Source organism: Acinonyx jubatus, chromosome D1 (genome assembly GCF_027475565.1).
Source record: "Acinonyx jubatus isolate Ajub_Pintada_27869175 chromosome D1, VMU_Ajub_asm_v1.0, whole genome shotgun sequence".
In the NCBI taxonomy this organism is placed as follows: Eukaryota; Metazoa; Chordata; class Mammalia; order Carnivora; family Felidae; genus Acinonyx; species Acinonyx jubatus.
In genome coordinates, this window is record NC_069390.1 from 83,128,888 (window position 1) to 83,198,983 (window position 70,096).

A 70,096-nucleotide genomic window follows, 5' to 3' on the forward strand; every position below is an offset into this window, starting at 1 on the left:
GGTACAGTTAGGCTCTGGAATTCCTTATATAGAAGTTTCTCAGCTACCATCATCTCAGCTGACCTAGCCTCTGACCTCCTCTTGTCTTCTAGGTGTACATCATTTGCCTGGATGATGAATGGCAAATCATCCATTCTGCCCCTGCCCAGTGTGTTTTCTCAGGGCTCATGCCTCAAAGAACCTCCACAAAAGAACAGCAGCCTAGGGCAGAGAAAGGCCCCTTTTCCCCACAGCAAATGCTCTTTTCAAACCAGCCTCTCTCTTGTTGGAATGTTGCAGAGGCTTCTTGGTGCCCCTCCATTAACCTTGGGAAGTTGCCAGGAAAGCAGCCGTCATGGCAGCCTGCCCCTTTATCCCCCTTCTCTCCACATTCCTCTTTCTATCAACTCATTGTCTGGGATTCCCTATGAGACTCTCTTTTCAGTGCCCCAACTGGCCTTCTTCCACAAGATACTCCTGTCATGGGCTTCCCTGGGATCTGTGACTACCCCCAAGTCCACAAGATTTTCCAAGTTGGTTTCCTAGAAAGGGATTGGGGAAGGAGCTTAGCTTTTAAACCCTCAGAAGTCAGGGTTCTGGATGAATTCTTCTCCTTTCCCAAATAATTCTTATCACCATTTATATATTTCTCCCATCCCACCCCCAGGAATACACCCTTATCAAGCACATCCACCAGAATCTCCCACATATCTGAACCTTCCTAGATTGGGCAATCTTGTCTCCTATGCAGATAAATCTTTAGTATCTCACATTGTTCCCTAGTTTCTAACCACCTAGAAACAGACACTGGGCTGCAAGCAAGGTTAGAAGTTCAGCAGCATCTTCTAATTTTAAACCAGTATTGTAGCAGCTGCTACATGTATGTAGCAGCTCATATCATGGGGGTATGAGGCCAGACTGCTCTCCTTACTGGGATTCTGAAATATTTTCTGTGCACAGTGCCTCTTGAATACCTACTATGGACTGGCCATTGTGTTAACCCTTTAGCTCACTCTAGTTTTCTGAACAACCCTACTAGTTATTAACTGTAAGTTATATGAAGGCAAGAACCATGTCTACATTGCTCTTCCTGTACCTAGCAGAGTTCTTGGCTCATAACAGGTACTCAATACATACTTGTGAATGCCAGCTATTGATTAAATGGTTGGACATTGGTGGAATTCCCAATGAGGCTTAGGGAAGTTACATAAGTCGCTTCAGGATATGTTGTTGGTGAAGTAAGTCAGGGATGGAACTCGGGTCTTCTAACTCTGAGTCCAGTAATTGCTCCTTCATAGCATATTTACCTTGTGGCCAAGCACCATGGAAACTTGTTGCTGTGGTACCCTCTGCCATGGGTGTTTTTTCCAAGAATAAATCCAGTTCTGTCTCCAGGCTCTCCACACCACTCTAAAGCCCAACAAAGGGAGGAATAGAGAGGAAAAGAAGGAGAGAGGATTGAGAAGTGAGGTCTTGTGATACAGGGGGCAGTGAAAGAAGGATGGGGACAGGGACAAAAGGGGAAGGGGTAAGGATAGGGCGTCGCTGATGGGGAGTTAGAGAGGAGGCAGCAGAGAGTAAGGGGACTGGAGGCAGGGAGGATGGAGCTGACATTTCCAGCCGACCTCTGGCTCACATCTGGTCCCCAGCCCCTCTCTTCCTGTTTCCTGCACCTGGCAGAGCAATACTGGAGCCAAGGCTCTGGGGAAGGGGTGGAGGGGGAGGCAATGGAATAAAGATGCATTTGGCATCTCTTAGCTCTCCCACACAAGGCCCTTTTGTGTGGGGGTTGAGAACTAAATGTGGAGGGGTCCAAGAATGAGAGGTCTGAGGGTCGAATGTGTGCCAGAAATAGACCCCGTAAAGCCCTCCAGCTGTGGCTCCAGAATCTGTTCTCCTCCCCCATCCCCAGCCCATCCATCTGTGGGTCCAAAGCAGAAGCACAGACCCTTCCCACACTATTTCTTGGACTACTTGCCACTCCCCATCCCCCCAACTCCTTGCCCATTGGTTTTATTTGAGCCAAGAGAGATGCTTTCTCCTCAGCTTTTTCTTGGGCCCAGACTTGTTTCTCACCACCTCCCTCCTTACCTTTCTAATTAACCCTATATGGACTTGTGTTACTCCTATTTGCCTACTCCTCCTTCTCACCTTTCTTAGCTGACCTATTTTCTCATTCCCCCTTAACATAGTCTCTGCTCTAAACATGGAAGCTTCTGCCTTATGCCACAGATATGCCAGCCATGTCATTTTATTACCACTTCTGTACACTCATTTCCCACGAAACTCTATTGAACATCCACTACGTGCTGGTACTAGGATACTAGAGAGCAGTACACTAGTAAACTCTTTGCCCTCAGGGGGTGACAGACCAGTAGTTACCCTTGACTGCAGTGTCTTGTTTCATCCATCCTGTCTCTTGTTCTCCTTTTTCTGAGGTTTGGCTCACATCTCACTTCCTCTACTTAGCTCTCACCTGTTTCTACCATCTCCACCTTCTTGAGGTTCTACAGCAATTCAAGTCTGGGCCACCATCTCTCTCTAGGTTCCATGTTGACAGAGTTTATTAAGTATTGCTCAGGTGGTCATGTTTATCTTTCCAACTAGATACTAAGCTCCTGAGTGATAGGGATCCTGGTCTGTCACTGTTGTGTCGTCCTCAATACTTAGCACAGTGCTGACTGTGAATTGCTCTTCAGCGGCTACTTGTTAATTGGAGAATTCCTTCTTCTGGTGTTTCTTGACCTAGGTCCTTGATCTCTCCCTTCTTGCATTCTAGCATGACCTGTTTCTTGGCTGATTCCCCACATCTTTCTGATATTCTGCTCATGTCAACATTTTGCCAATTTCAGTGATGCCAGCTGCTCTAGTCCATGACTCCATTTACCTCTGTGGAAGCTTCTATACTGTACTAGAATCCCTGAGAATTCAAAAGTCTTGGGGTAAAGCTAGGTCCAAATTTCCTCCTATATAGTGTAACAGGGGCGTGGAGTTGGGCTATGGCTTGAGACTGTTTGGGACTGAGACAGAGCAACAGCACATAAGAATCTTTAGATTCTTTTTCTGCAGACCTTCATTTCTACCTTCGGTCTACTGTCCTTTCTGCAAATTGGGAAACCATAACACAGACAAAAGAATGATTCAGAACACCAACTTCCTAAGGCCAGAGCTGGGATGGTTTGGCAGAGTCCTGATTCCTAGCTGTCTTTTAGACTTCTGTGTAAGTGGGGTCACTGCAGTTTCAGCACCTCACGGCTGGGCCTTTAGCTTTGTGTAGGCAAGAGTATACTCAGGTGGGCCAGAGTTGCCTAGGAGTCCTGGAAATAAAATTTTATATGATGCAGTCCTTGGCAAGGTGAGAGGCTGCTGAAGACTGATGGCATCATATTCTTGTGGGGCACCTCATAAGGAGGGCTGTCATGGGGGCACCTGAGTTCTGTGGACAAATTTGATACAAAACAGAGAACCTCCTTTCTGCATTCTTAGATTAAGCCAGAGAAACATGAAACATGCCTTCTTTGAGATTGTTCATAGCTGGTCTGGAAAACCAAGAAGAAAGAGGAGAGGAATTTGGTATGGCTGAGGGGGCTATGTATCTGGTTTTCAGATAAACTTATCTTAAATAGTGGATCTACTTTCTTCCTTGGACAAGAACTTGTTCCCTTGTCAGTCAGACAGGAAATGAATATAGTATGGCTACAGTTCCAGGAACTGGCACCTGTGCACACATATATGATCAGGGCAGGTTGTGGGAGAATGTCATCTCCTTCCCATTCACTGGTGTGCTGTATCTAACATATGCACATGATTGATGACTAGTGTATAGTTAAGCAATGTCCTACTGCCCTTCTATAATAGATAGTTTCTCTTCCCATGCTTGGGGACTCATCTGGGTGAAATATCATAAAATGATCCTATGGTGATCAGAACAAGTGTCTTAAGCCATGAAGGACTGGATCTGTCTCTGGGCCAATCGTTACCACCTAACCAAGATGTAGCCTTTAGGGAAAGTGGGAACAGACTAGGGAAAGTTTTGAACCTCTGAAAAGTTTGAATCATAATTCAGTTTGAATTTTATTAAGACATAGTCTTCAGGAATTTATTTTTGGAGAGGGCAAAGTGGATTGTTAGAAGAACTACTTGTGTCCAGAAAAACAATTTATGACCAGGGGCCATCTGCCCAAGAGGGATCTGGGAGAGAAGTAAGCCAAGCAAGGTGCCTACAAAGTTTTGCAAGCATTTTGAGCTGAGATGGAAAATTCTTATGATAAGAAGTTTTGAGAATCCTGTAAAGTTTAATCCACTTCTCCTATATCAGATTTTTAAGATTAGATATTTATATTTTCGAAATCTAATTTCCCTTTGTTTTCTTCTCTCCTTCCAAGTTCTTTTAAAACATGCTGACTGGTCCCTGGAGTATTAAGAGAAAACAAGGTGAAAAGATTTGCTTCAAACATGGGCTAGACTTTTATAAGGGTGAAGTTTACATTCCTGTGTGCCTGGGACTAGTGGCAGCAGCTTGAATTGAGGTGAGAAAATTCTAAGATCTAGATAGTGTTTGCAAACCCTTTCTTTGTAGGAATTTTCTCTAAAGTTCATTTTTGTCTTGCAATCCCTATCAAAATAACACGAGCATTCTTCTCAGAGCTAGAACAAGCAATCTTAAAATTTGTATGGAACCAGAAAAGACCCTGAATAGCCAAAGCAATCTTGAAAAAGAAAACCGAAGCTGGAGGCATCACACTCCCAGACTTCAAGACGTATTACAAAGCTGTAATCATCAAGACAGTATGATACTGGCACAAAAACAGACACTGAGATCAATGGAACACAACAGAGAACCCAGAAATAGATCCATAAACATATGGCCAACTAATCTTTGACAACGCAGGAAAGAATATCCAATGGAATAAAGGCAGTCTCTTCAGCAAATGGTGCTGGGAAAACTGGACAGTGACATGCAGAAAAATGAACCTGGATCATTTTCTTACACCATGCACAAAAATAAACTTAAAATGGATGAAAATGGGGTGCCTGGGTGGCTCAGTCGGTTAAGCGTCTGACTTCAGCTCAGGTCATAATCTCACAGTTTGTGGGTTCAGGCCCCACATCGGGCTCTGTGCTGACAGGTCAGAGCCTGGAGCCTGCTCTGGATCCTGTGGCTCCTTCTCTCTCTGCTCCTCCCCCACTTATGCTCTGTCTCTCTTCCTCTCTCTCAAAAATAAATAAACATTCAAAAAATTTAAAAAATGGATGAAATACCTAAATGTAAGACAGGAAGCCATCAAAATCCTAGAGAAGAAAGCAGGCAAAAACCTCTTGGACCTCTGCTGCAGCAACTTTTTACTCAACACGTCTCCAGAGGCAAGGGGAACAAAAGCAAAAGTGAACTATTGGGACCTTATCAAAATAAAAAGCTTCTGCACAGAGAAGAAAACAATCAGCAAAACTAAATGACAACAGATGGAATGGGAGAAGATATTTGCAAATGATACATCAGATAAAGGGTTAGTATCCAAAATCTATAAAGAACTTATCAAGCTCAACACCCAAAAAACAAATAATCCAGTGAAGAAATGGGCAAAAGACATGAATAGACACTTCTCCAAAGAATACATCCAGATGGTGAACACACACATGACAAAATGCTCCACATCACTCATCATCAGGGAAACACAAGTCAAAACCACAATGAAATACCACCTCACACCTGTCAGAATGGTTAACATTAACAGCTCACACAACAACAGATGTTGGCGAGAATGTGGAGAAAGAGGATCTCTTTTGCACTGTGGTGGGAATGCAAACTGGTGCAGCCACTCCGGCAAACAGTATGGAAAACATCTTCCATTTGGTTTTGTTAGATTGGCAGCTCTTGGAACCCAACCTCCATGCTGTGAGGAAGTCCAAGCAGCCTGTAGAAAAGCCCTCATGGAGAAGAACTACAGCGTTGCCTATAGCTTTGGCTAACTAGCCGGCATCAACTTGGCAGCTATGAGAATGAGCCATCTTGAAACACGGCCTCCATCCTCCAGTTGGTCAGATACCATACAAAGTAGGCAAGAGCTGCCCCCACCAAGCTCTGTCCAAATTGCAGATTTTTTTTTTTTTTGGAAATAAGTGACTCTTGTTGTTTTAAGTTACTACATTTTGGTATGGTTTTCTATACGACAAGATAACTGATACAGTTCCCTAATTATATAAACACTAAACATGCTTTTTGGTGCTTATTTTGGGTAAATTGCTTTGACTTAGAGCTGCCTCTCTTCCTCACAGGCAGCTGTCCTAACAACTGTTCTAACCTAGATTCTACAGAGATGTCTGCAACTGCTGAGGAAGCTAAGTGATGACAGGTGAGTGGACTATTGTTTTTGAGTCCCACTTGCTCAGTGGATATGAGGAAGGAGTACAGATGGTATCCTCTTCTCCTAGATATGAAGCTTCTGTCAGCTTCAAGGGCCTATGGATATATATAGGTAGGCAGCTAGATGTATTTTTTTTCATAGGGTAACTGATAACACTAGCATTTTGTATTTCCAAAAAGAAGGGATGCCATATACTCCTATACCTGATATACATACACTGCATTTATTACTGTTATTGATTATTAATCATGTACCTAGAAGCTGCTCATGAGAGAGGCTCCATTCTTCCCTAACATCCCTCTTGGACAGCTGGGGTCCATGCTTATCTCAAATACTCTACTGGATGTGTCCATGCCAGAGAGGGTCTGCCATCCTTCCTGGGTCCAGAAATTAGCCATATGCCAAGAGGTGAAGGTTTACTGGGACCTATTCCTCACTGTGACTTGGAACAGTATATCTCTTTTGAGCTGAGATGAAACCAAACTGAGACATATCTGATGATGATGATGATGATGATGATGATGATGATGATGGTGGTGGTGATGCTATTAACTTTTCCCTTTGTATCTCAATTTTATTTCCTTTGCTCTCTGTCTTCACTCCCTGTTCCACTCCATCTCCAATAGTCTTATTCAGAAGAAATTTAGCCTCTTTTTTAGATAGTTCTTTTGTACACATTCCAAACCCAACTCATGCTATCAAGCTCTTTATGGTTTTTTTTCCCCTCCTGCCAACCTGACAGTTTTAATTCCCTAGCAGAAACCACTACAGTGAGTAGTACAAAGAAGATTGCCAAGCAGATACAATCAAGATGGATGATGAGAGTGGCTCCATCTTTTTCCTTACCCTGCATGCCCACTGGAAGAATGTTTACCTGAGCACAGATGCTTTTCACCCCTCTTCCTTCCTTATGGAACTGGGGCTTGCCCTTGGGAATTCAGCATTTCTCTCTACACCAGTTAGCTGCTTGGAGGTTTTGGAAAGGGAAGAATTCTCTTATCACTATTTCTGCAAATGGATCCCAGTAAGGCTTTACAGCCCGAGAACCCTGGGAAAGTGTGTGTGTGTGTGTGTGTGTGTGTGTGTGTGTGTGTGTGTGTATGCTGAGAGTGAAGTTGTTATTCTTTGTCATACTGGCTGGAATTAGCCCATCAATGGGGGCTCAGAGCTTCCAATTCACTTCATATTCCCAAGAAAGGCATCTAGGCAGAGAAAGAGAAACTAAAGCAAACGCCCAAGGAGAGATGGCCTCAGTGTTATGCACCTTGAGTGTGTTTACATGACCGGAGTGGGTGGGTAGTGGTAGGATGTTCTGGTTCTCCAGATTATATCCAGATGCTAAACCTTTACCATGGGTTTGGTACTCTGCGGTGGGGAGGGGGGATCCCAATTTTCCACCTCCTGGCTGACTGTGAGCTAAAAGGGCTCAGGTTTCAGAGAAAGCTGTTCCTCTAGCACTCAAGGCCAGTTTTGATGCATGTTGTGTGGATGTGTTTTCCCAGAAGCAAGTATCCTTCTTGCTCTTTTATGAGCTTCATGTCCTTTTAGGAGCTTCATGTCTCAAAGCCAGTGCTTTGTGTCCAATGAATGCTTTGAGAGGGTGAAATTCCTTAACTCCCCTTTGCTGCCCCTATGTCTTCCTTCCTTGGCCCACAGCCCATCCTAGGGAACTGTGCCACTCTCACATTGCTTTCACTCCTTGAAAGAACAAACATCTTCACTGCAGCCTCAGAACACTGGTGTGAGGTGATTGTTTATAGTAGATGTTTCCATGACACTCATTTATTTCTTCTGCAGATACAACTGTGTTGGGGGAGGGGATGAGAGGTTAGAGTAGAGAGACTGAGAAATATGGAGACCTTGCAATTGCCTCATCTGTCTTCCTCTGTAGGAGTAAGAAGTCCATCAGCCCCTTTCCCTGGGTCCCTCCATCCCAAACCCCTAAACTGCTCTACAAATCCATCCTGGCTTCATGATGCTGAGATGGGACTAAATTCTCAGATAGGTGAGGAGGGGAGGAATTTTATGCATGAAGAGGCAGCCTTTTTTAAGACAAGGAAAAAAAAAAACACTTTTATTGCTCAAAGTAGAGCTTTACTAATGATGAGCAACAATGACCTGCACTGGGGGTGGTAGTGTGTGTACGTGTGTGTGTGTCGGGGGGGGGGGGGGGGAGAAGATTCTCTGACACTCCTTCAGCTGAGCCAATGACTCATTCTAAATTGGAGTGACTTTTGGAGGTCATTTTAGTCATCCCCCTGCCTTCAGGCCGGATGGAGCTTAACTTAACAATATCATGTTTGGGTGGAAGGGGGTGCGTTGCTGAGGGAAGAATGTCCGTGTGTGGAAAGGAGTGGCGCGGGGCGGGGGATATTGTGTGACCTCTTTGAAAAGATCTCCAGTGAAGGACGTTCCCTAGCTTTCCCAGGCTGCCCTGCCCGTTCCTGGGTTTCCCCATCATTGAATCAGCTTGGTCCTCTAGGGAACTGCTTTTTGCTGGTTGGAAACCGGATGTTGGGTTCCCTGGGTGGGCGGGGGCGACGTCCCTTCTGACATTTCTGGGGTAATTGAGATTCCCAGGGTCCCGTTAGCAAGCCCAAGAAGCTACCATTCCCTTCACCAGGAACTTGCCATGCAGTGTGAGCAGAGAACAGAACAGAGCAGAGACACTACAACGCCTTCTCCCTGGCAATGCGCATGATTCTGCGGCTCTGTGCTCGCCACACTTCAACGCACCTTGAAATGGGCTCGCCTCCTTCGCGCCACGACGGACAGACTTTCGAGCCAATCGGCCCCCAGGCTTGCGAGCAGTGTCCAATGGGAGGGCGGTGGGGGCGGTCCCGGAGGCCCGGCCCTGGTAGGCTTCACCGTGGAGCTGGCTGCGCTCTGCCGGGGCTAGTAGTGCAGGTGCCGCTGCGCCGGGGGCCGGGGAGGCTGCGCGCCGAGCCGAGCGTAGCCGGGGAGGGATGGAGAGCGGGCCGGCGGGGCTGCAGGAGCACCGGCGTGGGGCGTAGGTGGGCGCGAGCGGGCGTGAGCAGGCGCTCGGGCGCGAGAAGTGTGCGGGCGCAGGAGCACTTTGCGATAGGATGAGGCTCTTGGCTGGCGCGCGGTAGTACTATGATTTGGTATGTGGCCACTTTGATAGCAAGTGTGATCAGCACCCGAGGTCTTGCGGCTCAAGGTGAGTTGAAGTGCAGCGCCCCTCCTCTGGCCCTCCGCGGCGTCAGCCCTTTCTTCTTCGTTTCGGGCTCCCCGGCCCCGCTGAGCGTTGCGCCTTTCCGCGGGCGAGGCTCTGGTTCGGTTGAGGAGCGCTCCGGAGCACTGCGGGGAAGCGCTGTGGGCCGCGGGCCGGAGGGGCCGGGTGGGAAGGGCCCGGAATCCAAGGGCTGCCTGGCACTCGGGAAAAGATCTTGGGGATCCGGGTCGACTTTGTCCACCTTCGGCCTCAGGGTTTCATACCGGCGTGCCGAGACAGGTGCTCTTTGCCGGAGCAACCGCCTTCTCTAGCGCTGGGGAGTCGGCGGCTTTCCTAACTCTGGCTGCCGGGTAGTTTGTGGGTGTTTGGGTAGGCTGCAGCACGCACGAGCCCCGCGCAGCGCCACCGCTCCACAGTCCAGCCTTGGGACTCTCGGCACCCACGGCTAGCTAGCTAAAGGGACTGGTTTTTCGACCCTGCGGGCGCCCCAACTCCAACTCGCATCCCTTCTGATCACACATCCTGACAGCTAGGGGCTGGATTCCCCTTGCGGGGCTGGGGGCGCAGGCAGCCCCGAAAGAGAAGAGCAGGTTAAACGAGGGAGTCTCTTGGCCGGCTCAGAGGAGTATCCGCTTTTGCCTAGCCCTGCCAGGCGCCCGCGCCTGTCTTAGCCTCACCTGGGCCCTGGCCAGGCAAAAGTTCCCTAAGAGCGGGCCCCAGGCGTGCGGACTCCACGTCGCCCTCACCGGCTGTGAGGCAGAGCTGGCTGGGTGTGAGGGTGGCGGGGTAGGGGTCCCCACTGCCTCATCTCGGAGCGGAGGGAGGTTTCTCTTTTTCTGGTTTCCCTGTCTGAGCTGGGGAAGAGACAAGAGGGAAGCCAGCGACTTGGTTGATGCGTGCGTGAGCGCGCGCGCTTTTGCTTTGGAGACGGGCAAAGCGACCTACAAGCCTCTGGGTGGCACCCCAGGCTCTCGGCCCTTGTATGGAAGTAGGAGCGGAGCCCGGAGGGTGCGAGGACTCTGAGCTCACCGTTTTCACCACGCAGACACGACCCAGCTGCGGGCAAGTTCACAAAGCTGGGAGGAGAGGAGAGCGGGGAGAAAACCCGTCGGTGGGTGGAAGTCAGCAGGGAGGACCGGCAAAGAGAGAACCCGCTCCCAGCCGCGCTAGGATAGAGGGGGTTCGCTGGAGGCGCCTTTTACAGACAGGGTCCTCTCTTGTCTGAGGGTGTGTAGGGGGAGAAAGGAATGATTTGAGAAAGTTTCTAGAATGGAATGTCTTCCATGCTATTGGAGGAGGGGAGTGAGTCTGAAAACCGAACCAGAGGAAGGTGAAGGGAGGGTAATTTTGTTAAATGGTACGTTGCCTTGGATGGTTTAAAACCTCCATTTGTCAGGTGGGAAAACTGAGGCCAGGGAAATTCAGAAGCTTATGAAATGGGGGTAGGCGTGAGATCCGTCGAGTTGTGTGTGAGAAATTTTTCTTAGCTTCAGCCTCCTCCTTTCCCCTATTTCCTTGTAGTCTTCCAATGCCCTCGTCCTCCTCCCCTCCATTTTTTGGTACGTTCCTGCTATGGGACTGTCGCTGAAAGCACCAAAAGGAGCTGCTGGGATCTTTGAATAAAAAAGAGACACTGAAAGGAGGCTCTGAAATAGCTTCTAAACTGGAGAAGTCAGGGTGAGGGGAATGGACTTTGTGCAAGTTTAAGCACAGAATAAAGGCAAATGGCAGCAACACACAGAATGGCTAGACAGAAGGAAGGACTTCCAAACAACATTGAAGGTTATTGGGCATGAAGGTTATACCCTCTTTCTGGGTGTGGAGAGGTCCTTCTGTCTGGGATGGCTTGACATGCACCCTTGAGCCTGCCACCTCTGTTGGTCTTGGAGTCCTTTTAGCTTAAAAAGCCAATATATATGGTAGTTGAGGACCTAGGTATAGAGTCACATGATCTGATTTCATATCTTGGCTCTGCCACTTGCTGGCCTTGTGACCTTGGATAAGTTGCTCAACCTTTTAAATGTCACTTGCCTCAATGGAAAAATTGGATTAACAGTATGAGCTTGCAGGGTTTTTTGGTGAACATTAGTGCTGTAAAGAAATGAATGACTACCTGTTATATAGTAATTGCTCAATAAATGTGAATATTATTATTATTATTACATTCAGTATCTCTGGAGTTCCAGGCCCCTTCTCAGTTTCTTTCCCTTGGACCATTCAGGGCATTGGGAGATGGAAGTGTGTTGAGGGAAGTACAGAAGACTGCCTCTGTAGGAATCAAGTACCCTTTCACAGGCTGACCTTGCCTGGGCAGAACCCCTTTTTCCTCTGAATCCCAGGGAGGTATGCAGAGGGTGTGCAGACCTCAGGACTACTTGGAAATTCTTTGAAAGATCTGCAAAACTCAGAGTTTGTCAGTGGCCAGAGAGGCTTGTGGGAAGGATGCAGGGAGCCCAGGAGCCAAGCAGGTCCTAGCATCACAGACTCTGGGGGGAGGGGGAGGGGATCTGTGTGGCAGGGTTTTGGCTTATATGGGAAATACCAGTCACTGTTCAAAAGCTGGCTCTGTGTGACAGCTCAGCTCTTGTCTGACTGGCAGAGGTGACTTCTGAGGAGATTTCTGACAGGGAGGGACTTTCAGATGCCACCTTTAGGGTTTGCCCGAAGTAGGGGCTGCTTTAGCAGAGGGGTAAAAGGGAATGGGCCCCTAAGCCAGTGTCGGGTTGGGATAGTTAGGGATGGGCTTCCCATCTGACTTTGATCATGTGTGTCTGGGAGGTGATTGAGGTCAGTGGAGAGGTTGGGGAGGGTAGGGAGAAGATAGGCATCTGGAATCTGGAAGATGGCGATTGAAGCCTCAACATCCTGGACTGAGGAAACTTGGGGCAGGACCTTGGGCCATGCCTAGATGACTCTGGACCTCCCATAGGGGGGAAGAAGTCTGGACCTTTATTCCCAAGGCTGCCTCCTCCTGTCAACCACAGATTCTGTGGTTGGACGATCCCTGACTACAGTGTCCCCGAATAAAGTGGGGTTCTGACTCAGATCCTACTGGTAGAGTGCCTGGCCTTAGCTCTCCCTTCTTCCCTTTGCTGATGAAGATGAGAGGGAGGAGATTTAGACCAGGAGGCTGCTAGCAAGACCCCATGGGCAGTCCATCAGCAAAGGACTCTGCTCAGCAAGTAGCCAAGTGGTGTGTGTGTGTGTGTGTGTGTGTGTGTGCGCGCGCCTGTGTGTGTGCATCCCTCGCACACTTGCCAGAGACAGGGGTGTGTCTGGCAGCACACACCCTGGGAGAAGCTGAGGAAGGGATGTGTTGGAAAGGGCATGGCAAAGGGGCAGTGGGAAGAATCAGCTTTCAGCTCTTGACCTGAGGCCCAACATGTGCCAGACTTGGAGTAGGCAGGTCCCAGAGCTCAGTGGTTTCATGTTTGTGGCTCTGAGACAGAAAGCTGGGATCTGGTTACCCAAGGAGCAGAGACTGCCTAGCTGGGGAGATGCTGAAACTCAGCATCTCTCTGCTCCTCCCTCTTTCCTGGCTCCTGGCACTGCTCTTCTGATGCCTGCGTTTTCTCTCCCCTCTGCCCACCCCAGCCAGGGCGCGGCTCTCAGAGCCTGGCCTGCTGCTCTCTCTTCACCCTTGGCCCTGTCTTTCTCAGGCCTGCTGGCTGCTTTCTTCTCTCTCCCAGCCTTCCTGTATGCTGGCAGGGGAAGGGAAGTGAAGGCCGGGAGATATGTTCTACACAGGGCTAGGCCTGAGATTTAACGCACTTTTCCTCCCCTTGAAAGTCTCCTCTCTTCCTAGACACATTCTGTGACCTTCTCAGGCTGGGGCCCAGGGTTTCAGGGGGGCAGTTTTCTTCTGTCTGCTCCCTAGCATTGGTTAAGCAGCTTGTGTGAAGAGTGGATCTGAATTATGAAAATAGCTGTAATTGGTGTGAGCTGTCTGGAGATGTGTGCACATGCCTCTATGTGTGTGCATGTTTACATGTGTGTGTATGTATACATGCCTGTGCTTTTATGTGTGTGTGTGTGCACTTGAGTGTTTGCATGCATGTGTATAGAATGCAGGATGACAGGGGGACAGTTAAGCTCCAGGCACGAGGTGGGGAGTCACTCCCCTCCAAGTGCTATAGTTGGCAGCCAGACTGTACTCAGAGCAGATGTCTTATTTTCCTTATCCCCCTGCTCTGTACCTGAGTCTAGACAGCCCAGAAGTTTCCAAAGTTGGAGGCTTAGCCCAGGGACTGGATTGAAGGATGTCTGATGTCCCTGAGAGAAAGCCTAAATGGGGGACAAACCCAGACAGAGCTCTAGGGGACAAAAAATGGGCCTGTCTTGCTACAGTGGGCTCTGGTATCAGTTGCCTGTTAACCCAGTGCACTCTAGATAGAGTAGAGAAGGGGCTGGGTCCCTGGGGAGATGGGAGAGGGTGCTGGGACTGCAGAGGCAGCTTGTAGCCTGGTCCCCTCAGGGGCACTGCCCACGGGTGCCAGCGCGATCTGCCCGAGGCAGCTGACCTATTTTTCTTAGGAATCTTCCTGCTTTTTTGTTCTCTCTTGCGTGAATAAGCAGGAGACTGGTGAGCAGAGACAGGGCCTCTGTAAGGGTTTTGGAGAACAATTCCATGTGAGCCAAAGCTTTGAGGGAAGTGCCAACCAGCTTAACTGTCCTTCTGAGAAGAGAAGGAACTGGGATAGTCCCCTCTGCCTGTCGTATCTCCAGCCCCCCCTCCCCTCCACATTTCCCCTTACCTCCCTCCTGGTCACAGGCACCCACCAGGAAGGTCTGTGGCAGACAGCTTGCACACAGGCCTGCCTTCACAAATTGTATAAGGTGAGCCATTGTCCTTATTTTCTGGCTTCAGAGTAGGGAATGCTGACACCTTACTGTAAGTAAATATGGAGCTTCAATTTCCCCCTTTCTTTCTTATCTTGTCTTCCTTGAGGAGAGGAGGGTGGCCTAGTGGCAGGCAGAGCTCGTGATGCCCTCACCTGGCTGGGCTGGCCTGCCTGTTTGCTCTGGAACACATGTGTGCACATGGCAACGTGTGAGTGTGCAGGGTGCAGGCCTCCACCCAGGTGGCAGGGGTGGGGTGTGGCTTTGCCTTTCTGCTGAGGAGCCATTAAAGGAGCAGAGTGGAGGTTGAATTACTGACTGCTTCCTGTCAGTGGCTCATGGGGAAAAGGCTCTTGGAAATACAATCTAGCTGAGAGCAAATTAAAGTTGCTAATAGCATCACTGCCTCATGGGCTTCGAGGGGAGCCCAGCCAAGAGGGTTAGGAAGGAGTCACCTACAGGAGGAAGGAGGCCTGCAGTTCCTGCCCCTCCCTCCTCCATGCCTTGCTGTTTGGAAGATGGGAGGGTTTGCTGGCTAGGGCTGGTCTGGGCTCACCTGACCTCTGACTTCCCACCCTGAGAGGTTTAATGGGGAGTGGGGGCCAGAAGGGCTGGGAGGACACTGATGGAGACCATGGAAGGTAGGGACATTTCTGAGAACCTGCTTAGGCTGGGTGTGGGGGCTCTTGATGGAGGCAGAATGATGGCCAGATGACTTCTAGCCCACCTGCCTTCTGGAAAGAACAAGGACATGACCAGATGTTTTGGACACAGGCCTCTTGTCTATCTCATATTTGTAGAGTGTTCTTTGCTTTGGGCAATAGGGATTCTGTTCTCTGCTTTCCTCATGCCATCCCTCTGGGTGTGTACCTCTGTGGGAGGCTCCTTGGGAGCCTGAGTCCCCGGCTTCCTGGAATCTCCTGGAGCCTTCTGGCTTGTTGGGGAGGAGCGATTGGGGGACTATTGGGGGCTGTGCCTTTTTTGGACTAGCAGGGATTATTTTTAGGCTGGCAGATGGAGGTGGCGGTGGCTGTCGCTGGTATTATTAGACAACAGGCCTGTGGTTTGGGAGTCTGGTGCCCAGAGGATGAGGGGGCTGGGGACAAAGAGGCGGGGGGGGGGGGGAGGAGGGGGTGGAGGAGCAGGAGGAAGAAGGGGAGGAGGAGGAGGAAGAGGAGGAGGAGGCAGCAGCAGTGGCTTCAGTAAGGATTTGTACTCATGAATGAAGGAGGCTGGTCCTCACCCGGTGGTCTTCCCTTATGGTAGCCACTGCCAGACGTAGCCAGAGATGCTGAGTAGTGCTGAGCCCAGAGCCAGCCAGAGAGCACCAGCTGCATTCTGAAACAGACCCACCTTGTCATCCTTTTCTATTCTTGGGCTGCATGGGTCTGGCTGTTGGAACCTAAGCAGAATGTGTAGTGGAGAAGGTCTGCCCTCTGACTCAGGGAGGAAAGTGTCTGGGATGTCTGGGATGCAATGTGGGAGAGGCTGTGGTGCCTGGGCCTGTGGTTGGTCAGGATATTGTCAATGAGTGTGGGCAAAGAGGAGGAGGAGACACAGCAGCTGGAGCTTGACTTCCCTACTTGTACCTGAGTGACTTGGCTGAGCCAGGTAGCCTCCCAGTTTGCTCATTTGTGAAAATGAGCTGGTAGTATTTCTATCAGGTGGGCATTGTGAGCATTAAGTGAAATTTGTGTTACACGCCAGGCACAGAGCCTGGTATGTGGTAGGTATTTAGAGGAAGTTTGGTTGCTTGACAGCTGAAGCTCTCCCTGCCCTGGCTCCTAGAACTTCTTAGGCATTTAGTGTTTCTCATTCTCAGGTACCCTTCCTCCCCCAGCCCTGCTCTGGTGGAAGAGCCCCAGGCTGTAAGTGTGGGGCACAAGGGCTGTGCCAGAGCCTGGCTCCTCATGGTTCTATGTCCACAGGGGATCCAATGGCAACCTGGACTTGGCTGCCTGCTGGGCACCACCTGGCCTAGAGAGCAGGAGACCTGTACCCTATGGGCTTCCTGAAAGGTCAGCCAGACTGCAGGGGCTACCTCATCTTCCTTTGTTCTCCTGCTTTCTCTACCCTATCCTGGGAAAACAACTCCAAAGTGGGCTGGGCAGAGCCCCAAGATGCAGATTTGCTTGGCTTAGGGTATTGCTTCTCTAAAACAGGTATGTGGAATCCAGGGCACTTCATGGGCTCCTACCACCCTCACTCCTGCAGATGCCAGTTTCCCCTCTGAGGTTGTTGCCACACCTCTTTGGGCTGCTGTAGGCTTCTTTGGTGGGGAAGGGGCCTGGGGGTGTCTCTGCCTCTTGTAGCCCCTCCTCACTTCAGGTCACTCTCGATCCTTTCCTTCTCCTCCTCTTGCCCCCCTGCCCACTGGCAGTTGCTCCAGTCAATCTGCTGGGGAGAAGCCCACTTGCTTCTTGAACAAATAGCCTCTGCTCTGTCTTCCTGATTCTGGACTCCTATGAAGGCCTATGTCTTTGGGTCCTCTGTGCCCCAGAGTTCTCTTTCTTGCTGTGGGCTGGGCTCTTCCTATGTCAGGTTTGCACTGTGTCTGTCTCTGTGTCTCTCTCCTTTCTGGTTTCTTGAGTCTCTTTCAAAGTCTTCAATTTGGGTTTGGTGTCCTAGGTGAGAGTTTCTCCTCCATCAAGCACCCCTTCCCTATTTACTGCCACCCTGTTTACTTTTGTTTCATGCTTTGAGCTTTTCTAGAGAAAGTGTCTTATTAGACATGCTTTGGCTCAGGAAGGATCAGGCTTAGGAAGAAGTGCTTGTAGGTGATGGAGTGAGAGTGTTGTGTGTGTGTGTGTGTGTGTGTGTGTGTGTGTGTGTGTGTGTATGTGTGTTGAGTTGAGGAAGGTGATAAGTACTTCAGGGTTCAGAAAACCAAATGGGTTGAACCAAGTGCAGAGGCTGGGCCAGGAGCTCCCACGCCTCTGCTTTCTTCTTGGGAAACTCCATCTCTTTCTGCCTTGCTTATCATATTTGGGATGCTTATCTCACTGAGTCCTCTCTCCAGCTGCTTGTCCCTGGTTGAAAGGGTCCTTGTGCAGAGATGAGGGATGGGGCTGACTGGCTTGGGGGTGGGCCTTGGGTTGGGTGCTCAGTCCTGAGCCCAGGGGCTGGCTGGGGGTGGAAGTGGAAACCTGGAGCCAGCCCCAGTGCTGGGGGAGGTGTGAATGAGGCAGCACTGAGCAGGAGGCACTGTGGGAACCCATTTTGGAGCCAACCTACCTCCTGGCATTGCTCTCCAGAGCCCTCAACCCCAGTAGCCATGGTGCTACAGAGCCGAGCTTCACTGCTAAAAGTGGGCAACCACCTGCTCAGCAGAGCTGGTCATTTTCTTTGCCCCTCTGCCTCTTGCCTTAGGCTCTAGGGGCCAAAGCCCTGGGAAGGGGCCCCCTTCTGTGGACAGCCTCTGTCCTGCACACCAGGTAACTAGGCCCTGGAATACCTCCTTCCTCTTCTCCCAGGCTCCTGTATTTCCTCCTTTAACCTCCTGGAAAGTCTGTGCTATACACACACAGTCACAAACGTATACACACTCACACATGCAGCATCCCCCCCCCCCACTCATCCTTGTCCGTTTGCTAAGAGCTAGTCACATACACACAGGCATGTATCCACACATACATCCTTTTGCCAAGAGCAGCCTCATATACACACATTCACATATGCACACACACATTGCTCCCCCTGTTCACACATGGTGCCTACTGTTTGCCCATTCTTTCTGGGTCCAGGATCAGCCTTTGTGCTCCTGGAGGCTAGGAGGCAGGCTCTGTCCTTATCCAGGTGCCTCTGAGGCTGTGGGGGAGGTGCCTGCTGCAGCTGGGCCTTCTTGGAGCTTTCCCTGAGGGGTTGGAATTCAAACCTAGCCTGAAACAAGGTTGGGGGTGGGGGTATTGGGAAACCTGCTGGGGCCTCTGGCAGGTGAGTGCAACACTCCGCTCTGCTCCAAAAATACTCTGTGATCTTAGCTCTTTCTCTAGAAAACAGTGATGTCACCAGTAGCCAATCAGCTTCTAGAAGGGCTTGCCTCCTCCTCCTTCCGCAACTTAGGGAGGAGAGGGAGAGGGGGATGGGGAGGGAGAGAAGGAGAGACACAGATGAACAGCGAACATGCAGACAGACACAGAAAGACGCAAACACAGAAACATAAGCACATAGAGGTACCTCCACACAGAAAAGCAGGCAGAATCCCTTCTCAGTGCATAGGTGAAAAGAAATCCACATATTTTCCCCAATACACACACACACACAGACAAACCAAGAAAGACAAGTAGAAGCATCCTCATAGAGGGAGAGCTAAAGAGGAAGAGGCAGAGACAGAGAGACTTGAAGATTTGAGATGGAACAGCACAGAGACACATGAAGAAGGAGTAGGAGAGAGACTTCTGTCTCAGAACCAGAAGACAGAATCAGAGAGACAGACACATAGAAAGAGCCAAAGACACAGAGACATGAAGCAGAGAGATGAGATAAGGAGACAGGCAGTAGCACACAGGGGTCAGAGATGCAGTAAGAGTCAGATACAGAAGCACCATGACAGGCAGACAGACAGACAAACAGACACGCTGTTCTTTTGGGCATCCTTTCTGTGTTGGGAGGGTCCATCAGCTCTTGGCTTTGCACTGCTAGTAGAGCAGCTGCTGTCCTTGGTGCTGCCTGGAGCGGCCCAGCAGGGACTGGGAGGGGAGATGAGTTTGGATGGGGAGAGCCAGGGAGGTCTCCTCTGTAATTGTGTTGGGTAGTGTGAGGGAAGCCAGGAAGAAGAGGCTTCTCCAGGCTGTCCCCTTCACTGGGAAGCAAGCTCGACAAGGTGACTTTGTGGGCACGGAGGCTTCATGCGGGAGGGAGCAGTTTTAGGCTGGAGGTGGGGGTGGCATGCCTCCTGTAGGGGCTCATGAACAGGCTGACCAGTGAGAGAAGCAGTGCCTGAGTTAGCCTGTCCTCTGTGTCCTCCAGCTTGTGGGTGGGGATGGGTCTCTCTCCACTTTGCCCTCCTGCTGCCAAGAGGATAGGCGCACCCTATCCAGCCATATGTTTTATCATCTACTAAAGGTGGGGTGATTTCTCCTTAGCTGGCTGAACTTAGCGGCCCCAGGATCCCTGCTCTGCCCCCAGCATACTGCTATCCTAATGGTGATGTCTTGGGCTTGGAATTTGGAGGGCTGGAGGACCCTTCTGTTCCCCTCTTTGTAGCAGGTGCGGTGGGGCGTGGGAGGGAGGAGCCTGGAGAGGCTAGTCAGGCCTGTGGGGTTTTCCCTCTGGTGTTGCCATGAGCAGCCTCTGCTCAGCTTGTTAGGGATTCCCCTGCTCCTGTATGGAGTACTCTTGTTTTGTGCTGTGAACATCAGGCTGAGCTGGGGGTGGGGCGTAGGAGGAGGCTGGCTCTGCAGCTCCTACCAGGCTCTGGTGGGAAGCATCCTGCACAGGAAGAGATTCCATGTTTACCCTCTGCTACAGCAGGCTTCTGTAATCCAGGCTGCAGGTCTCCACAGAGAGGCTGAGGCCCCTTTACTTTCTCAGTAGCCAGACTCCTTAGGACTGTTGGGAGTTCAAAGGAGGAGGATATGGTCATGGATCTGCTCTTTGGGATTGGGGAGGGAAGGTTTGGCATGCAGGACTGGAAAGAACTGCTTCTCTCTCCTCTTCTGCTCCCCTTCCTACCTGTCTCAGGTTCATGGATAGCTGGGGCCCCCAGAGCTGTGGGAGGTATGAGCAGAGAGGGGATTAAGGGGGTTAAAAATGTATTGGGGACCTTCTGGGAAGTGACTGGACTACTTTTCAGGAGGAGGGCTGGGGTGGGCCGCTTGCCTTGGGGAGGAAGTGGGAATGCAGAGGTCCCTAGACATGGGCAAGGGGCTGCCTCTTGGGCTGCTGGGGCAGGATCTCCTTGTCATTTCCCTTTGTGCATCCCAACTTTGCTGACCCATTAGCTGCCCACGGCCTTCGAGAGGAGCCTGAGTTTGTTACTGCGAGAGCCGGTGAGGGCGTGGTCCTGCGATGCGATGTGATTCACCCAGTGACGGGACAACCCCCACCCTATGTCGTGGAGTGGTTCAAGTTTGGGGTGCCCATCCCTATCTTCATCAAGTTTGGCTACTATCCCCCTCATGTGGACCCTGAGTATGCAGGTAAGTTCTGGGCTGCACGGGGCTGCTTGTTTCCTCTCCTGGGTTTTGCTCTCAGTGGTTATGGTCAAGGCACTCTTCCTCCTGCCTTTCTATTGCTTCTTATCTTTCTGACTGGTCTGTTATCTTTTCTCCATAGTCTCTGCCTCTTTCCTCCCATCGTTTGCACTTTGGTAGGTTTTAATTAAGTGGTGGGGAGGAGAGAGAAGAGGAGGTGGTGCAGACACAAAGCATCACTGCACAGCTATGGATGTGTAGGGGCAGAGGCAGGAGTAAGGACAGGGAAGCCTAGAGAGCCCACCATGCAGGGGAGGAGAGCTGGGCAGAAGGGGAGCTCTGTGCAGAAAGAAGCTGAGTCAGAGCCCTGCTGCCCTTGGCCAGGTATGCTGGTGGCACTGTAGACTTTGTTCTGTCTGCCTGTGCCCACTCCCTCCCTCTAGCTCTGAAGTTGGGGCCTCATCCCATCCATGAGCAGTGGAAGTAAATGTCTGAGGCTGGTCCGGGCAGTGCTGTGGCTGTGGCTTGCACCTGCTGTCTGCCTCCTCTGCTGCTCCAGCCTCTCTCCTACTGGTCCCCTCGGTGTCTTGCTCTGTGGTTCCACCTGCCAGAAGGGGCCTCACTGTGAGTCACTGCCAGTGCCTGTCTGCCAGCCTGCCAGGGAGGAGAGCATGGGACATGCATGCGTGTAGGAGTGTGTGCACGCGCGTGTGCATATGTGTGCTGGAATTTTAATGGAAGACAGGAAGCTGGCAGGACTTTGAGGTCAGACTTCTGAGGTCTGATTTGCATCTCTCAGAAAGCTTCCATTTATCTCTCTCTCTCACTCTGTTTTTGGCCATTTGATGCTCTGGTTTTTAGGCAGATTGCCAGTGTTGAGACAGGATGAAAACTGAGAAGGTGGTGACATGGCATTGAGGGCTGGGCTGAGGTGGTGGGTGAGGGGAAGGTGGACCCTGAGGGGTGCTTTGTATCCTCATTTTAGACTCCCATTCTGCTTGCTCCTGCCGCAGTTCTTACCATCTCATCACCATGAGTGAGACAAAGATGGCCTCCTAATGGGGAGGAGGATGGAGTTAAGGAGGGTAGCTGGGGGGCCTTTGCTCTGCTTGCCAGCCCTGTCCTCATTCTTGGGCTTATGGGCTCTGGCGTCTTAGCTCTTGGGGACACTGGGTTCTGGCTAGATGTGCAGTGTCTCAGGCATGGGCAGCAGCACCTGGAGGGGACCTCTCCACCCTGGTCCCTGGCCTGCCTTTCCTCTGCTTCACCATAGGGAAGGCAGGCAGAGAGATGCTGGTGGTGGGGACCCAGGTAGGAGAAGGATGTCACTCAGCCTGAATTGAGGTTTAGGGCCTGCCCTAGAGTCCCATACCTCACCTTCTTCTATTTGCACCTTTGCTTCCCTCCCTCGCTCCCTCCCACTCTCTTTCTTCAGCTCTGCATCCCCCATGCCTTTCCTTTATCCCAAGAGATCGCCAAAAGAATAGGAGTATTCTGAGGGACTGAGGTTCTTCCCAGGGCCAAACCCAGAGTTACAGTTGCAGCGGGGCTGGGCCAGCCGAGACCAGGAGAGTGGCTCCATGGCAAGGCTGCGTGCCTTTTCCTTTCAGCCTACTGCCTGGGATTGGTGCAAGGTGTTATTTTGGGGTCCTATCATGGGAAATGGTTTGAAGGTTACAATGGGTCCTCTGCCTTTGGCAGGTGTCACACCGCTAGCCTCACCCTGATGGCCTCCTGGGCTTTTGTCCACTTTCTTCCTGCAGGCCGGGCAAGTCTTCATGATAAAGCATCCCTGCGACTGGAGCAGGTTCGCTCTGAGGACCAGGGCTGGTACGAGTGCAAAGTGCTCATGCTGGACCAACAATATGACACCTTTCACAATGGTAGCTGGGTCCACCTTACCATCAACGGTGTGTATGGGCCTCATTCCTGGGGCTGGGCGGGTGGGGGATGACCCAGAAGACTGCTCTCTGAGGACCTGCTTTAGGCAAAGCCACTATTCCTGCCCCAAATCTCTGCCACAAAGAGGAGCCTCATCAGGGCCGGGCCCCATTGCATTAGTAGCTCTCACCTCCTATGCCCCTTCAGTTGTCTTCCTAGAGCCTTGGGTTAACAGAGGTGCATAGGAGGAGCAGCTCCCTGAGCACGAAGTGGGGTTTGCTGTGGGTGGTGGAGTCAGAGTTCCTCAGAGGGAGGTAGGTAGCTGGTTTTTGGAACCAGGAGGTTTAAGGCTTTGTCGAAGCCCAGTTTATAGCCTCTGGCACCATTTCACAGCCTTGGGAAGACCCTGCTAGTCTAAATAATGCCTTCTTGCTCTAGTGGGATTTCTGGAGCCCCACCATAACCATTTTCCTTTTTAGGTTAATATCTTGGTTCCTTGTTAAATATGTTCATTTGAGTGATATGTAATGAGTGTCTGTTGTGTGCCTAGCCTTGCACTAGGGGAAGAGAAATGATGGTGAGCCAACCCAGACATGATCCCTTCTTGTGCTGGGTTTACTGTCTAAGAAAATGTAAGAATCCTGTGAAGAGTAACCGTTTTAATGGCTATCAGTTATTATAGTTCAGTTAAGTTAACTGCTATGTGTTGATGCTTTTCAAGTGTTTGGGAAAAGGCAACAAAGCCCTTTGCAGAGGCCCAAGTGACTTAGTTGAGTTCCCAGTGCTGGTGCAGGCTGGGGGCCTGATTCTAAGGCTGTGACCACACCAGGGGTTGGGCCCTCTGCGTGCATTCCACAAGAGAGTCTCTCTTATGTCCCTGGGAGTCCTTACTTGGGAGGAGATACTCTAGAGGAGCCAGGAGAAGCTGGAACTGTGGAGAAAAATCTGGAGAAGTGGCATATATGCTTTGGATGTGCCACACAGAGCTTGGGTCCTTGCGGTTTTGATATCTGTGACTATAGATGCTGTGTTTGGGAGAGAGAAATTGATGTTGTTCCTGGCTTGGAAGTTTCTCATAGTATTGATCTGCTCTGAAGGATGGCTCTCTCTGCCCTACCTTGTGGGGTTGGGTCATTCCTCCCAAGGGGGGCAGGCCATGTTCCTTGGCTTGAGAACCTCTCCAGGGTCCTGAAAGAACAGAGTATTTTAGCCAGGGCACTGTTATCTGAGAAGAGCAGACTTAGCGATGGTGGTCCTAGAACAGTGTTGGTCTAGGCTGCTCAACCCATTAGATATAGTTGGCTCCTGTCAGTCAGTCCCAAGAGACTGATTGGAGGCTTACTTTAAGTCTTGGGTGGGCTGTCCCCACCACATAGCAAGCTTTTGAGTCACCTCCTTTTGATGCCAGCTGTTGTGTGTGCCGAGAATGAAAACTCATCTTAATATTAGCCCAAGCAAAACATAATTAGGAAGGTAAATCTGCCGCGAAAAGCTTCGCTGATTGAACACTGAGCCAAGAGTCCCCATGTTGCTTTCTTTCTCTCTTATGCCCTTTCTAAACTGGGCTGTAATCTCCAAGAACCACCTTGTTTTCCCTTCATGTCCTCCTGGCAGCGCCCACTTCAGTGACCTGAGATGTCAGGTGTTCAGTAGGCACTCACGTGACAGGAAGGTAGAATTTAATTGGAGATTGTGTGTTGTATTACGTCTCTATATTAGTTTGCATGAGTGGGAATTGGTTCTGTGAGAATTCACAATGACTTAGAGTGGAATAAGCATGGGAGAAGGCCTTGAAAAGGTTTGGTTTATTTCATGCATTCAGTAGCTGTAAGATCCCAGGCAACTCTCTGGGCATCAACTCCCTCAGTTACCAAAACCAATGCCTGTTTGCAGAGCTGTTGTGAAGATCAGATGAAATGCTGTGTAAGAAAGTGTCCTTCACAGTGTCTGTGACATTAATTACATGTGGGTCAGATGCTGGCCATTCTCTTTCTCAAGAGAGAAAAAAAGATGAAATCAAATGAAATAGTAGTGGCAGGGAGGTGGTATATAGGAAGGTCCTCAGACTGGAAGATGCAGAGGACTGTAGTAGTTTGAAAGTTCTTGTAAACTCACCAATAATTATCCATTCATAACACATCTTGAGTCTTGGCTTTTAGTATTTACATGAGTAACCTGTATATCTTGGGCCTGGAGATCAGGCTGGAGTGCTTTTTGTAGATTTTGTAAATAAAGGGAAGTAACACACACACACACACACACACACACACACACACACACACACATCTTGGATGTTTGCTCTGTGGCAGGCTCTGGGGACACAGCAATGGGCCCAATCCAGACTCAGCTTTAAGGAAACTTCCAGAGGCAGTAAGTCCAGAGAAAATTGCAATATGGGCTTTGGGAGAACAAAGGAGGGAGAACTTCTTTGAGGGAAGGACTCCTGTGCAGAGACCCAACTAGGGAGGAGGAGTTAGCCGGGTGCAGGGGTATTCCATGCAGAGGGAACAGCATGCCCACATGCCCAGATGGAGAGTCAGTGCATTCATAGAGGTTGTTTATAGAAAGTGTTGGCCAGAAAAGCTAAGAATGTTCCCTCATCTGCTCCAGGGTTTAAACCGGGGCTTTGCCCTTACCAAGGAGCCTGCCTCCCAAGTGGGTAGATTAGAGCAGACACACTTGAAGGTGAGAGAGCTGTCTCCCTTTATTCCCTCCTCCTTTCACCCCCAGTTCTGAGGTTCCTTCCAGCATAAATATTTCCATTATGGAAGGAAAGAGTCTGGAGTGCCAGCATTCCATTGCTTCCAAACTAGAATGTTTAGTGTCAGGCATTTTCTGACAGAGATCACCTTTGGAAAATGAAAGGCCAGTGAAAAATTAGAATTATAAATGGTCTCAGTCTCCTTCTGTGTTTTCTTAAAGACCAGTTGGGTGGAAACAAACCCAATTATTCCTTTATCACATAAAATACCCAAAAAGCCCAAGCCAAGTCTTGCTTTACATTGGTGAATTACTTGGAGGAGAGGCCAGTCTATTTCTAACCTGCACTATTAATTATAGAGCACTTGTAAAAAAGAATTAAGCCTAGAAATGCAGCTGGCAAGCTAACACCTAATTCTGTAAATAATTGAGAGTCAAACCATTGTTTTCCTGAAAACTCGAGATTGTTCAAAGTACTTTCCTGATTAGCACCTAAATAATAAAGTAATTATGTAATTAGTAATTAATTTGTCACTTCAGGACGTAATTTAATTTATTATCTTTTCTTTTAAGCTTGACACCAGAGGTAATGAGGCTGTGGCTATATTTCCAGGGACAGACTTGGCAAGAGGGGCTCTGTTGGAGATGAGCACACATTCCAGGGCAGCACGAGAGGCCTAGAAGCTAGGATTCCAGAATCCCTTTATAAGGATTTGGGATGGTTTTTGCCATCATTTTTATTATATTAGATGCTGGATGAGTATTGATGTGCTTGAAGTTGTCCATTGTGTGTGTTTTGTGTGTGATGAACTATGCTTCTTAATTCACTCAGTATTCATTCTCCAAGTGCCCTCAGTGTGCCCACACTGAGTTAAGGGCTTTGGAAATGATTGAAGAAAGTGGTATTGCCATGGTCTTGTTCCTAGGAAGTTTTATGTGTTTGAATTTGTGTTGGTCTGTAGGTGTGTGTATGTATGTACATTTAATTTATTCATCCATTCAGCAGACATTCGTTGAGTGCTCTGTTACAAGCTAGGAACTGTGCTAAAAGCCAGGCATGCAGTGTGATTTACTGAAAAGATCTTTGTTCTCAGGGAGAGTCAGTGATCAGTACTTTAAAGAAAATAAAATAGTCTAAGGGGGTAGAGAATGTTAGAAGTGCTATCTTAGATGGGCTGACCACTTAAGGCAGAGATAGCATTTTAGTGAAGATTTGCATGAACCAAAGGAGTGAGGTCTGGGTACAGAGAGGGCAGCAAATGCAAAGGCCCTGAGATCGGACATTTTTAGCACATTTGAGAAAGACAAAGATGGCCAGGGTGGCTAGAGCACAGTGAAGGGGTATATGGTAGCAGACGAGGTTGGCAGAGGAGGGGGCAGACAGTACCAAACCTCAAAGCACTCTGACTGGTTCTCGGGGCAACGCTGTCTGGAGAGGTGACACCTATCTCAAAGCTTCTCTCTCTCTTTTTAAAATGTTTATTTTAGTTTTGAGAGAGGGTGTGAACCAGGGAGGGGCAGGGAGAGAGGGGGACAGAGGATCTGAAGCAGACTCCAGGCTGACAGCAGTGAGCCCAACGTAGGGCTTGAACTCATAAACTGTGAGATCATGACCTGAGCTGAAGTTGGAAACTCAACTGTGTGAGCCACCCAGGCGCCCCTCAAAGCTTCTCATTGATGCCTCAGATGTTTCTGGGGAGATGACAATGATGATAGTCATGGCAAAATAACCAACATTTCACACGTATCTACATTCACAAGATCCCTTTCACGAACTGTATCTCACTTATTCCTCACCTCAATACTGGAGGGGGCCAGATTTGGGTAAAGCCCAGAGAGGCTGAGTAACTTGTCCAGGGTTACCCAACTAGTGGCAGGCTGCACTGTAACTTGGTCTTTGGGTACCTTGAGATGAGCTAAAAATGTCCTGCCTCAGCCAGGCATTGTGAACCCTAGGACTCAAGGTTAAAAGTGGGGCCCCTCCTTGTCACTTCAAAAACAATGAAAGTCCAAGAGGTTAAGAGTGATCTGATTGCCTCTACAAGCAGCTCAGACTGATGAGACTGAGTCTCTGAACAGTTGATTATCCAAACAGGATGGATATTGGTCAAAACTACAATCAATGCAGGTGGTAGTGTGGGGATAACCTGGCATAATCAGAAGAAAATTAAAAAAGGAGTAGCCTGCAGAGTGGGCTGTCTTTCTGTCTGGATGCCAGAAAAGGAAGAAGGTGGAAAATTTTCTCTGCCTAATCTGGAAGAGTAAGATTCCTTGTCACCATGGCCTGTGGTCTGTAGTAGGCCTAGATGGAGCTCAGGTGGGAGACATCCTGGAAATATGGGGCCTGACTGGGCTGGGGTTAAGGAAGTTGGAGTATCAGGGATGATCTTTAGGTGAAAGACCGGAGTGGGGGGTGATGGAACAGTCTGGAGCTAGTAGCAAGTGTGTGCTCTGCAAGTCATGGGAGCTGTGCTGTTTATCGCTTTGTCTTTAGTGCTGAGCATGGTGGCCTCCTTGTAGGTGCTCAGCAAATATTTGTTTATTGGGAATTAGCGAAGCACAATGGGAGAATATTAGAATTTGCACCCAGCCAGACTGACTTTGAATTTCAGGTCTCCTCTTCTCCTGTAAGACTCAGGCGCAGAGGATTTTACTTTTGTCCCCCTTCCTTCCTTTATCCTAGCACCTCGCGGAAGGTTAAGTATGAACACAATGGCCATGGTGCCTGGTGTGGGTGGGCACTGCATGCAGGGCGGCAGCCTGGCTAATCCCACCCTGCATCTCTCTGCAGCTCCTCCCACCTTTACGGAAACACCCCCCCAGTACATCGAGGCCAAGGAGGGCGGCAGTGTTACCATGACCTGCACAGCTTTTGGGAACCCCAAGCCCATTGTCACCTGGCTGAAGGAGGGGACACTCCTAGGTGCTAGTGGGAAATACCAGGTAAGTGTGGTTCTCCATTGGGGCTGCTGCACTTCTCCTTGCTTGCCCTTCCTTTGCCTCCTCCCTCTCCACGGTGGTCTCCTGCTTCATGTGACCAGTAACATTGCACAGCAGGCAGCCTTGTTGGTGTCTGTGGTTGAAGGGAGATGAACGGAGTGCCTGGCTCCATATCTCCGTAGTGCATGAGCCCTGAGGCTATCTCTGCCTGAGGAGATAGCCCCTGGTGGGGCCCCAGTGTGGGTGCTGAGCTCCATCTCTCTTTGGCCCCAGGTGAGTGATGGCAGCCTGACGGTGACATCGGTCAGTAGGGAGGACAGAGGTGCCTACACCTGTCGCGCATACAGCATCCAGGGGGAGGCTGTTCATACCACCCACCTGCTTGTCCAAGGTAAGAGAGATTTCTCTGGCTTCTTCATGCCTCAGACCTTTTACAGGGACTTCCATCCCATCTGAGCTGCAGAGAGGTTTGCCCAGGGCACGACTGGCACAGCTGAGGTAGGTAGAGAGATGGGCAGTTCATGAGGAGTGGGGTTGGGCTCCCCCTGAGCATTGTGTAGTTCATAGCCCGAGTGCCCATGGTGGCCTGTTGTGGCCATCACACAGGATGACAGGAGGCACCATGTTGATGGTTACTCTGTCTGAGTAGTGTCCTGCTGTACCTCCATCTTCCCCAGGGGAGAAGACCTCCCTTAGGTTTCCACCCCGTTAGTGACGGCTTCAATAAATAAAGATAGGAATTCAATCCAAGCCTCAGACATTTAAAATAACACTGAAGGGCATCTGGCAAAGCTGGGGTCTGCATGGTCAGCACTGGGAAATGCCAGTTTTCCCTGCCTGGGGCCCCAGTGTGTCCCAGAAGGACTAGCGTCAGGATGGCAGAATCTCTTTGTACTGAGCCCATCCACCCTCTTTGCCTCCCACCTGCTGCCTGCTGAAGGAGCGGGTGAGAGCTAGTGGTGGCTGTCTGGGCTGCCAGGGCTGCTGAGACACATGTTCCTTCTGCCTTCTTCTGACTTGGAGTGTTGCAGCATGGGCCAGAGGTCCCTCTGTAGATTGGAGAAGAGCTGCCCACTCTCAGGAGAGAGCAAAGTGGCAGCTGTGGCCTATCTGGAAAGCTAGCACCAGGGAGTTCTGGGATTTCACTCTCTGTTTACTCTGCTATCCCCCTGCCTCCTCTCCCCAAATCTGCCCTCTTGACCTCTGGCTGATAAGCAGCACAAGCCTTTTAACTCCTTTAGAAGCAAGATTATTCCTTGCTCTGGATTGAAAAGAGTGGCCTTTGTCCCTCATGCATGTCCCCTGCTCAGGTTCTGCTGGAGAGAAGGATGAGCAGGAAGGGGTATGTATGTCTATGTGTCTAGGGGTGAGATGGCTGGTTTGGGGAGCTTGTGCATGGAGGCAGGGTGCAGGTATACACCAACAAGGGTGTCTTGCAGCTGGCTCAGGGGGTTGGGGCTCACTGTGGTCACACCCCAGGACTTTTTGCATCTCTGGGACCTGTAAGGAGAGTAAGAATGTGAGTGCTAGCAGTAGCTGGAAGCATCTCTGTGGCGACTGCCCAGGGTTGTGCTGTTGCCTCTTGAACCAGTGCTACCCTCCAGCTCCCTCCTGGAGTTTAGGCACTGCTTGCTGAGACCTCTCAGAGCTTCCTGGGAGGTCCCAGCACTGCTGTGCTCCCCTCCCATACCAGGTAAGGTTATGTTTATTTCCTATTCCCTAGGGCCTCCCTTCATCGTTTCCCCTCCTGAGAACATCACTGTCAACATATCCCAGGATGCTCTGCTCACCTGCCGGGCAGAGGCGTATCCCGGCAACCTTACCTACACCTGGTATTGGCAGGACGAGAACGTCTACTTCCAGAAGTGAGCATGCTGCCCTGCCCTCTCAGTGGGGTCCCCAGACACCAGGCCTCCCAGGGGCAAGGCCTCTGAGCAGGGGCTGCTGCAGGCTGCTCTTGGGCTCTAGGAGCTTGCAGAGGGGAGGTCTAATCTGTCCCTCATGCAAGGCCAGTGTCTGCACAGAGTGGCCTTGAGATGGGCCAGGAATATGAGGAGGCTCTGGCTCTCCTTGCCTCGTTCACAGAGAGGGGACTCCTTGCTGCCTTGCTCCACTGTCTCATGGAAGACCCTCTTCCCCCACCCCTCCTTGTCTCTTTGTGTGTTTGTAGTGACCTGAAGTTGAGAGTGCGGATCCTGATCGATGGGACCCTGATCATCTTCCGGGTGAAACCTGAGGATGCAGGGAAATACACCTGTGTTCCTAGCAACAGCCTGGGGCGCTCCCCTTCTGCCTCAGCATACTTAACTGTGCAGTGTGAGTAGGGATAGGGAGAGCAACACGTGGTGGGCGTTCCAGAAGATCCAAGCCACATTAGCCAGACTGGAGGCTGGAGGATAGTAAGAGACCGAGTGTCACTTGAGGGAATGTGGGCAGAGGAATGACAGGAAGCAGGGATAGCCCAACATGAGGCCAAGACTTGGGCTGGTCAATTGAGGTGAAACAGTGCTTGCTGGGTGTCCTCTATGGGCCAGGCATCACTACAAGTGTTAATTCCATCAGTCAACAAGCTTAGGTTGGATTTAAGGATCGGTAGACCTTTTGAGCAGTTGTCTTTGTATTGAATGCTAGCCAGCTCCTCTCTCTGGATGTTGAATGAGATGGTCTCTGGTCCTTTTTTTCTCAGGTATATGAGGGAGTGTAGGTGAAGCTGAAGTAGAGTTAGATTTCCTGCCAGCTCTATGCCTTCCCCCACTGTGGACAGCTGTTTGGAGTGAAGGGGACAGAACCCTCTTCTGGGGTGACTTGATCTAGTTCTGCCAGCATCTGGCTCCCTCTTGGCTTTCTTCTAGCTCTTCTCTAGGGCGGCCAGAGATCCAAATGGATGAGCTGCTTCTCATGCTAGAACAATTGAGGGCTTTTGTGCAAGTGCAATAATTCAGTTTGCTAATCTTGAATCCGGCAGTGTAGTCGATGCTTTCCCACCCCCTGGCAAGCTGATCATTGTGAGAAAGAGACAGAAGGATGAGTAATGAGGATTAATTTCTTTCTTTTGATTTGTGGATGGCCCTGTCACTCAGACAACAAAGGCCCTGCCTGGTTACCGTAGGTGACCGGCTTTTTATCACTTGAGTGTTAGTGTGGGAAGACTGCTCACCCGCAAGGGCATGCCGTGGCTGGGTGAGAAGTTCAATAGCCTAGAGATGCCCTGGTCAGCATGTGAGCTGAGAACAAGCAGAAGGACAGTTGATGACCCCAGGAAGTGGGGCTGGTCTCCAAAGCCACTCCAAACAGCTGGGTGTTTGCAATTGTCTACTGCTGAGTGGGCGCTATGGTGGTGGAGCCAAGCTGGACCTTTGAGCCCTGTCTAGCTTCTCACCTCAGATGCTTATTGTTTCCTTCTCCATGCAGTGATTTTGCTTGTGGGGACAAAGGCATCATTTTTCCATTTCCATTGTCATCAACTTAAAAAGGGCTTTTAGCATGCTGTATGATGAGTCTAAGTTTTTAAGGGCTATGAGGCCCTAGGAAAGCTATGTGGTGTGACCCAGGACATCAAGCACTTCCCACCCTGACCTGCAGTAGGAAAAAGCAAGTCAAGAAGCTATTTAAACATGACTTACCATGTGCCCCAAGCTGTGCTAGATGTGGAGGAGCTAAGGGCAGGGAAGAGTCCACTTGGAGTAGCATCTTGTCTAGCTATGTCACTTGGGCTAGAAGGTGGCGGGGGCAGAGAGAGAGAGAGAACCAGCAGGGGTAGTCTTCAGAAGGATGAGGAATGTAACCAAAAGTAAGGCCCCCATCCATGAAGCCATGGGCCATTCTGTGCCGAGAGGGGTATGCGGTTTCTGCGTCTTTCCCCAGTGCCATCACCCACTGCAGCTTGTCCCTTTTTACCTCCTTTTTGCCTTCAGAAGGAATCCGGGGGGTGAGATTTTCAGGTGGGTGAGACAAGGATCTTTATTTCTGCTAAAAAGCAGCGTTCAGAGTATTTCCCATTCATAAACCCTTTGAAAAATCTTGGAGGCAAAAAAAAAAAAAAAAAAAAAAAACAAACCTCTACATACAAAAGAAGGAAGCTATGTCTAAATATATAACTCGGCCTGATATTTATGTAATGCTGTTCTCTGAAGAGCTCCAAATGCTTAAAACATACCAGCTCATTCATCCTCACTGCCTCACTGGAAGTTCTGGATCTTTCTCCTGGTCGCCCTCAGGGGAAATTGGGGAGAATGGAAAGGTGATGAGTCACCCACATCACAGGATGTGCTCCTCTTGCTGCTCTCGTGGGAAACTTTCATCCATTCTGTGGCCAAAGCTGATTCCGTATTCCAGATGCACAGAGGGGAAACTGAGGCCAAGAGGGGCTGGACAGCTAGCAGAATGGAGAGGAGAGGAAAGAACCACTGGTGGTCATGTCTCTGAACACAGAATGTAGAACTGACATTCCACTTTTGGTTTAGGATGTGGAGCGAGAGAGAGCTGCTTGGTGTCCAAGACACACTTGGGATGAGGAATGGTCGGTGGAGGATAGGGTCAAATGTTGACTTTGAGTTTGGAGTCTAGGGGCTGGGGAAATGGACATCCAGGGTCCTTAGTCTGCAGTTCAGTCCATGTGTAGGAGCATTTGAGGGGTGTTAGGGATTTAGGCAGGTGAAAACATGCCTTTGGGTGCCTCCAGACATTTGAAACAGAAGTTCTTAAGAATACAGTAGGCTGGGCAGATGAAAAGCCGCTGGCAGCCCACACTGCACTGGGGCAGCCTGATGTGGCCTCTGTGCTTTGTCCGTCTTGTTCCTCATGGTGGTCCAGGTACCTGGCACTGTTGTGAGCACTGAGGACATAGGCAGTGTTTACTGAATGGGTGGATGGGTATGAATGGCAGTTCCTTGGAGTAGGAGTGTCTGTATGAGACCCCAGGGGTTTATGTGGTGGTTTGGCCCCCTGCCCAGATCTCTCACTCCTTGACTGCCCTCCTGCCTTTCTTCTCTCCCACCCCATGCTACCCCTCTACAGATCCAGCCCGTGTCCTCAACATGCCCCCTGTCATCTACGTGCCCGTGGGAATTCACGGCTATATCCGATGCCCTGTGGATGCAGAGCCACCAGCCACCGTGGTCAAGTGGAACAAAGATGGCCGCCCCCTGCAGGTTGAGAAGGTGCTGAAAAGATGCATGTGGGGTCACAGTGAGACTCTCCTGATGCTGAGCTGCTCCCTCTGAGGGTCTGGTTCCCTGCAGGACTCCTCTAGTCCCTACCAAAAAACTCTGAGAAAGCAACGAGCTGCTTCCTGTGGCGGGTCTACACTCTGGTAGAGCTTTTGCCATTCTCCCAGGGCACTTAGACAACCCCTTACCCCACACTAGCTGGTGCTGTGTCCAGGTCTGCGAAGTTAGGTCTGGCCTAGTGGGGGCTGGGACCGAGCTTCTGTCCCCTGACCATTGCTCCCTGTTCTGCTGTCTGTGCTCTGACAGAACCTGGGTTGGACCTTGATGGAGGATGGCTCTATTCGGATTGAGGAGGCCACAGAGGAGGCTCTTGGCACTTACACCTGTGTGCCTTACAACACCTTGGGGACCATGGGCCAGTCTGCTCCTGCACGGCTTGTCCTGAAGGTGAGGCCCAGGGCTGAGAGTGGCCTCCATGGGAGTGGGCAAGCTGAAATGATTGACTTCATGGCCTTGCTGTGCTCTCCCTAGGACCCCCCGTATTTTACGGTGCTACCAGGCTGGGAGTATAGGCAGGAGGCTGGCCGGGAGCTGCTTATCCCCTGTGCTGCTGCAGGGGACCCTTTCCCTGTCATCACTTGGAGAAAGGTACCTTCAGGTTCTGGAGCTCTTGGGAAGTGTGCTGGAGGGGCAAGATCTGGTAGTGCTCTGTTGTGACCGGGCCAGGTGCTGAGCAGTGGGGCTGACTTTTAGAGTGATGGGTGCTCTGGAGGAGGGGCAGTGGGGGTGTGGGCTGAATGTTCGGGTACCACTTGCTCCTCCTGTTCTTGGGCCTCTGATGTGTTGGTGGCTTCTCTTCTTCCCTGCTGACCCGGCTCCTCCCCTGCCAACCCGCTCCTGCCTTCCTCTTTGCCCCCTTGTTTGGCCAAGGTAGGGAAGCCCAGCAGAAGCAAGCACAATGCCCTGCCCAGCGGGAGTCTCCAGTTTCGAGCCCTGAGTAAGGAGGACCACGGGGAGTGGGAGTGCATCGCCACCAACGTGGTCACCAGCATCACTGCCAGTACCCACCTGACCGTCATCGGTACGGGGGCTGTGGGCAGGAGGGCTGTGGTCTGGGCACCGGACACTGTCTACCCTTTCTGGGCATCTTTCTTGAGTCGGCCCACCCCTGAATCAGGAGCCTGCCACGTGTAACCCTAGCCCTCTGTGGACTCTATACAAGGGAAAGTGACATGGGCCTGTCCTGGGGAGATCTTTTTCTGGCAAAATGTACCCAGCAACACCCCCCATAGAAATGAGGCATGTGTGTGGGCAGTAGCGACTGTGTCTAGGCCTAGAAGGGGAGCTGGAAGAATGGAATGAGGGGGATCTGGGAGGGGACCAGTGTGCTGAGCTCCAGCAGCTGGGCCTGGCCTGGAGGTTACTGGCATTCCCATTTCCGGGGTGCCAGGGGTTATGTTCCCACTTCTTTTGCCTGAGGTGTGTGTCCCTAAGACCTCAGCTTGTAGCCTGCCCCTCTGGGGACTGATAGCTAGTTGTAACAGTGGCCAACACTTCGAGCATTTACCACCAGTTTTAGGCTCTGTCCCAGTTGGTGCCCTATCATTTTTAACCTATGAGGTGAGAGCTGATATTTCCCCAGTGTACATACATTGAAACCAAGGCTGGCATGGATCACACACCTTGCCGAACATCACATCACTAATAACTGCTGGGTCCCGGACTCAAACACAAGTAGAAGTTCTTAATAGTTGTGTTGTGCTGCCTCTCACTTTGATGTTCAGGTGGAATATGGCTATCTCTCATGAGGCCAGAGAACTTTATAGGAGAGGGACTTTTTAGCTTGGACTGTGACCTTGAGGGAGAGTGTTTCTGTATTTGCCAGGTGAGCACAGGATTTTGGCCTGGGATGACGAAGGTTCTGGTTTCCCTTTGGCCATGTTCCTGATGTTCATGCCATATCTTGCTAGAAGGACTCTATGGCACAGTGGGATGGCTTTTCTTCTGCAGTCCTACTGCTCAGGGCATCAGCTCCTCAGCATCCCTCGCCATTCCGCGCTCCACTTGAGGCACTGCATTTTGCTACTACGTAGTGCCACTGTGGGTGCCCAGCTCACTGGGCCCAGTTCATTTCAGTCTGAGAGCACTCCACTTGGTCTCCAGGCACCAGCCCCCATGCCCCGGGCAGTGTCCGGGTCCAGGTCTCCATGACAACTGCCAACGTGTCCTGGGAGCCAGGCTATGATGGAGGATTCGAGCAGACATTCTCAGTTTGGTACGGACCTCTGTGAGTCACCCCCGCATGCTTTGCTCTCTGCTTTTCCCTCCCCCAACCCCTGACTTCAGTCAGTCCCTGGGGCGGGTGGACGTTATGAGAAGGATACAGTTCTTTGCCTGCTAGACCTCCAGTCAGTGAGGTGTGTTGACATAGTGACTAGGTCTTGTGGGGAATGGGCACGTCTGTGAGGGATTCGGGGCATTCTGCATTCCCAGCCTGAAAGGTTTGGATGCCAATTTAGGCTGTTGCCTGAATTGACCATCACCCTCTGCTGCTCTCTCTTCAGCTTATCTCACTACCCCTTTTTGTGTCCTTGGTTCATGCTTCTTTTAGGTTCCTCTGTCCTCCGGAGTCTGGAAGAGACTCCCAATCTTCAGTGGCATTGAGAAACAGCCCAGCTGGAAGCGTAGAATCTAATTTTTATTCTCTCGCTTTCCCAGTGGTTCCAGAAACTGATGTGAAGTGGTGCTTGCCTTCTGGCCTTGTTTTCAGCATCTTCATTTTCTCTAGGACCCTGTGTTTCTATTGTGTTTATATCTCTGCTATTAATTTGGCCAGATGTAGTGATTTGAGATCTTTGCTTAAACCTTGGGGTAGGTAAGGGATCTTAAAGATGCATACATAAATCAGGCTGAGGTCAAGAGGCACAGAAAAGGTGGAGAGAGGGGACGTAGTGGACCTCCTTCCCATCACGCAAAGGTTTTTCTCCCCCACATTCCTATCCTGAGCCAAGAACTGGCCACCTGCAATATGGGACATCCTTGAGTGGGAAGGATGAGCCCTCTCACTTCCTCCTTTTCAGACCTGCCTCATCTGGCTATGTATTCCCAGCCAGGCTCGATCAGGGCCTAGGAAGGAGGAAATATTCCTGCAGAGGGCAACTCATGGAGATTCAGGGAGAGCCCTTGATACACTAGTCAACATCAAGGGGGGTTAAGAGGAAGCTGCCCTCTTTCCCATCATGATGTTTTGGTGGGTACATCCTGAATATTCTGGATGTTTTGAGTTCTGACTAGGCAAACAACCTAGATGATGAGTGTGGGGAACTCTCTGAGTTGCAACCAGAACATCCTCCACCCCTTAATCTCTGTTCCTCCCAAGGCAAGGTGGGGGGCTGGGCGGGGGAGGGCTCCTGACAACCCTGCCAGGTGACTGCTGCAAGAATCATGGTGTTGCTGGGCAGCTGTGTGTCCAGGGAAGGGCCTTTGGCAAGGCCAGGCCATCTTTGGGGATGTCCAAGTGGCAGGTCTGGGTGTAGATTGGGGTTTCCCTCACTGCTTGCGGTCCTGCTCCATGCTGCTGCTCATCTGCACCGCTTTATCACACTTTGCTCACTTGCTTTGGTGCCCGGGGCGGTGGGGTGGGGGTGGGTGGGAAGGGTAGTTGCAAAGTTTGGGGAGGTCTTCTTCCCTCCTGTTGTTCTGATTGCCTCTGACTCTCCACGTATTGACTCAGACATTTGGCACTGGCTTCTTTTTGCTGTGCTTTTTGCTGCCTCAGCTCAAACTCCTAAGCATTCATGGTAGTGAGCATTTAAACCTAGAGGGAACCCTGTGAGCGGGCATCCACTAAGTTGTAGCTCAGGGCTGCAGGAAGAAAGCTGCCCAGGGTCTCAGTCCCATAGGATGATGTCTCCTCCCCGTGGTGATCCCAGGGCACTGCACCTGGAAATAGCAGGGATGGAGAGTTAGGTGGGCGGTGTAGAACAAACGCTAACCTTCACCCCTAGTTCCAGGGTCCTCCACACACAGTGTGACCTTGCCCTTGATTATGAGTTCTAACTGTTAAGGCCTTAAGGATCCTGGTCCTCACTGTGGGGAAATCCCTGCTCATTTTTGTCTTATACCCTAGGCTTCTTCAGGTGACTCAAACCTTGTTGGACTGAGTGAGCCCTCTGGGTTACTTTACTCCCTACTTTTCACTGTCCCTGGGAGGGTGGGCAGCTGAGGTCACCTGGATTTCTTCCCTAGTCCTGCCATTGCTGAATTGCTCATCCTCACTTCCCCACGATGGTACCTGCCTTGTTCCTACTGTCCTTACTCTCCCAAGGCAGATGTACTCTTAGGGCTGTGACCAGGGTAAAGATCCCCCGCCCCCCAGTGCAATTGGTAGTTTGACCAGTATTGTAAGCATCACTTATATCTAAGGGTTCCTTTTAGTAGAGGTGGTGCCAGTGGTGGCTGGCGACCGGCGTTAAAGACTGGCACAGCCAGAGTTGGGAAGGTCATCCCACCTTGGTCATTTCCTCTTTCTATCCTAAAGCCAGGGAAGGCCAGGTCTGCCCAGTGCCACCTCCTTGAGGACCTTGCATGCATTCTTGTGTCTCCAGTGTAACCCACCCCACCTCCTTGTCCCCGATCCTCTCTCTTTCTTTTGGCCAGGATGAAGCGGGCACAGTTTGGGCCCCATGACTGGCTATCTTTGCCAGTGCCACCGGGACCCAGCTGGTTGCTAGTGGATGCCCTGGAGCCTGAGACAGCATACCAGTTCAGCGTCCTGGCCCAGAACAAGCTGGGAACGAGCGCCTTCAGTGAGGTGGTCACTGTGAACACTTTAGGTGAGGACCCCGGGCTGGGATGTCTTGAGGATATTTCCTGGAGGATCTGGGTAAAGACGGTAATGGTGGTGATGATCCTAGCAGATAACATTTACTTCTTACTATGTGCCAGGCACCTTGCTACATGCTTCAGGTAATCATGTCATTTGATCTCCCAAGAAGGACTTCTCATCCCATTCTTTGAGTTTTGCCTGGACCATAGTGCCTTGACCCACATCAGAGCACTTTGGGCCAGGTTCCTTTCAACATTTATCCTTCCTTGGTAAGCCACATGTTTGCATCTTCCTGTGGCTTCACAGGGCAGGCTAGGAATCCTTCTTCCTCCTTCTGCACCCTTGCCTATTCTTTCCTCTGGCCCTTGGCCTCATTTGGTGGCTGGTGTGTGGCCAGTTCTCCCTGTCAAATCTTAGTCATGCTGACTCTTCCTTCCTGGACCCAGTGGCTCACTCCATTCCACCTGGAGAGCGCCGTGAACAGGTGGCACCCCTCCAGCCTGTTCCTGGATCCTTTACTGCCACTAGGGGGTGCAGCAGTGATGGGATGCTTACCCCTGCTCTGGAGCTTTCCTCCTTGGCCTTTTTATTCTCCACCTGTGCCAAGAAGGCAATTGAGAGCAGACAATGTGCTATGAGAAGACAATTCTAGCTCCTTGGAAGAGAACATAAAATACATTTTGTAGTATCTTTTTAAAGATATTATTTAAAAGATTACATTTAATTCTTCCATCTCCTAACTCTCTACACGACAACCACTCCCCCCCCCCGCCCCGCCCCGGTGATTTCTGTTTTTTTTTTTTTTTTTCCATTTGAGACACTCCATTCCCTCATCTATGTTTTTAGAAATGCTGAGAAAATAGGTTCTTGTGGCTGTGGGCCACTTCCCTTGGGTGAGGAGGGCTCTTTTGTGTGACACTCTTGTCTCTGAAATGACTCCTGCATGGCAAAGTGACCATTGCCTTGGGGCCACAGTGCCCTAGAGACACATGCTGAGCCAGAAGGCACTTTAGAGAGGTGAGGGTACAATGATCTCGGCATCGCCACATACTTTCCCTCTCTCCCCTCTGTGCCACAGCATTCCCTATCACAACTCCAGAACCCCTGGTGCTGGTTACCCCACCAAGGTGCCTCACAGCCAATCGGACCCAGCAGGGTGTGCTCCTGTCTTGGTTACCCCCTGCCAATCACAGCTTTCCCATTGACCGCTACATCATGGAATTTCGTGTCGGGGAACACTGGGAGACGTTAGATGGTGCCATCCCGGGCACTGATGGAGACTTCTTTGCCAAGGATCTGTCACAGGTGAGGTGTCCAGCCTTTCCTTGCTGCTGTTCCCAAATTCTGGAAGTGTCATGACTCTCTGGAGTCACTGAACGCTTTGAGTGAGGTGTACAAGTCAGGTGTACAAGGTGTACAAGGCTGAGCCATGTGCTGCCCCACACCATGATTCCTTTATTCTCAGATCTGCTACCAAGGTCTGGGATCCGTAGATCATGGCAACTGGGGTCCTACAGACTCAGGACCAGTGTTTGGCAGTGGTGACTTTTATTGCCTTGAGGGCTTTTTCCACATACAGACATAAGCTGGAGCCAGGCAGAGCAGGTTAGGAGCCCAGATTGTGTAAATAGACAGTGACCTCAGCTCCCTGCTAGGGGTCTAACTTGGGCTGGGTGAAGGATTTCCCAGAAGGATTGTCTTCTAGCTTTGCCCAGGGAAGGACCCCTGCTTTAACAATTTAGAGTCCCTAGAGGAATATATGTACATATATATATGTATATATATGTATGTATGTATATATATGTATATATATGTATATGTATGTATGTATATATATATATTCCAGCTGACCCTCCGCTTTAAACTTTGATGTCTCTCTAGCTGGAGAGAGGAAATAGCTTATTATTACATGGATATAGATAGCCTCATCTATCTTTCTGTCTTCCTTCCCTGGACACTCATTTAATGATAGCATTGGGGCTCCTGAGAGCCTGTGTGAGCATCTCTTTCCAACTCTGCTTTCAGTGCCCTCACTTTTGTAGATTGAAATCTGCCATGGTAGGAGTATTTTTATCATGGAAATTGACAAGTGTGTTTTTCAAATCAGGACTTTTTTCTTTTAACCTGAGAGCTGGTTGTTCAACACTTGCAGTATGCCACTGCTTTGGGTACCCCATTCCATGAAAGGTCATTGCAGGGTGGGTGTAGTGGTGGGTCAGTGGCTGTCTCAGATTTCTGGGCTGACAGGCTATTATCCCTGGGACTGTAGGACACCTGGTACGAGTTCCGGGTTCTGGCCGTCATGCAGGATCTGATCAGTGAGCCCAGCAACATTGCCGGTGTCTCCAGCACAGGTACTTGGGCTGGGGGGTTCTCTTACAACTGTGGGGGGTAAAAGCCACGTGGGAATCCCCCAGTGAGATAGCTAAAATGAGGAAAGAAGACTGAATTGGAAACAATGGAGAGCTCTGGTTGAAGCTGTGAGTTGTAGTGTTTCTTAAGGCCCTCCAACCCATTCTTCTGCATCCATGATGGACAGGATTTCTCCAACTAAAGAGCTGTGTTTATGACACTTTCTAAAAGATAGCTGCAGAAAGAAATGTCGCTAATCTCATTATAGTTGTCAAAAATAACTTGACTTAAGTTCTTTTGCTATAAAATCCCTGTTTCCTCCAGTGTTGTCCTCTGTAATGGGCTGGGGCAGTGAACTGGAGAGACAACAGGTCAGCACGTATTTATTGAGTGCCTATTATAAGACTGCTTTATAATTATGGTGGTTTTATTTGGAAAATTACTGTTTGGTGTTGTTTCCCTCTACCCCTTCGTCTCCCTAGATTTTTTTCAGGCTAAATACAGCCAACTCCCTAGCATTTTCCCCATTTATCTTTCTTTCTCTTGGCCCTGGTCCCATTTATACACATCTTTCTCCACTACAGTTCCTGCCTGAACACAGAAGAACCCCTCCCTTGCCCAGTGAAGTGGCTCCCTAGGTCTGGGAAGAGGCTTTTGCTTAGTGATCAAGCAATGGCACCATTTCCATGGGCACTGCTCACACAAAGACCTCTGGGACCAGTTGGCTCAGAGCTTGGCCAAGAAGCTCATGCAGTAGTACTCACAGAGCTATAGAAGCACCAGAGTAGGCAGACTTGGGGGAGGAGAAGGAAAGACTGAAGTGGCACCAGAGCCCTGGGGCAGTGGGGTGTGACTTCTGCATCATGCTAGGCACCATGGACCTTTCTTTCTTTCTTCCTTTCCTTTCCTTTCCTTTCCTTTCCTTTCCTTTCCTTTCCTTTCCTTTCCTTTCCTTTCCTTTCCCTCTTTCTCTTTCTTTCTTTCTTTCTTTCTTTCTTTCTTTCTTTCTTTCTTTCTTTCTTTCTTTCTTTCTTTCTTTCTTTCTTTCTCTTGCTTTCTTTCTTACAAAAGTCCTGCTATAGACACATACCTCTGTTGTGGCTTCCCTCTAGAGAAGAGACCCAGAGGAACAGGGAACAGAGTTTGCAGGATAGAAGATGTGAAGGTTTTCATCAGTGAACTATTCTGTGTACAGGGAAGATTCCCCATGAGTGAATGAAGGTGCAGCAACCTCAGCTCCCCTCCCCCCATCTTTAAGCCCCCCATTCCCAAAAGCTGTAGCATTCATTTGCCAACTCAACTCATCAGTGTGATTTGGATTATTTTCATCCATCGTTATATCACCATAACAATGGGTTCCAGCCAAATATATCAGACTGCACAGAACCTAAAAAGTGGCACTTACTGTTATAACTGACTTTGAAGTAGGGTACAATAGATGGGGTCTAGTCCTGGCTCCACTAACAAACAAGCTGTGTGGATTTGGGCACAAAGTGAAACTCACTTCTTTACCTGTAAAATGAAGTGGGACCTGTGTTGAATGTCTGTGCTAGCTCCAGTATTCTGAACTTGAGATGACCAGGACGTGCTAACCTTCCCTGTAGAAGTTGCTTAGTTGTGCTATAATGACTTAGAAATAGACAGATCTAAATTCTGTGGTCACAACCTCTTCTCCCTGCTATAGCATTTTTCCCTCAAGGTACCTTCACATCTACACTCTCATTTTGTTAAGATGACATAACAGAAGGCAGAAAATACCAACAGGAGGTCAGAGTAGCAGTGTTGTGGTTTGGGCACTGATCTGTAGTATCTATGTAAGCAAGTTGCTCAAACTCTGCCATGACAGTTTCTTTACCTTAGAAAATGAGAGCAATAGCATGTGCTCTGTCTCATTTGAGGGTATCAGGTAATATGCATGAGAGCCCTTTGCAAACAGCAGTAGCCAACTATAGATTATTATTGAAATTATTACCCTTATGGGGTAAGGGGTAAGGTATAGATGTGATTTCTTCTTTACAAGCTCTGTAGGTATCACTTGACTTCCATAAACTAGTCTTTTCTGTCTCTTCCCCATCTATACAAACCTCTTCAAGTGCTAGAGTTGAACATGGAGCCTGAGCTTTAACATTGCCTGTTCTATAGAGGTAGGGAAAAATACTTGGGAGCTACTTGTCAGTGTAGGTGGGGGCTGTTATGGGAGGGAGGTAGGGAGTCATGTGTGTTCCTCGCCCCTCCCTGCAGACATCTTCCCACAGCCGGACCTGACCGATGACGGGCTAGCTCGGCCTGTGTTGGCTGGAATCGTAGCTACCATCTGCTTCTTGGCAGCTGCCATCCTGTTCAGCACCCTGGCCGCCTGCTTTGTCAACAAGCAGCGCAAGCGTAAGCTCAAGCGCAAAAAAGGTGGGTGTTTGCCCCCACCACCCTGCTCTACCTGGCTCAGTTTCAAATGCTCCCCATTGGGAGAGAAGGTCCACTTTTAGCATGGTCTCCCTCGAAAAAAAGGGAAATTGGAATCTTATGGGTAGAACTACCAGCAGGACTTGATCTGGAAGAGGGAGTAAGGAAGAAGGATGCTGGGGAGGGTGTGCTGGGGCCAGAATGAGAGAGAAGGCAGGTGTAGTGGTGGCACAGGACTCTGGACTGGACCCAAAGATGCCTAACATTGGAAGGGCTTGCTGTCCTATGTGGCTTTGCTCCAGCCCCTGAGGACACCTGAGATAAATTTTGTATCCCTGGCCTCAGTAGGATCTCTTCCCCTTCTTTTTCCTTCCAGATCCTCCACTCTCCATCACTCACTGCAGAAAGAGCTTGGAGTCTCCGTAAGTGCCCCTGCTGTTGTGGTGTATGGGCAGAGGGTTGAGGGTGGAGACAGGCAGGTGGTTTGTCTCACTCAGCCCCAAGACAAGTGTTTCCAAATTGTTTGCTGTTAACTGATCTGCACGGTAATTTTAAGTTGTCCACATTAACAGAGGGAGCAGTAGAGTGGACAGTCCAAATTAGCAGATAATCTCCTTAGCTTTGGAACGTGTTTGTTATTTTTTTTTCATCCTAATAGATTTGCGTTCATAGTGTGTTTTGCTTAAGTTAATATTAAGATGGGCTTGCATTGCTTGAACACCCTGGAAATGAAGGTGACTAGACAGAGTGTGGCAGACAGTAAGGGCAGGGCAGAATGAAAGTAGAAATGTGGGTGTTCATTCAAAAAATGGCCAGCACACATTTAGACAGTGGAGAGTTGGCCAAGGTATTTCATGCCAAAATATGCAGCCCATCTGCACCCCTTTTCCTTAGCATTATCTTAGGTGTTTGTGGTTGTTTGTTAAGAGAAGAAAAAGAAGTACAGGAGCAGGTGTGCCCTGCCTCACACTCCGGCTCCTTCACTCACCCCCACAGCCTGTCATCTGGCAAGGTGAGCCCTGAGAGCATCCGCACTCTCCGGGCCCCATCGGAGTCCTCTGATGACCAAGGCCAGCCAGCAGCCAAGAGGATGCTGAGTCCCACCCGGGAGAAAGAGCTGTCATTGTACAAGAAGACCAAGAGGGCCATCAGCAGCAAGAAGTACAGCGTGGCCAAGGCTGAGGCTGAGGCTGAGGCCACGACACCCATTGAGCTCATCAGCAGAGGCCCTGATGGCCGCTTTGTGATGGATCCCTCTGAGATGGAGCCCTCAATGAAGAGCAGGCGCATTGAGGGCTTTCCCTTTGCCGAGGAGACAGACATGTACCCTGAGTTCCGCCAGTCAGATGAGGAGAACGAGGACCCGCTGGTGCCCACATCTGTGGCTGCCTTGAAGTCCCAGCTGACCCCTCTGTCATCCAGCCAGGAGTCCTACCTGCCACCACCAGCATACAGCCCTCGGTTCCAGCCCCGTGGGCTGGAGGGCCCCGGCGGCCTGGAAGGTCGGCTCCAGGCCACAGGCCAAGCCAGACCTCCCGCCCCCCGGCCCTTCCACCATGGCCAGTATTATGGGTACCTCAGCAGCAGCAGCCCTGGGGAGGTGGAGCCACCGCCCTTCTACATGCCAGAAGTGGGCAGCCCCTTGAGCTCTGTCATGTCCTCCCCACCCCTGCATACTGAGGGGCCTTTTGGCCACCCCACCATTCCTGAGGAAAACGGAGAGAACGCTTCCAACAGCACGCTGCCCTTGACTCAGACACCCACGGGAGGGCGCTCCCCTGAGCCCTGGGGTCGGCCAGAATTCCCCTTTGGGGGACTGGAAACCCCGGCCATGATGTTTCCCCACCAGCTGCACCCCTGTGACGTAGCCGAGAGTCTGCAGCCCAAGGCTTGCCTCCCTCGAGGACTGCCCCCCACCTCCCTGCAGGTGCCCGCGGCCTACCCGGGCATCCTGTCTCTGGAGGCGCCCAAGGGCTGGGCAGGCAAGTCGCCGGGCAGAGGCCCCGTCCCAGCACCGGCCTCCGCTAAGTGGCAGGACAGACCTATGCAACCTCTGGTGAGCCAAGGGCAGCTAAGACATACCAGCCAAGGTATGGGCATACCCGTGTTGCCTTACCCCGAGCCGGCTGAGCCGGGGGGGCACAGCGGCCCCAGCACATTTGGCCTGGACACCCGGTGGTATGAGCCCCAGCCCCGGCCCCGGCCCAGCCCCCGGCAGGCCAGGCGCGCCGAGCCCAGTTTACATCAAGTGGTGCTACAGCCCTCCCGGCTCTCGCCTCTGACCCAAAGTCCCCTGAGCTCCCGCACCGGCTCCCCTGAGCTTGCCGCCCGGGCCCGGCCCCGCCCGGGCCTCCTGCAGCAGGCAGAAATGTCGGAGATCACCCTGCAGCCACCGGCCGCTGTCAGCTTCTCTTGCAAGTCCACGCCATCCACCGGCTCCCCTTCCCAGAGCAGCCGCAGCGGGAGCCCCAGCTACCGGCCCACCATGGGCTTCACCACTCTGGCCACAGGCTACCCCTCCCCTCCGCCAGGCCCTGCAGGGCCTGCGGACAACCTGGATGTGTTTGGACAGACGCCTTCCCCTCGAAGGATGGGGGAGGAGCTGCTCAGACCAGAGCCCCCCCCACCGCCATTACCTACTTCAGGGTGAGTGTGAGCTGGTTTCTCCTGCCCACCTCCACCTGGTCATCTTCCACCCCCCATTCCTTACCTGCCCTCCACCCCTTCCATCAACCCAAATGACAGGGCTTGTCTGGACATGGTGCAGCATCCCTTTGGGAGAGTTCTGGTCTTGGCATCGACAGGGTGTGGTTATGGGGTTGAAGGTGGGGCTTACCTGCCCAGGTACCCTGCCAGGAGCATGAGGGATCTCCTCTACCCAGCCCAGAGATCTCAGGAGGCCCCCAGGGTGATGCGGAATGGACACATGTGGGCAAGGAGAGGAGGGTGTGGTGTGTCCGAGTGAGGGGTCACCTCAGTTACTCTTAGAGTGGAGAGCTCTCCATATCCCTGTGATCCTGGCTTTGGGGGTGGTTCCAGGGTTTACCCAGAGACCTTGTATCCAGCCTCCTTCCCTTCCCTGGGCTGTCCTCCCTGCTAAGCAGGACCCTGAAGCCTCATTTCCCTGGACCACCAGGCCTGGGGCTCCTCTTCCCAATCTCCTGCCCATAGCAACCTAGAGAGCGCCGGGCCCCTCCCACAGACTCTCCAGGGGGCGCATCCTGGAGGCTGGGAGCAAAATCTCAGGCCTGTGAACTGTGTGCCTGGAACCACATACCCTACCCCAACCTGTGTGCCTCGCAGGAAGCCGCAGACAGACAGACAAACAGACAAGCTCCTGCGACCAGCCTGCCTGAGAGGGCACACACTAAACTGTAGCAGCTGGTATTCCAGGTACCAGAGTCAGCCTGGATGCCTGTCTGTGCCTCTCTTTCTCTCATCTTTCTTCCCTGGCCCTCCTCTTCCTCCTCCTCCTCCCCCTCCCCCTTCCTTCCTCCTCAAGTCTGGTTTTCTGTCTGTCTTTCTTCCTTCTCCATCTTCTTTGGGTTGGCCCAACTTGCTCCAAAGGGCTTACCACATCTCTGTAGTGCCCCCGGTCCCTCCTGCCCTCCCTCCCACTCTCTCTTTCTCTCTGGTTCCGTCCTTTGGTCTCTTTTCTTGATGTGGCCGCCTGTGCAGGGGAGCAGAGTGTTCCAGAGGAGGCTGGTCTGGTGGTAGGCAGGATGGGAGGCAGTTGGAGAGGAGGGAGCCCAGCGCCCTTCCCCTGCCCCATGCACTCCCACCCTCTCTGGTACCTGGAAGTACAGCCTCCCCTCCCACTCCCCCCTGCTCCTGGCAGGTGGAGAAGGTGGAGGAGAGCTCTAGCTAGGACGCCAGGCGTGGCGCGCCCACGGGACCCGTGCCTCTGTCTGTGCAGGAGATGCTGTGCGCCGCAGCCCTGTCTGTGCTTTGTGCAGCGCCCATCTGCCTCGTCCATCGTGCCGTCTGGTTCTCTGTCTCTCTCCTCTCCTTCCCCTCACCCCATTCTCTGGCCTCGCTTGTGGTTCTCTGGCCCCTGTGCTCCTCCCCTCCTCCCCTCTGGGTGTGCGTGGGTGGTTCCCCCACCGCCCGTGTTGATAACTGCTTTGTTTCTGATTGATCTCAGCTATCTGGGCAGTGTTGTCGAGACAAGCCTCTCCTCAGCTCAATAGGTAAGGGAGCTCCGCGGCTGGGGTGGGGTGGGGGGGGTGGACAGGCGGACGGGGCTTCGGCAGGGCCATCGCTTCCTTTACAGGGGAATCCAAACCATGTCCCCTCACCCCCTCTGTGGGCGGCAGCCTCTGCTGCTCTGTTCCCACGGCTTCTGGGTTCCCCACATCATGCTGCTCCAACAGCCTCACCAGGCCACGCTCGGGCACCGCCTAGCTGCAGCTTCTGATTCCCACCCCACATGCCAAGCCTGTCCCAGAGCCTCTCTGCAGTTTTCCTCACTCAGATCCCTGCTGCCAACACACCCAGGGCCTCCCACAGAAGCCCCCTGAGACCCTGCATGTACCCCAAGGGGCCTAGAATGCCTAAATCTGCTTTGCATCACTGCACCTCTGGAAACGTCAGGGCCACACTCATATCCAGAAACAGACCCCCTTCTGCCCTCAGGCATAGCACCACCCCTTTCCTTCCTAGACCCCTGCAGAGACTCAGATCTTCCCCTCGGGTTGCTGGTCCCTCACAGTCTTCTTGGGATCTTACTAATATTCTCAAGGAGCACAGGGTTGGGGTGTGGCCCAGTTCCTTCCCTCAATAGCTGGGTCTTCCTTAGGACCAGGTCACCTGTAGTCCTGTGAGGGCAAGGGCAGGGAAATGTCACCACTTCCCATGTTCCTTGTCCTCTATAGCTCATTCTTGGTTGTTACAGGACTGAGATGTGGACCTCGACCTCAGGCTTACATAGCTTCCAAGGTCCCTGTAGTAGTCACTCCTGATCTTCGGTCACAGCTCTAGGGTCTTGGGAGGATCTTCCCAGGGAGAGAGGACAGGCTTCCCCTGGGCAGGAAGAAATTGAGCAGTAAAGCACTGCACTCTGCTCTCCACTGAGGTTGGTCCTCTTCTGGCATTCTCCCAGGTGGAAATCTAGGAACTTGGGCATTTTAGAGGGGTATTGAGTCCCTTACAGAGGCTTAGGGTCACCTGAGACTCACTGTCTCTCATGGTGACTAAGATACTTCTTTTTTACATGGACGCCATTGGCTGTACTTCTGGGAATAAGCAGTGTGGAGTCAGGAGAGCCTCCTGGTTTCTCTAGGTGAGAAGCATCTGTATCCCTTGCCCACCTAGTGATGTCAAGGGAGGCTGATTATCCAAACTCAGAACTATAAATCTTCAGTCATAAGAGTGGCCTCCCATAAGGAGGACTGGGATGCTGTGCCATTTCTTTATGATCTGTAGCTATAAAATTGTAGCAGCCAAGAGGCCCTGGGATCGTGTCTGCTGCTGGTTGGGTGCCACAGTGCAGCCATTAGTACTGGAGAGAGCAGGGAGGGTGTCAGGAAGTAGTTATGAGCCTTCCTTCATGAGGAGCCTCCTGTGGCCTACTGGGTGGGTGCTCCAGGGGATGGTGACTGGACCATCCTCCACCTTCATTACTCTCTCTCCCTGAACCTTAGTTATGACCCCTCTGTCACGCCCAGAGAGGTGATAGCACCAAGACCAGTTCTCACTCCACTCTTGGAAAATGCCTGGACCTCATTCCCCATTGTTACTGCCACTCCCCTCACCCAGCTGTTGATCCCTGTCTCCACAATGTCCCCACTGCACCAGGTCTGAGAGTTGAGCTATCATACTCTCACTGCTGTGGCAAACCCAGAAACCAAGGGCAGCGACGAGGGAGATTTGGTTCCTTGGGCCCTGGCCAGTATCCCCAGCCTAGGAGAATAAAGTGCTTCCTGCAGCCTCGGAGTTAGACCTTGATGGTGCTGGGCAGCAAGAGCCACCGCTCACTCCTGCTTGCTGAGAGCTCCCTGGGCGCGGTAGCTGCTGGGGCCATTGGGAAGCGTCAGGCTCCTCTTCAGACGCTGTCTTCATGCTGCGCCTTTGCATGTGTCTCCACTCGGTCTTGCTTGGAGAAGATGTGACACGTCTTGTCTACGTTCGTTCTCGCTCTGTTCCTGTTTCCTTCAGTCTCTCTCCTGTTCCTTTTCCCCAAACCTGCAGTTGTCTTCCCGCCTCTCCTCCTCCTCTCTCTCTCCCCTTTTTCTCCTCTTCCCAACTCCCACCTCAGAGCGGGGAGTTGTATTGAGTGGACCTGCCCCTTCTGTGGCCGTCTGGGAGGCTGGTGCTTCTCTCGGCTCCCTCTCTCATACCAGTAGCAACCCTCTTCTCACACCACCCTTGAATCCCCTGTCCTGTTAGTGCTGACTTTGGCCTCTAATCAGGTGGGTCTGGGAGGATGGATGGGCCCCCTTTTCCTGGGTGAACTGCAGGAAGGAGCTCCCATTTGGAAACAAATCTCTCCTGAGTTCTGAGGCCAAACACTGAGTTCTGACCCCACTAGAAAGTGGGGTGGATGCTGGGTGGACGCTGACCTCCACAATCCTGGCTTTCTGCTTTGTATATGGAGAATGAAGTGACCTTTTTCCTAGCTATGCCTCATATGTGAGTGGATTTCCTCAGCCTCTGCTCTAGTCTAAGGTCAGACAAGCAGAGTCTGCTGTCAGGCAATCATGAAGAGGATGAAAACGCTCCTTAAATCACTGCCTCTGCTGACTGGGATGGGCAGCTGCAAACTGTGTTGGAATGGTCAGCCCTCAGGGCAGTAAGAGTGGGAAATGTCCCATGGATTTTAACTTTTCTGTCCTGTGGCTCTGCCTGCTTTTTGAACCTTTTTGGCTGTGTCTTTTCTTCACTATTCTGGGTAAGCACAGAGCTAAGCAACCAAGGCCCCTGGGCTAAATGATTGTGATTTGGGTTTCATATGGATTTTATGAAAAGAGAGAGAGAGAGAAAGTGAGAAAGTAAATTCCAGGCATTCTTTGGTGGTTCTGAACTGCAGAGAGACATCACTGGGACAGAGCACTGGAGATTAGGGGAAACCCCATATGACAAGGAAGATCCAGAAAATCCCTTAGGCTTTTAGACCTCACATTCTTACTTCCTGGGAGAAGGAGAGCCCCAGAATTTGCTGGATTTTAGAAGAATTGAGTTTGGGAAGAGAACTGTGACCTCCATTTCTTGGAGAGCCCAGGGTTGGATGCTGTTCTAACAGGGTAACCTACTGGTCAACCTCAAATTCACGTACCAACTTTATTCCAGGGATAGGATGAAGTTGCTTAACCCAAGCTTCCCACTGTCTTGAGAGACACCATCACCCAAATGTCATTATCTGATAGTTCCTGCTGTGAGCTTGACTGGGGATAAGGTCACCCTTCCTAGAAAAGAGAGGCAGTTTGATTCCAAAAGGCTTTACATGATGCAGGTAAAGTTTGTTGGACCACATTCCATGTGTCTTTTCTGTATAATTTGCTTAAAATAAAGATCCATTTTACACCCCACCCCTTCCAGACACACTTGCTTTTATTTTATTTTTTTCTCCTGCATCCATAGAGTGTCTTGGTACCTCGAGGAGCCTTCTGTCATGTTTCTGTGTTTGAGCCCTGAGCCCAAAGCAAAAACAGGTGGACAGCAGGTGTCCTGGAAGGGCTGGAGCTTGGCTGTTTCACAAGGGAAATTTGGCTTATCCTTCTCAATGGATCATTACCGTTTGGGAATTTTTGCTTGAAGATATAACATCAGTCAGCTTTTTCCAATCCCTGGTCTGTCTTACCCTGACTGTGCCACTGAAACAGAGATTGTCAATGACTATAACAGCAGGGCACACTGATTTCTCAGGTGAGGTATGGAAGCACTGTTTTTCTTCTAGATAGATTCTGTACCTGTTTTCTTTAGGAAGAAGTTAGAAGAGCAGTTTAGCCTAATGTTGAGAATCTTGGCTCTATCACATAATAACTGGATTATCAGACAAGCTGCTTAACTCTCCACATTCAGTTTCTCCCTATGAAAAAAAATAGGATCAGTATAGAATATACCTTTTAAGGTTGTTGCAAGGATTAAAGAGAACTATTGTAAAAAACATAGATCAGTACTTGACATGGTAAGTGGTAAATAAATGCTATATAAGGGAAATGATAAAAGTAATGATATGTTAATTTTCATATATCTCTGGATGTTTTACCTGGCTTGGAGAATCCCTAGGAATTTTTGGGGCACCCTGAACCAGTTTCTCTTATGCCCTCATAGGTCACCCTGGATTATGTCATTTAAACACTGCTCTCTGGGTCCACTTGCTTGTCATATGCCTCTTCAGACCATGCATCATTCACCTTGTGTGGTCTTTCTGAAAAGGCTGGCCAAGACCAGGGGAGAGGTAAACTGAATGGGCAGATTCATACCTTTGATTTTCCTTTTAGGCAGCTGAAGAAGTTCTAGTCAAGGATGAGAAGGGGGTGAGGACATTCTACCAGCAGTGCAAAGTCATGCTCCCTCATACCCTGGCCATCTCTACCCTTTGCCTGCCTTCCAGATTCCCTGGCAGCAGCACCTGCTATATAGGATCTCTGTGGGTAGAGTTTAAAAGAGGAGGGGATGGGGAATTGGTGGGTTGGGGCTTTGGGGATGGAAGACTGACTTCTATTGGTGAGTTGGACTTCTCTACAAGATGAGACCATGTGTTGCCTGTGTGTGCATGTAGGTGGGGCCCCCTAGCCCTGTGCTATCAGGGGGAAATCTACAAGTTGTTTCTGACCTGAAATTTGGAGGAGAGTCTTGATACTTTATTTACTAAAAGACTGTGGACTGATGATATCCATCAAAGAAGATGGAGGTTGCTTCATTTCCAGTTAATTCAGGAAACCCCAGAGACCAGAGTCTTATCAACAATTAGTCTGTAAGTTTTTTCTTCCTTCATCCCCACAAATGTGGCCAATACTGGGGAGATGGGGCTGCAGACCTCCCATCCTGCTGTCATTTGTTGTTCGATCTCAAATTGCTTGTTGCTCACCACTGGGGACTTCTTTTCCCCTCACAGGGTTGGCTGTCCTACTCCCTTTAATCAGAATTTACCCAAAACCAGTTGTGACGGAGATGGAAAAAGGAGATGTGGGGATTGAGGAAGAGTGTGATTCACCTCAGTCCACCATGGTCCTAGAATGTCCCTACTTCCCTGATGGTGTGCTAAAGCCAGCACCGGCGGGAAAGAAAGAGCGACTCCTCTCTCTCTCCCTTTATTCCTCAGGCTCTGAGTTTGGCTTACTTTGAGAAGAAATGACATTTATAACATACAAGTCTTCTAGATTTGCTTTTATGACTTTTGAAAAATTCTCTCCAGTATGCACAGATTGTCACAGACAGTCCATCCTCCCAGCTACCTTTGGTTCCCTTTGTCACATGGGCTGCACAGGCTCCAGTCAAATTGTGGACTTTGTTCTAACCTCGTAGTTGATCCATCAGGCAAATGACAGCATCCATTCTGCAGCTGGGGGAGAAGGAGAGACTGATATACATGGTGTCTCTCCCAGCCCTGGTTTCTCTACTGAATCTTAAAATGTAGAGATTCACTAGACACTTGCTACTGATGGCAAGGAATTTGGACACTAACCATCATAATCTATTTTTACCTTTTATTTGCTTACATGGCTGATGGCATCTGAGCCTAGATTGCAGAAGGTCAGGGAGACACTCCTGCTGAAATGTTGGTAGATGGCAAGTATCTGTTACTTTTAGCTGCTGGGGCTCTGCCTGCCTTTTATAGATGGAGAGGAAGAAGCCCAAAGAAGCTGGGTTTTATGTACCTCCATCTCACTTGATACTGGGTTTCTCATTTAGACCTGGCCTTCTCTTTTTGGAGGAGGACAATTAATTGGGGTGGGATTACTCACCTACTGCTTTAATCTGCCTTTTTACTTTTCACTTAAAGGTCTTGCTTGTGAGGATTTCTGAGAGCTTTGGACATTGAAGCTGCTTTCTTCTCTGACCTTCCTCCTCCATGTTTGAGTGATATGGGTTGGGGCTCACTATTAAAGTTTCTCTCTCCCTCTCTTAGGTCTTCTGGTTTCCATCTGAGGTAGGCCTCCCACTGCTGGAGCTTTCTACTGGGTTTTCTCCCTTCCAGGAGCAATCAAGAGGCTGATGTCAAGGAAACATTGTGGATACCTGGGACTCCATAGAACTGTACTCTGTCCTCCTGTGGGTCGGCTATGTGGTTTTCTTCCAGCCCCTCTTCAAACGCTTCCTTTTCTGGGAGCTGACCTGTGCCTCTCTAATTGTCCCTTCCAGAACACATCCACCTGCACCTGGGCATGCTGCTGCGCCTGAGAGGCTGGAGGCTCTGAAATACCAACGGATAAAGAAGCCCAAAAAGTCATCCAAGGGCTCTTCGAAGTCAAAGAAACGATCCGGTAAACGGCGGATTCTCTCTTTCCAGTTCTCTCTGCCTTTATTATGGGATTGTTTGGCTCAGGATCCCAACCTTGGGTTTTCTCTAGAATTAAAAAAATTTTTTTTTAATGTTTATTTTTGAGAGAGAGAGAAAGAGAGAATGACACAGAGTGCAAGCAGGGGAGGGACAGAGGAGGGAGACACAGAATCCGAAGCAGGCTCCAGGCTCCAAGCTTTCAGCACAGAGCCCGATGTGGGGCTCAAACTCATGAACTATAGATCATGACCTAAATAGCATATTTTTTTTTAGCATAAATACCATAAATAGCATATTTTCTTTTCTTTTTTGTAATATGCCTTTTGGAAATATCCCTATCTCCTTATATATTTCTTCTCTATTATTTCAGACCTTTTAGTTGGACATGGGAATTATGGAGTCCTACTCAGTGCTTAAGGGACACTGTGGCATGGACCCAGCCTCTGCTGGATGACCAAACTTTTCTCAGTGAGATAGAATGAAATCTCCTTACCTCGTATAAAGGACGTTTCCATTGAAATATGTCTGTTTATCCACCAGTGATAGATGGCCTCTAAGATTGTGCAAAAATAATTCAGCCCTTTTTTACACTTAGAAAACTCTTTAATATTTATCATGTACTTTTTACCAATAGTTTTAGGAATCTTATGATAGGCTGTCAAAAAAAGACAGCTGCACAGTTTCCTTGCAGATCTTTAATAACCACTGGAGAGTAACTTTCTTTGGAGACTGGGAAAGTGTTCTGCAGAGGCCCCTGGACTCTGGAAGACAGTGAGCACTTGTCTCTCAGTTAGCCTTTGGGTGGTGCTATTATCCTATTAGTTTATAGATGGGAGTCCTGAGGCAGAGAAGAGGAAGAAGCTTTTTTTTAGGGTTTGGGTGAGAAATTGAGCCCAAAGCTGAATGTTCAACCTATTTAAGCTCATTGCAGTTGAAGACACATGTACCCACCTACGTACATATCTATTTTTTTTTTTTAACAAAAAGAGCCACATCAGTTTTTTTCTCTCTTGTTCTGTTACAGTGTCCTGTGCCCCATAATATGTTGATGGCTCCCAAATGTTTTTAGCCCCAGTCTCTTCCATAAGCACAAGTCTCAAATTTCCAGTTGTCTGTTGAACATGTGCTTAGATGTTTTATAAGCTTTGAAATGTCCAAAATAAAGTTATTGATTATCCTCTCCAAATCTGCATCTCTTCACTTCTCCCCCAACCTCACAAATGGCACTGCTGCCTACCTCACTGCTCGGGCTCCTTCAGCCTTGCTTTTCTTGCTCTCACGTGTCCTGTGCAATCTACTTGGTAAGGTCTGCGGGCCCAACTTTTACAGTATATCCTAAATCCACCTCAACTGCTAAAACTAAATTCTGAGTTACTCTCATCCCCACCCTGATTATTGCAGTGACTGCCTCACTGGTTATCCTGCTCCATCCTCGCTCCTTCTATAATATATTCTACACCCAGAAACTGAAGTGATCTTTAGAAAATGTAATAGCATCCTCTTTCAGCCATGGCAGTGTGCACACACACATGCACACATGAACACACACCTGATTAAAACCTTCCAGAAATTTCCTGCTGCAACCAGAGCAGATTTCAAACTGCTTACGATACTCTTCTCTGTCTTTCCTGTCTCTGTCCTCTGTTCATTCTGCTTCATCTGCAATAGCCTTCTGTCTTTGAAATGTGGCACATTGGCTCAACCCAGGGGTTTCACATTTGCCCTTCTTTCTGTTGGTAACACTTCTCCCTCGGAGTTTCAGAAGGCTCCATTTAAGACTCAGGCATGACTCCTTCCAAGAGTAGAAGTGTGCATCAGTCATTGGCTCTAACATGGCCCTGTTTTCAGCTTTCTTTGTGCTGCTATTAGTATCTGAACATTTCATTTCTGTATTTTTTAAGTCTGTAATGTTTGTTTCTTCCTCCTCACCCCACATTTAAGTATAATCTAGAAACCCAGCGCTTTACTGCCCTTTCTGCAGAAGGCCCATGAGGCACAGGAGTGGCCCTAGAAGTCTTGGAAGCACCAGGCCTGGTTCTATTGCAGGGATTGAAATCTTGGGCAAAGTCCACCATTTCTGGGGGGGGGGGGCCAGGGGAGGGGTGAAAAAATGAGTCCCAACCCATTCTTAGATACCTTGATCCCCAACACCTAGAATGATGCTTGGTACCCAAGTGGCACTAAAAAAGAAATACTGATATTACTGTAATAAAAATAAAAGTATTTCTAGTAACTACTAGATAACAGATTTAAACAAATATACTAAATATTAAATAAAAGATTAAAAAATGCCAATTGACTAGACCTATCCTACTATCCTACTTTCTCAGCTCAGTACAAGCAGGGAGCAAGTGTATGTGGTTGGTTACCCATATAACCAACATGGGGATCTCTGCTGTAGTGGCCTCCAGGCCCTGCTACACTCAGCGATTCTCGCTGTCATACTAGAAAGATAGATGTCCCAGCAGATGAAAAAGGTGAGTGTGTGAGGTGACAATCTTCCTTTTCACCCACTTTATTTTCTTCCCATTTGTTTGGTGCACCTGTTCCCTTCTCTCTAGACGGTTCTGCCTCCCAGGCTCAGCAGCTTCCAGACTCCCAGGTTCTGTGGCCCGATGAAGCCGTCTGCCTCCGAAAGAAGAAGAGACACTCTCGGCCTGACCCTTTTGCCCGCCTCTCAGACCTGTGCCACCGCCAGCTTCCAGAAGACCAGACGGCGATTCTCAACAGCGTGGATCATGATGACCCTGGCCATGCCACCCTGCTGTGACACGACACAACTCTAAGTGTTCCCTGAGTGGCAGTGCTGGGCTGAGGGGCAAGGGAGGATGAGGGTGTGCCAGCAGGCGGGCAGTTTCTGGGGCTGCTCTGACCTTTGTTCTGTTCATTCTGCCTCTGGCCAGAGTGGAACCTCTGAATCCTGGCCATCCGGTCTCACTTTCGGGACAGAAGGCCAGGGGCAGACCTGTAGGTAGAGATCAGAAAGTGAACCAGGGACAGGGAGAGATCTGCCTCCTTCCCACCTCTCCCCTCTTCCCTGGCTTAATTTTTCTCACCTCTTCAAATATCTTTGGAAGTGAAGAAGGGGAAAGCAATGGCTTTTACTGCTCTCTGCTTGTGTTTCAGTTTCTCAAATCCTGGAAGAGGGCTGGACTTCCATCCCATCTTCCAAATCTACATATATATAGATATAGATACAAATGCATATGTATGTAGTTTGTGGGCTTCTCTATGTATATATATGTACATTGAAGCAAAGTGCTGTTTATTTCTGTGGTCAGTGAAGGAAGGAGGTAGAGGGCAGCAGACTGCTGGGGTTTGTGAGTAGGACTGGCTGAGAGCCAGCTGGGCATCTGATATCCGTCCTGGGTATTCTTCCTTCTGAAACAGGATTCATGGCTTCTCAGCTGAACTCTACCTTCTCCTGTCCAGAGCAGAAATGGGTCTTCCAATGCTTTCTAGCTGCCTGCTTTGGGGGTTCAGCAATGAGTTACCACAGAACTAAACACAAGACTTTATTTCTTGGTTCCTGGGTGAAGAAAGGGTAGCCAGCAAAGGGCCAGACTGGCATCTTTCTTCCTTCCACAGTTTGTCCCATGCTGCGGAAGTAGAAGCTGCTTAGCAGTGGGGCCAAGAAGCAGGTCCTGATGCACAAACTCGAGCTGATTCGTCAGTCCCCTTTGGTCCAGCCAGGGCCAGAAGCCCTGTGGCCAAAGGGCTTCCCGTTCTGGAGCCATCTGTTCTGAACACCAAGCTGCCGTGGCTCTATTTATATCCTGCCTCTGGCTCGGCACCCTCTGGAGCGCTGCTGCAAAGGCACTGATTGGATTCCTCCTTTCCTTTTGTGGGAGCTAATTCCCCAGATTGATTAATTGCCACTTGTGGGGAGCCTGCCTGCGTCTCCTTTCCATCTCTCCACATGCTGCCTGCAGACTCTTTTTTGCCCTGGGCCCTCCTGCATTCTGTGGACCCAAGCTCCAACAGGATGGGATCACATGAAGCTAGGGTGCCTCAGATTTCCAGATTCTGGGGCAACTCTGGATCCCCTCTCTTCCCTCAGTTTTATTTCTGTGGAACCGGCTGAGGCAAAGGGATGAAGGTAGAAGGGTGATAGGTAGGGGCCTGGGTTCTGGTCCTTTTTCTGCCAAAATCTTGTCCTAGTTCAAACTATTAGCACCCAGAAGCTTCTGTGCAGTCATCTTACAGTGACTAAAGATGCATCTCCAGTAAGATAATGGTGCTGCCCAAGAGCAGGACAGAAGGTCCTGAAGATGGATAGGGGTGCATCTGCTCTTTCCCTTCTTCTTATGCAGGAGCCTGTGTTCTGACTACCTGGGAATAAAGGTGGCTGTCAGGTTCCTTGAAGTATTTCCTTCTTGGTGCTGTTGTCTTGGTGGGTTTGGGGACATCTACCTCTCCCCAGTTACCTGCTTGGATGTTGGCCAGGTCAAAGCTCTAGAGGCTTCTGCTGGTCTCACTGCAGTTGCTACTGGTTTAGCCCACATGACCTCAGCAAGGGGGGCTCTGAGAGCTGGGGAGCTTCTCCCTGCTGGGAACTTCCATCTTAGGGAATGGATTCTTCTCTGCCACACAAGCCCTGGTGCTTCCTTTCTCTTGCCTAGAGAGTGGGGACCAACTCCACTTTTGGGGTCTGGCTACATGCCACATAACCATGGTTCCTTTCTAAGGGCAGTGAGTCATGGTGACAGAGGTGGGAGAGGGCAGTTTCTGGCCCTCATCTTGTTGACTGCCCCACTGCTCTGGACTGGGCCTTGCACCCTTGGGGTGGAGCCTCGACCTTCTGGCCAATGCATTTCTCCTGGCATCCAAGACCACTTTACCACCAGGTGGCAGTGCCAGCAAAACAGAAAAGCAGAGGTCGGGTGACTGCTTTTCAGAGGCAGCACTACCTCTGCCACTGTGCCCGATAAGTGACTCACTGAGTACCTCTCCTAGGGCGTGCAGGGAATGGACATGGGTCTCATACCAAATCAGTTTGAACCCTCTCTGGGCATGTTGTTTGCCAACCAGGGTGGATCCTGGATGAAATGTGAATGTGGGATGCCAGGGCTGAAGGACTTCAGGGTGAATTGGGCCAATCTTTCTGAGCCCTGCGCTTGGAATTCTAGGTCCTGAGCTTACAGAAGAGGAGAAGATGGGGTGGAAGGCTTTGCCATTTTAGGGTGTCCTACAAGACTGAGAGCCTATCTCTGGGCTGAGGTGCCTCAGACTACAGCTGTGCTTTCCCAAGCGAGCCATCTCCAGGGACCCCCAGTGAGCCATATCCAGGGCTAACAAAGGTGCTGACTCCTGTCTTCTCTTCTTCCTCTGGCAGTGCACCTTACCTCAGCGCATCAGACCAAATGGTTGGAGCTGTGCTTTTTTGCTGGCCACTGAGTGGCAACTATGCTGGGACATCCCTAAGGCTAGGGAAAGGACACATAGCCAACTTAACCTTTTGACAGCCTCACACTCATTTCTCCTCCTAAGAGGGCTTCCTTCTTGTGACAGTGTCTTTGAAGGCCAGCAGCCTCCCTGCAGCCCTGGGAGCTATTTCAGTCCTTCCTTTAAGGGCTGTGGTGGAAATTGGCAGAATACAGTCCCCTTTGTCCCTCTGATGGAGGGTAAAGATGTCACAGGCACATGCTTCCGTGCTGGGTGTGTGCGCATGCGTGTGAGGGCGTGGTTGTGAACATGTGCATGATGGGGGTATAGCCTTTTCTTGGGACCAAATGTCCTTTGTACTCTGCACTTGAACAATGGCGATGTGCACTTTTGAGCTTCCTAGGACTTTCGTGCTCCACTCTGTGGGTGATCAAACATCCTCCAGACTTCCTATTTTATGGTCTGGTAGCTTTGCAGAAGAAGCAACTCAGATAAAAACCTATTCTTGTGTCTCAGACTTTTGCCTATCCATTCATTCCACACCTTGACTGGAAACTGATTGTTTCAGGGTTAGGTGATTCTCAGACCAGGGAAAGGATTAAATGATTCTCAGAGGAGTCTGAGGCTGAAAGCACTTAGGGGGATCTGAGACTACAATTGTTTGAGGGGGAATAAATGAGCAATAAGGAGAAGGTGAATCCTGTTTCTTGATTGCTGGCTGACCACACTGAGTGGGTTTCATGGCTTGTGTGGGGCCTTGTGTGTGTATCATTGTTTGTGGCCCAGCTCAGCACATGCTGGTGAGCCCTGCCGCCATATCTCCCTTGTGACTTTCCTTGAGAGATGGGGGGTATGAGAGGCCTTGGGAGATTCCACTTTCTCTATAGGCAGTCTGCTTCATCCCACAGGGCTGGTGAGGTCTGTGCCCCATTTAGAAGAGGGGCCTATGTCCCATGATCATGCTCTAGGGGGCATCTCAAGCAGGGGTAGACTGGGGTGAGTAATTATTAATATTTTTCAGTGCTCTCTGTCTTTATTTTGATTTGGGATCTAAAATATTTAGGATTAACTGATTCCAGTTGTTTCCCTGTGTCCTTTTTATGCAGAAGACACTGGGTAGGGTTCAGATGTGGAATTTCCTGATGAGTTTGGTTTTTGTTTTAGCTCATTTGAGTTTTTGCTGAGTTGACAAAACAGTAGCTTCAAGGGAGAAACAGACTTCACCAAGTCAGGGTGACTTTGCCACTTCCCAGGATTAAAATCCAGGGCTGAGGTGTGCATGGCTGGAGCTGTTTCTTCCAGTTTTGTTAGAAAAGCCTTCTGTGGGGTTGGGGTGGGCTGGGGGGGGGGATTGTACATAAAGTACATTTTATTACTACATAGAAACATAAGGAAAGAGAAGCTAATGGTTAATCTTGGGCTTGCTTTGCTTGCATGTAAAGGAGCTTTGGGCGCCATCACAGGGATTTCTGGGGAGCAGCAGGAAAGAGTCAAAGGGTAGAGATGGGTGGGAGTGAGGGGCAGCTCCCCTGAGTGCATCCCTACTTCTCCCCTGGGGAAGAGTGCACATTTTCACCAGCCATTCTAGGCCAGCTCTGCCTTCTTACCTTCTCCAAAATAAAAAGGAGGCAGGCTCCAGCAGGCTATAGGCATGGAGCCCCATGGGGCTATGCTTATTGCTTTGGGGAGAGGGTCTAGATCTAAACTGAATGAGGGAATTGATCAGGTGGGGTGCTTTCAGGAAGGAGATTTAGAGAGTTGGAGCATAGAAAGGAGGTCGAATTCTTTAGCCAAGTGTCTATAAGGCTGGAAGGGGAATAGAGAGCTAGGTTGATCATGGAGTAGAAGGTGGGGATCCTGGGATAGGACAGTAAGGCCAGAGCCAGGGGACATCAAATCTTACCTTTCTCTATGGAGCATGTGATAACTTAGTTACTCCTAAGGATGCAGTATACAAGTCGGGGGTCATCCCAAGAAAAGAAGGAGGAGCAATTGCCTGGGATGGGGCAGGCTGGGGAGTGGTAGCTTTGAAGATCATTTGGGGGATAGGTGTGGAAGACTGTTATAGTCATTGAAAAAAGACTGTGGAGTAGGACCTTAGCGCATAGGCCCAGACTGGATCTTGGAAAAGATCTTGCTTCATAGCTGGACTTCCTTACTTCTTCTAGAATTAGCCTATAACACTAAGTGCCAAAACCAAACATGGACATATTCTCTGTGATGTATTTCAACTTCATCTGTTTGTTTTCAGGGGTTCCTCAGGCCCAAAGCTGGGAGACTTGTCTTGAAATCCCCATCATATTGCTAGCTCTGTGTCAGTAGAGAAAGAGGAAGACTCATTCTCATGAGCTTCATGTGTTTGTGTTCATAAGCAGCAGTGGCAGGTGGCCTTTTCCTTCTCTCCCATGATCTTAAATTGCTTATAAGACATTGTTGCTAGTGGTGGAGAGGAGGGATTAGGGTTGCTTTTACATTTGTCATCTTTTCTTCTTGGGGCACAGAGACTGCCTTCAGACCACCCAGTGGCTTCATACCTAGAGGTTTTGTCCTCCTCACTTTCTCCTCCTTTGACAAGGTGAGGCCACCAGTCTGATTGCCATAGAAGGATGAGAGAGTTTCACCCTGAAGTGAGACCAGCTATTCCTTTGTCCTCTTTGATGTCTTCCTCCTTTCAGATCAAGAGGCAGAATTAAAAATCTCTTCTTTAGAAGAAGTCAATAGGGACCAAAGCTCAGGTTGGACTTCAGCCCTCTTAGCACCTTGATGTTTGGTTAGGGAGGGGTATCCATTGCCATCCCTCCCTCAGACTAGTTGTGAAACTACACTGGTCCAATCCTTTATTTCTGGCTCCCCCCACCATCTGTACTTTCAAATAAGTCTTTCATGAACAAATATAACATCCCCACCAGATGTTCTGTGTTTGGGGGTGCTGAGAGGGTAGAAGTGTTTTCTAACCTCATTTTAAGCTGATCAAATAATTCCCAATAGATTAAGTCTGATCCAAAGACAGACCTAAACCCAAGGGTTTCTGGGTAGGATAAGGAAAAAATAAGCATTAGTGCACATATCATTAATGGCTCACCACACCTTATAGAAGGAAGAGTCAGAGTATCTTGATTAATAAATACTTGGGTCGGACCACAGCCAGCAGTTGAAATCATGTAGGTATTCCCTTCTGTGGTGGGTATGTAATAACAGTTAGGGCTCCTGTATAAGGCTGATAGAATAATTGCCAGTTTTGGAGCACTGGCTGGGAGAGCTAGATTGGGGGGTTAGAGTGGTACAAATTCTCAGTTCCTATCCCTGGTCCCTTGGCTGTTTGCCTTTCCACTAGATGGGGACGTGAATGGCTGTCTGGGCCTAATGTTCTTTTTGGTCTTGAAGAAGTGTGCTCTGCCATTCCCACCTCTTCCTGGATTTCCTGGATTCATTTTAGGAACTAGGGCAAGCTTTCCACCTCCACCCCATATACATACCAGTTCGGTCTTTCCTTCCCCACTTCTGTATGGCTCCAGGGATCCTGACCTTGTGCATGGTTTATGATGGGGAGGTGGTTGGGTAGGGAAGGGAATCTGGGAGGGGAGACAGTTTGGGCTGTGAGGCGTGGTTACATTTTCAGCCTTAGAAATACTGAAAGCATGCTTTTGGGTGATGTGTGAGGTTTTCACGTAGTAGATGAAAGGGGCAAATGTTGACCCTCCTCAGGGGTGATGAGGGCTTAGGGGCTTTTTGCTTCCTTTGGTCCTAGGACACCTATAAAAATTCATTTCTGATGGAGGGGAGTAAACCCCCTCATGGTTATCTACAATCCTTCGAAGGCAATTGTCAATCATTCTATCAATGAATATTTATATTGCCTACTATGAACAATGAGAGGTCTGTCATGAGTAGACAGTGTCCTGGCTGGGTCAGAGAAATGGGGCTGTCTCACCTGTCCCTCTGCAGTTGCCAGACCATCTCCTTGGTCGCCAGCCCCAGCCAGCTATCTAGTCTGTGTTCCTTTCCTGGGCTCAGGAAGTAAGGGTATGTGTGGGTGTGAGAGTGTGTGTACTGTATGTGTGTGGGTGTGAATGGGTGTGGTGTGTTTTGGTGGTGTGTGGGTGTGTGGTGTATGTTTGTGATGCGATATGGATGTTTTTGTTAGGTGTGTTTGTGGTGTGTGTGTGTGTGTGTGTGTGTGTGTGTGTGTGTGGTATGGTATGTGGTGTGTGTGGTGTGAGATGTGTTGGTGGTTTGGGGTACATGTGTGTGGTGTGTGGTATGTGTGTGTGTATGTATAGGTTTGTAAGGACACACTAATTTGCCTGAGTAGCATCAGGCCTAGATGACCCTCTTTTTGGTTGACTCTTTGATAGGCAACTTCTGTTTAGGTAGGAGGGCGAAATTAGTAATATACCATCTTTAGTGTATTTTTTATGGAGATTGTATATAAAATTATATAAGTACATAAAATTTGTTCTATTTTAAGGAGAGGGAAACTTATGTAAGGGGAGGGTGGGTACAAGGATTAGATGTAATAGTTGAGTGTGGGAGGCTTCAGACAAGTGGGGCATCTGGGGAGTGGGAAGTGGTAGGACAGGAGACTCAAGCTGGGCAGGAGGAGTGGGGCTCATGCCCTCGGCACACATATATAAATATACAGAAAACCTATATAAAGTCTATCTAGCTAGCTTATCTATATATCTATATATCTATATGAAGTCATAGTTTGCTTTATTTTTGTACCTGTGCTTAGAGATGTTTTGAGCAGGACCGCCTTCCCCAGGTGGTCTGGAATACTAGCTCATGCCTTGATGCCCCCACCTTCCCTATCCTTCCTCTATGTTTCTTTTCCTTTGAAACACTGTTCAGAGTAGCTTGGGTCTTTCTGATGGAAATGTGTGTATATGAAAATTTTTTAAAATAACAAAACAAATAATCCACTTGCAGAAAGGACAAGTGAACTGAAGGTTGTCAGGAAGCTGTTGGATCTGATAGCCCCAAAGAATCAGGACCCAGTGTCTCTTGTCACTGGGAAAGGACACTGAGGCTTGAACGCTTTGGCACAGGTGCTTAATGCAGTGAAGATGGGGAGCTGAAGACTGTGAATCTCTCCTCTTACTGCTGGGGTTGGTACTCAGTTCCTCTGAAGGAATCTGGCTCAGCAGCCTTAGAAAGGAGAAGGTTGTGATTACCTGCAGGCTTACAGCAGTACTTGTTCTGGTTGTAGCACCTTGATTCAAGCACTCCTGGAAGATGTGGCAGTGAGAGGGAGGCATCTTGAGAGAGCTTTGCCAGGCTGACTGTATGGGCTCAGTCGTAGAGAACAATACCCTGGTCATTCTTGCTGCAGATTCTTGGAACTAGTGTGAATGTGATATCTAGTATAAATACATCATATATGCTTTTTCAGTTATTATTTTAATTGGAAAATAAGGTGTCATTGAAAATGGAATGGTCCAATCCTGTGACACTGAGGGGAGGATAAGGTGTGAGAGAAGAACTCTGGGCATGATGGGGAGGATGGGGCTGTGTGGAACCTCCTCCACCTGGCCTGGGACTTACAGAGCTGAACAGTATATTAGAAGAATTTCACTCACAATTGGAGATTTTGGAGAGTGGGAGCTCGTTTGCATTGGAGCAGGACACTTTGTGTGGCCTGAAGTATACCTCTTTGAGAATTCAAGACCTCACATATGCTGCAAGGGCTCTGCACCTTGCAGCCTCAACAATTGTCTCTTGGGTGCTAGCTTTTTCTTCTGACTTGCCAAGAGCTCAGAGTGATGTGTTTGAAGCTGGTAAAGGGCCAGATGGTACAGGCAGCCAGGAGAGACTTGTGGCTGAAATCTCCCTGCTCTCATCCTGCTCATCAACTAAAAAAAGGCAATACTAACCCCTCCTCCCCAACCAAAGTGTCGTGTTATCTAAGAGCTTTTGTCATTAGAGGGACTCAGATGCCTCAGCCTCTGGAATGGCTCTCTTACATTTTTGGGGTATTGTGGGAAGAGTAGGTTGGGATGGAGTTTGAGTCTGACTCCTGGCCCTATAGTGTGGACCTTATAGGGCTCTGCCATTCACTCACTGTCATAGAGTCCCTGGGATTACTTGTTCAAAACACTTCTCATGTTCCAAGGACACTGAAGGAAAATGGGCTCTGTCTGCGGTAATGGAAGTGCTCCAATACCGAGTCCAATTGGTAATGTGTCCACCCTTGACTAACTTTTTCTGCAGTCTTCCAGGGAGGCCAAGGATACAGCTGGATGTTTCTTAGTAAGATTTTTCAGGGAGGTTGAGCAAGAGACAAAGCAGCACATTCTCTGTCCTTTCCCACTCACACCCTCCACCTTCTAACCTACCCAAGCCTTCACACAGAGTGCTTTCCATTGCTGGCATTGTTGGTTTTTTCTTTCTTTCTTTTTTTCTTTTTATTTATTTATTTATTTTTTGGCTCTTAAATCAGTCATCCTTTCTTTCTACATAGATCCTGTCCCATTTCTGGTACTCATGCAACCAGCAGAATATGTCACTTTAACATCCCAGGCCCTTCAGAGGGTTAGTACCATCACTAGATCTGCAGTTACTCTAAAACTCTACTTCTTCTCACATTATACTCAAGTCTTGATCCTTAGAATCCTCAGCAGCATCAAAGTACACAAGGTCAAAAGTCACCTGCACATTCCCATTTCATTCTTTAACCTCCAGTTGGACTCTTCATTTATGGAAGGAAAAATGACGACAAGGGACATAGCCCCTACCTTGAAATTTTAGAGCTTGGGAGAGGATGTAATGCTTACCTCTACCTTTTCAACAATCCTGGCCATAAGCCCTCAGAAAGATGGTGAAAAGGTAGGTAGACCTTAGAGGGGGAAAGGATAGATAGCCCAGTGTAGATCTCCAATTTCTCTGAAGAACGAGCCTTTCACAAAGGCACATGGAGCAAAATGGGTTGAGATCTGATTATATATGGAATAAAAATTTCCTGTCTTTGAACCTCTCAGTTCATGGGACAAGTTGGTGGGATGGGTGCTCTGATTAGGCCTGTGAAGCTCATAGCCCCTGCTGGGAACTTGAGCTGTTCCATACGCTTGTGCCATGATTCTTGGTTCCCATATGGTGGAAGGGATATTGAATTTTGGCTTTTCCCTTTTGGTAGCTGGTGGCAGAACCTGTGGAGTTGTTTTTCTTCTGCTACCTCTGTCTGCTACATGGAACAAGAGCTTGGAGTAGACCAAGTCATTGAGAATTGCTCACCCACAGGTTGGGGTGGGTCATATCCTTTCCCCCTTTATTATCAACCAGTAGCTTGGGGAAGAGGAATTTGTCTGTTGCTCTTTGGCTTTTTGTTAGGCCCTTCTTCTCCTCTTTGCTGTAGGTGACCATGCTGCGCCACTTTGTACAATATGAAAAGTGGGAGGCGGGGGAACAGGAGAACTACACAGTGCTCTTCCTGTCCATAAGGTAAGGGATTATCCACAATGCCAGACTGTGGGGGTCTCTGCTGTAGTTTAGTAAACCACAGTGCAGTGTCCAGGCACTGGAAGGGGACACTTCATAGAATGATCTTGATTGCTGGAACTTTAGATGAAATCATTGGTTTAGGGAAGAATAGCAGTTCAAAGCTCCATTTACCAAGTCGTATGCATCAATCGCAAAAGGTCTTAATGTCTCATTCATATTTAATTTCCACACTACCATCTGTGGGGCCAGAGACTGAGGGCACGGATGGCATGTGCTTTCCCCAGTTGCTCCTTTTCCACAGCCATTGACTTGAAGGAACCATCCTGCTTCCTGTCAGGGATGCTTGGTTCCCTTCACCTTCAACTTTTTCTCTTCCACCAGGAGAGATTCTGTCATCCTGGATATACTTCTTCCATCGCACACCTGGAGGCCATTTTGTATGAGTTTCTTTTCCCTGTTTCACCCAGTGGTCTGTGGACACACAGGGTGGGGTGGCTAGGCAGTGGGAGGGGGAGGGGTCCCAGTGCAGCCCCCCCAAGACCTCTTAAAAACTCCATACCTCCAGATGCCCAGTAGCCTCTTGTATAGTTATTTTCTGATGAATCTGGATGTGACTATCAGTTTCGTCATGGGGGTTCTTGCTCTCATTTCAAACTCTTTTTTTTTTTCCTTCTTCAGCTTTCTTTGGGAGTTACTCCCCACCCATGCCAGGTCTTCTTGTGAAGACCATTCAAACCTCGTTTCCATTTCTTGAATGTCAAGTATTACAACATAACTGCGCTAGGGTGCTTTATGGTGCTGTTCTTGAAGAGGCCAGCTGGACTGAACCTCCTTCGTCCCACTGGTTCCTTAAATCTTGCTGTATTTTGTCTTCTATTTTATTTTTTTTCCCTAGGGGTTTGGGGTGGGAGACATGGGGGTAGCTTTTGTGTTCTCTCCCTCTCTTTTCTTTATGTATGGACTGGTTAAAGTCAGTTATCATGGGCAGCTGACTTCATGGTATTGGTTGGCTGACTTTGGTTAATTATTAAAGACAAACCAACAAATTGTACAGCTGCACACAGAACACCTTTAAGTGTGAAATTGAATGGCAACTAGAGGCTTACTTTTTGAACTTCAGGTATGTAACTCAAAAGTAAATAAAAACACTATTTTTTCAGTAAGCTTTTTTTTTTTCTTCTAAGAGACAACTTAGAAATCAGACTATAAGAACATTAAATCGGTGCTGTACCAAAGCCTTATATGAACATATTTACACTCTGTATATCCTGTCTCTGGTGAACTTCCTGCTCTCTCACCCTCTTCTCAAAAGCCTGGGAATGCCAGCGTGTGCCAAGCCTGGGGCTGGGTCTTGGGGACCTGTGAGCCAAGGGGACACCTTGGAGCAGAGGATAATGATGAAGATGGGACACCGTTCTGCTTCCTGAGTAGACTCTGAGGGGAAACCAGGCATTTGTGTGTGTGTGTGTGTGTGTGTGTGTGTGTGTGTGTGTGTGCATGTGTGTTTGTATGTGTGTGTGGGAGTGCTTATGGGTGCACAATGCCAAAGTGAATGCACTAACTGGGGGTCTGAAAGGGAGACCCAGGTTGGCTCTGGGAGTGGGCTGGTTGTAATGAATGAAAGGGGGAGTGTGTCCTCTCCCTTATTTCCTGTCTCCTTCCCTTTCCTCCCTGTCAGGGAATGGAGGTGTATGGAAACAGCTACACTCTTAACCAGGTGCTTTTCCCTCAAAATCTCCAGACACTAAGCATCTATAAAAAGCCCATCCAAGGGGCAGGTACCTCTAACTACAAAATCACAGACTGCCAAGATGGGGAGGAGCTTTTCTTCTCTCTAGCTCTTGTTTGCTTTCTTGGGGAAGGGGGCTCCTCCTTGTCCTCCATTCCTAGACCTGGGCCTGTTCTAGCTGCCACCCTCCAGGTGGGCTCTGATTGGCTGTCCTACTCCTTCTTCCCAATCCACAAGGAAGACCTGCTTGAGAGGACCCCTAAGCCACGCCCACTCTGTGGCTCTAAGCAATAATGCCCACCCTTGCTACCAAGGACCCTTTGGCCTTAGACTCTTGCCAGTTAAAAAACCGAGTGACACCCCAAACTCGATTAGGGAGAAGGTCTGCAGCCTGTGTTGGCTCAGGCTGCCATGCCAGGCTCCACTCGCTGGTATTTTCAGGCTTGCTGGATACTAAACCAACTCATCGCCAGTAACACTGCATGTTCATATAGTGAGTTAAAATCGAAACAAGCAAACACGTACATAAGCAAACAAACAAAAAGAGGAAAAAGTGCACATCGAACGACAAGATGTGTAGCCAGTGAAGGTATCCTGGGAGTGTTGCAAGTTAAAGTAATTAAAAGAAGTTTAGTATTTAATTGCTCCTCATGTAACATTACTCTGCTTCAGAAATGTTTTGTATTTTGATATAAATAAACATTTGCTAAAAAAGTTTATTTTCTAATTTTTATTTATACTTAGGAAGTATTTTCTTATCTTTTCTAATCTCACCTCTGGCTTTAGATCTCCCTAATTAATCCTAAATTTTTCAACTCATGGCTCAACCTGATTTTGGAAGGATTTGAGGCTTGGAGATTAAGGACTGACTTCATTCATTGAGCAAATATGTACTGAGGGTATATTACATGCGAGTCCCTGTTCCATTCAATAGGAATCTGTCAGTGAGCAAAATAGATAAGGTTTCTATTCTTCTAGGGCTTTTATTCTAGTGGTGGGGAGACTGAGAATAAGCAATTATTGCAATAAGAATATTACATAGAATAGGGGCGTCTGGGTGGCTCAGTCAGTTAAGCGTGTGACTTCAGCTCAGATCATAATATCACAGTTTGTGAGTTCAAGCCCCATGTCAGGCTCTGTGCTGACAGCTCAGAGCCTGGAGCCTGCTTCAGATTCTGTGTCTCCCTCTCTCTCTGCCCCTCTCCTGCTCACACTCTGCCTGTCTCTCTCAAAAATAAATAAACATCAAAAAAATTAAAAACATACTAAAGAATATTGTGTAGAATATAATAAGGTGATAAGTGCTTTGGAAAAAAAAAAGGGCAGGATAAGGGGCAGGTGGAGTGCAGACGGAGGCTGTTGTTGCAGTTAAAATAGATCATCCTGAGAGGCCTTCCTGGAAAGATAACATTTGAGCAAAAACTAAAAGGGGTAGCTAGCTCAGGGTCTAATAACCTATAAAATTCTTTAATTTGGTAGATTTTGTTTTTACAATGCCCAAGAGCTGTATAAACTAGGAGAAAATATGTGACTTTTCAGTTATGTGAAGATCATTTTTTTGTTTGTTTCATTCCATCTTTGTCTAACTGAGCCCTCTCTCTGATGGAGGCTGGCCCTGGGCAAAATGTCACATACAGGAGTCGATGGTGCCATGACTCCTCTGTACCGGAATTATGTCTTTCCTTTCACTTGAAAGAATTAGCAGGCTTCCACATCTCATTTCATCATCCCTAGGGGTGATTTGGTGGATTTGACTGCCTACATCAGCATGCTTTCCCTGCGTTGACCCACCATCTTTCCTGTTTCTTGGTATCCTTCCGTGTGTTCTATCTCTGCAGTACTCTCTGGTTATCTATCAACTCTTAGCATCTATAACTCTTAGGATGCTTATTTTTAATTTCACTGGGTCTTTAGGTTGGAGGCAATACCATGATATCCCTATTTATGCTCAGAGTCCTAAGTGAAGAAAACAACCCACCACCCAAGCAAAAACAAAAACAGGGCCATCTACAAATTTAAACACATTTGCCATGGTGTAAAAAGTCTCCATATAAGATTCCCTGAGCGTCACAAGACGGGACTGTGATGCTAGAGAATCTAGTATCTATGTAACTTGCTTTGGCCTCAGTTACTGGTCACAGTTTTGCATTCCTACCTAGTTTCCATTTGGTTTCCTCTGCCCTCCCTTTTTCTTAGCGGGCCATAATGAAAATCTTTTTGATACTTCTTACAGACTCTGGTCTTAATTTTCAAAAGCAATAGATGAGGGGCACCTTGGTGGCTCAGTCGGTTAAGTGTCTGACTTTGGCTCAGATCATG

The 70,096-nt window shown here is 49.5% G+C and overlaps 1 protein-coding gene across 3 annotated transcripts; it reads left to right on the forward strand.

The window, feature by feature from the left end:
• The first annotated feature begins 9,225 nt into the window (after window positions 1-9,225).
• On the forward strand, window positions 9,226-59,933 carry IGSF9B (immunoglobulin superfamily member 9B). Of its 3 annotated transcripts, XR_008290552.1 has the most exons (21): window positions 9,226-9,525; window positions 20,322-20,519; window positions 22,277-22,423; window positions 27,886-28,037; window positions 28,308-28,425; window positions 29,758-29,899; window positions 30,205-30,350; window positions 33,051-33,193; window positions 33,509-33,649; window positions 33,734-33,850; window positions 34,133-34,283; window positions 35,366-35,489; window positions 37,862-38,037; window positions 39,109-39,335; window positions 40,300-40,384; window positions 42,624-42,785; window positions 43,159-43,204; window positions 43,779-45,428; window positions 46,927-46,972; window positions 53,088-53,209; window positions 55,788-55,802. XR_008290552.1 is itself a non-coding variant. In XM_027036951.2 (20 exons), the coding sequence occupies exons 1-20, from the start codon at window positions 9,462-9,464 to the stop codon at window positions 55,994-55,996; spliced, it is 4,320 nt and encodes a 1,439-aa protein (XP_026892752.1). In that variant the 5' UTR covers window positions 9,226-9,461; the 3' UTR covers window positions 55,997-59,933. The 3 variants fall into 3 exon arrangements, 2 of the variants coding, with proteins under 2 accessions (XP_026892752.1, XP_026892753.1); XM_027036951.2 differs by lacking the exon at window positions 46,927-46,972 and having other exon boundaries at window positions 55,788-59,933; XM_027036952.2 differs by lacking the exon at window positions 46,927-46,972 and having other exon boundaries at window positions 9,227-9,525; window positions 35,366-35,477; window positions 55,788-59,933.
• The last annotated feature ends 10,163 nt before the right edge of the window (window positions 59,934-70,096 follow it).

Bases quoted from the DNA above. Each gene is read 5' to 3' on its own strand.
- IGSF9B (XM_027036951.2), top strand. From the start codon at position 9,462: ATGATTTGGTATGTGGCCACTTTGATAGCAAGTGTGATCAGCACCCGA. The intron at 22,424-27,885 runs GTGTGTATGGGC...ATCTCTCTGCAG, and splicing joins GGTCCACCTTACCATCAACG to CTCCTCCCACCTTTACGGAA. The intron at 34,284-35,365 runs GTACGGGGGCTG...CTTGGTCTCCAG, and splicing joins TACCCACCTGACCGTCATCG to GCACCAGCCCCCATGCCCCG.